Genomic DNA, 60,948 nt, shown 5'->3' with positions numbered 1-60,948 from the left:
CTCGAGAACCGTAGGGGTTTAGGAGGACCATTTTTTTGTATATTGATCTCAAGGGGCCATGTCAACCAATTCCATAACCACTCATTTCATGTATAGCGCCACCTAGTTAAACACAAAAAAGTAAAAATGAGGTGTTGTAATCGCAGGTATCTGTGACCTAACATAGTCAAAACTGCACGAAATTGGAAGTGTAGGATCATTATGACACCCTCTGAATGCACACCAAGTTTCGTGGAATTCCGTTCATGGGGGGCCACACAATAAATTAATTTATGTTACTATACACCAACTGGCCTGTAGGTGGCCGGAGACAGTTTTCTGTGAATATCTCGAGAACCGTAGGGCCTAGGAGGTCCACCTTTTTTTTGTATGTTGGTCTTAAGGGGGCATGTCAACCCATTGAAATTGAAAGTGTAGGATCATTATGACACCTTCCGAATGCATGCCAAGTTTTGTGAACTTTCGTTCATGGAGGGCCTTACAATAAAATGATTTATGTGTACATTTAGTGACCGTACACCAACAAGGATTCCTGGGACACTGAAAGACCGGGGTACACGAAACTTGGTGGGCATGTAACCCCACATGGATAGCATGGAACCATCGTTTTTCGTTTTGATCTGTAGCCCCCCTGCTGGACTGGACCCCTCGAAAGGAGGGTAGGGCAGACACAGTTTTCTGTGAATATCTTGAGAACCGTAGGGCCTAGGATGACCAATTTTTTCTGTATGTTTGCCTCCAGGGGTCATGTTAACCCATTCCATGTGCACACATGTGCATAAACGGATACACACGCACACACATACATTCACAGTAATCATACGTATGACACATACTCACACAGTAGAGATATGTACGCATATGTTACATTTTTTAATATTCTGTTGTTTTTGTATTTGTGTGTCGCTTTGGACAAAAGCGTCTGCAAAATCCCATAACCATAGCTATATACTAGCATTACCTGTATTATTTTGAAGAACATACAATTTGGTTGAAATATTTTTTTGTATTTCAACAATGATGCCCTAGAATTTGGTTTTACAAATGTGTCTTAAAGTCATTTTAAAACGTCCTCCTGTTAACTGTGTGTGTCTTAAAGTCATTTTAAAACGTCCTCCTGTTAACTGTTTTCTTTAACACTCTTTTTACTTGAGGCAACTGGAAAAGGACAAGAATTTAGGCTTTATACTTTTACATAACATTCTAGCATTAAATGCACAATTTACTAAAACAAGAGGGGAGTATATCTTTATACACAATCATGTGCGGTTGGCGTTCAAGGTCCTTTCCTGATCAGGAGTGTGGAATGTGCCAATGCACATGATTAAAGCAAAGGACTACTGACAATGTAACCATGATTTCCAATAAAGTCAATCTACTGCTATAGACCCTTTCATCAATAAAAACAAAAACAATGCTTGAACGTTCTATTTGGGCCCCAATCTACTTCCTCTGCATTAAGATAACATATGGAATGTTAAAAAGGAAGTCTTGTGGGGCCAACTATGATGCTGATAATGGAACTCTCTTGAAAGGGTCCATAGTCTACTGCATCCTATTTTGGCAGTTTCACTATTTTTATTCTGCTTTTCTCATCCATCCGTATTTTGTCTGCAGCTTCTAAATTCTCATTCCTGTGTCAGTTTAGTTCTCTTACTGGGGGGCCTGGCCTCTGTGCAGTAGGGCCTTTCTGCAGCCCATATGCACTACACCTACCTGCTGGTTGACATGGATGGATTGTTTAATGTGCAAACACAGGTTAACAGACTCTATGTGCACAGCTTTGATATGCTTGGCCACTTCAATTGGCCTAATGCTGATATCATTGAGAACTCAAAGCCCAACCCTAAAATGCCAATGCAGGCACAGGCAGGGTAAGCCTCACCAGATAAGAGGCTAGAATTACAATTTATTATAACAAGCTCAGATATGAAACTACTTTTTCACCTCACCTTAGTTTTGATCTGTAAGTAAAATATAAATATTATTATGCCCTTGGTGACATCCCATCCTCTTATACACTTGTCCTGTCCTGGCTCCTTCAGACCATACACAATCCTGACAAATCAACACAGTGCTTCAAGAGCACAGAAGGGAGGGAAGTGATTTGATTGGCTGTTGAGCTCAAACAGATACCAACAACCTCTTGTGATACTGAAACCGATACTTTCCATAAACAAAACATTGTGTTTACATGGGGGTGCTTTGGTGTAAGCATCAGTACCACAGTCCATTACAAGTGCCCATGACCTAGATTTGAATCCGACCCACAGTCACTTCCCAATCCCACCCCATCTTAAAAAGAAATATTCTTTACAAATATATTGATCAAAGACTGTTTTGGAGTTCCCTGATACATTATCATCCAAAACATTAAGAACACACACAGAAGCTATGTTTCACAGAAGTGTCCCACTAAACATTTATTTAGAAAACAAAAATTCAAAAACAAGCTCCTGTGCAGATACACCTGAGACCTTCTCTGCTTCACGTTCAGTTACCATAGAGCAGGCCCTTGAGAGGAAAAGCACCTTAAAGGCTCTGCATCTTTCCATGTTGCTATGACACAGTCTGACATGCGAAGTGGAGAGAGACCTGTATCAATATAATACATTTCAGCTTTTCCACACTACTCTAAAATTGTCTGAAGGTTAAATTGTTTTTTCATAACCACAATTTTTCATTCAGCGCTAAAATGTTCAAAATAGCACAGTTGTCTTTATGTAACAGTTTAAATCAGTGATGATGCAATCTCTGAAAACACTGTGCTTACTTAACTAGGGAAGAAATGTCCACAAGCTAAAAAATACCCTCAAGCTTTTTACCTGTTTTGATTGTGCTCATCGCACCTCCACAGTTAATTGAATTTTATATAATATGACATCATTATATTCAGAATATTATATTACATTGTATTCAGAAAATATATTCTTAAACACACAAGCAATAAAACATGCAAAGTGTATTATTCTGAAATAGCAATAAAAACAAAAAACAGACCAATTTTAAACTACTTTCCACCAATCAGTCACCACTCCGTACTGCAAATACCAAACAATACTAAAGTACGAGTATACATGCTGTCGATGTTAATACAGTATTTCTGCACTCAAACACAAGACCTTAAGGGTGAAACGGGTCAGATCAATATCCAGATAAAGGTCAGCTTGGAATACTCATTTGTTGATCAACAAATGTCCATCAAACTACATCTCCATCAAAGCCATACATGTATAAAATCACATGCTAAAATGTGACAGACACGGCAGAATATATTAAAAGTAAGAATAACAATTTCCGGAGCTTGGTGTAAGTGGCTGATACTCATGTGAGGCCTTCCCACTGTCCCAGTTCTTCACAGCATTGTCTTCACACACCCGCTCCGGGAACAGAAGAGGCCTCCCGCCCGCTCTCAGCGCGTCTTCGGAGGCTAGGGCCGCCAGGTTGGCGATGCGCTCCTCCTTCAGCTCGGCCTTGTACATGAGCTCGTGCTCCTGCTTGAGCTCCTGGTAGGAACGGGAGAAACGGTGGAAGATGGAGGTGGCGGGGAAGGCCATGATGAGGATGCCGCTGACAATGCTGCTGAACGCCACTAGCTGGCCAGGGATGCTGTTGGGCACCATGTCGCCGTAGCCCACCGTCGTCATGGAGATGATGGCCCACCAGTAGGTGGCGGGGATGCTGGTGAAGCTCTGGGCGCCCATGCCCGCCGTGGAGGTGGTGGGCGCCGAGCCCAGCTCGCTCTCAGCCAGGTGCACGAGCGGCGAGAAAAGTGTCACGGCCACGCACAGGAAGCACAGCAGCAGGCCGAACTCCCGCGTGCTCCGCTGCATGGTCAGGCCCAGCGTCTGCAGGCCCAGCGAGTGGCGCGCCAGCCGCATCACGTAGAGGATGCGCAGCGCGCGCAGCACGCGCAGGATGAGGCTCAGCTTGTCCAGGTAGCCACGGCCGCCCCCGCCGCTGACCACCTCGTCCTCCGCCTTGTCTCTCTCGTCCACAATCAGAGAGATGTAGTACGGGAGGATGGCCACAACGTCGATGATGTTAAGCGGCCCGCGGGCAAAGGCCAGCTTGCTGCGTGCTTGGACGAAGCGGAGCACAAACTCGAGCGAGAACCAGACCACACAGATGGTCTCTATTATAAACATGTGCTGACATTTCTGAGAGCACTCACCCTATGCAAGACAGAAAAAAACAGGGTGGCATTAAAAACATCAAGGCCATGAACAGCATGCAGTACAACCTGCTATTAATAACATTTTAATCAATGCTATTTGACATCAACTAGATGGCCGCTCTTGTATTTTAATTCAACCTTGATAGAAAAATATTATATATAACAAGGCTTCTCTTTTCCATTAGTGTTATTAATAGTTACTTGATGTGGGCATGAAGCTTAAAAAGTCAAAAATCACTGACACATATTATGGTGTGTGAGCAGCTGTGTGCTAACTAAACAGCTGCTTCTCTCACCCTCCTCTCCTCCTCTCTGAGGTCAGGCATGGTGCTGATGCACAGGCTGATGACGGTCACAGTGATCATCACCACGGAGAAGACAGCGAAGGCCTTGCCCAGCCAGCCCGACTCTGGGTTCTCCACCATGTCCCGCAGCATGGACATCACCCTGCGGCAGCCCTTTTCCTCTAGGGGACGCTGCAACAGGGCCAGTCGGCGCTGCCGCAGTTCCTCGTCGCGGCGGCTGCGCTCGGCCGTCTCCTCCACGTGGGTCATCATGCGGCGGCGGCAGCAGCGTTCCATGTTGCACGGGTCCACTCCCCAGTAGTTGAGCTCGTCCCAGAGCGACGTGACGCACGCCTCGCGGAGCAGTCGCAGGCGCCCCGCCGCCAGGAAGTTGAGGATGATGCGGAACGCCGCCGAGCTGCGGTCGAAGAAGTACTCGCGCTGCGCCTCGTCATAGTCGTCGCACAGGCGGCAGATGTCGCTGCGGCTGCGGCAGAAGCGCAGCTGGCCCAGCCGCGTCAGCGGGAACTCGTCCAGCGTGCTCCAGGGGAAAGCGTAGCGGTCACCCCCCACGTTGATCAGGGCCAGCTGCTCGTGGTCCACTTTGCCAAGGGCCTCAGGCTCCCGGAGGAACTGGGCCCGCTTGTAGTAGACCCCTTTGACGCTCTCGGTCTCTGGAATCTCGGTGAAGAAGCGGTCGAGGCTGCTGTCGTCTGTGCTGACAGAGAGGTTGCTGAAGTCCCTGTTGGCATTGCTGATAATGGGCATGGTGCTGGTGGAGGGATTGTCTCCTCAGTCAGATGAGATCTAGATCTGTGCTCTGGACTAGGAAACCAAGACAGGATCGTGCCCTTGCAGACAACACTGAGGTATGGAAAAAAACATTACAGATCCTTCTTACCAACCAGAAAGATATGGGAAAGCTCAATAAAGGGAAATAATATTGATCTTGGAGATTCAAACATGTTAAGACCCAAAATAATTCTTAATCAAAATACTGACACATGTTTTGCACATGAATCAATAGCAGACTTGCCTTGAAATTCTCTTGGCAGGTTATTTCAGCAGCAGCATCCAAACTAAGGGATTCTGGGCCAAGGACCGTTTTAAAACATGCCCCAAGACAATGGTTTCTCCAACAACTAACATCTAACATTTCCAAATCATTGCAGCAAAACAACAACAACAAAAGCATATCCTATTAGGTACAGACAAAAACAATTGGGCTACAATCCCCCAGAGCTAAGCCTCCATCCCTTGCTTCCTCAGTTGTTATGCATATCATGCAATTGCAGTAATTATGTCACTTAGATAATTATAAAACGCAATGGTCTTCAATTCAAGGTACAATATTAAATTTTTGCTTTCAACAATAATGGTTTTACACAAGGCAGCCTTCTCTGATGGCATGGTAAAGCAATATCCCTGATCATTCAGAATCTCGGATGACATCTGTTACTGTCTGATCCTTTCTGATAGATGTTTTCAAATTAAGTGGGATGTCGCCTATAGAAAATGGCCGAATTTCAGCAGCGGTAAGGTTTCTGCATACCAACCCTGTTGCTTTTTGGAAGGCTAGTTTTAAGTTCATAAAGAAACTTTATGCGCTGTCCTTGAAGATATTTGCTTAATCATCCTTCTCACGTCACGTGTCTCTTTGGGGAAACAGAATTGTGTAAATTGCATTTTTTAAACAAATTGCATTTTTTAAACAAATTAGGGGCACCACTTCACAAACGAATCATCGTGACCATGATGAATAGTAGCTTAACTTTTGTCCCGAAAATGCATGGGGTTAATTAACGGGATATTCCCTCAACATATCTCTCAGTTCACTCCAGGTGAAAAATGACATTGTTCCTGAATATTTAAATTATTTAATCACTGCTTAGACGTGGTCGATCGTTCAGGAGAACCTATTATGTGCCTGTTTACTTTGCATGTCCGGAAAGAACAATGAACAATGTCTCACACTTATGGGATTCCTATTACACAATAAGGTCAGACGAATATGAGCAACATTTAAAAGTAGTAGAAAGGAAAAAGGTGCAAAGAGATGAGTAGCCTAACTTACCCGAATGCGTTAAGTCCAGAGATGGGCAGGTTAACGCACGTATCGTATTTTCACCTGTTTTGTGTGACAGTTTACACTGTCCGTAGACTACATGGTGATCAAAGCAAACTAATCTGCCTGTTTCATCAGTAGGCTATCCCCCAAGTTACTGGTTCTGCCTGCCCGGGGTCAGAGAGAGTGACATATCGCTTATTCCAAACGGTCAGGGATAATAAAAAACAAAAACCGATTATCCAACACCCGTGTCCTCCAAAAACCCACTACCGCATGTGTCATCTGGAGAATTGTGTGTGTGTGTGTGTGTTTGTGTGTGAGTGTGTGTGTGAGAGAGAGAGAGAGAGAGAGAGAGAGCGAGAGAGCGCGCAGCAGTAGTAGGACAGGATGCCATGTGATCCAGATACACATTGCTGTCTTTTTTTAATTTAATATAATTTCAGCATGTAGTTCAATAACAGATTTTTTTTTTTGGGCGGGGGGGGCAACAAAATTAAAACATGAAGACAACAAACTAAAATCACCTTGCTTAGCTTAGACTTTCAGTAATAAAACATTATTTCAGAGAAGAAAACTGTAGTAACTGTAGTAACTATCTTTTTGACTAGCATTTACATGTATCACATGTGAAGTGTTGGCAACAGATGTATACTACATTTTGTAATAGTTGAATGGTAATCACTTGACTCCTGATCCCTGATGCATATCAGCCAGGGATTACAAATAATCTCCCAGACAGATGAGGATATCTGAACAGCTTGCTCCTGGGAAGCAACCAGTCTTTTAAGTTGCCATTGCTGGATGGACTCTGTATTCATGCTTAAAATAGCATCCATGACGTTCATCTGACAGTGATCTGTGTGCATGTATGCATTCACTTTGCTGTAGGTGATGATGGGTAGGTTTCCTCTACTTGTCATATTAAAAGGTATGTGTGGTGGTATAGACATACAGTAGGCAAAGATCATTTCAGAAAACATGTAAAACTTTTGTTCAGTGAAGCAAAAATACACTTGAATATTGAATGGGGACAGGAGTCCATCGCTTTTTAATGGCTATTTTTCATGTTCAAACCTCCTTTACATCCTCTGGCTTCTTCCTCCAACTTGGGTTACCGGTAATGGGATGTGGCAGTCACGTATTAGAAAACCTGAGAAGGTTCTCAGCTAAAGTGCTTTGAGGGTCTGCTTACACATCTCATTTAGCCTTTCTTCTGCCCCCCAGCCCTCCCCAACTCGGAGTGCTCTCTGGTTTCAAGAGCAAAGCCACAGGCTAGCTAAGAGTCTAGTTACACCCCATCAACTAAATATACAAAACCGACTTCTTGAATTTCCCCTTGGGGATCTAAGTATCTATCTATCTATCCATCTATCTGACTATCCATTCCCCTACTGGCAGGAAAGGTGAAAGGAGGAGATATATCATTCTGAGAAGAATTGTTACATGATTAATCTCAGTCTCAGAACAAATTAACAATAATCAGTCCGCCATCATTGTATGTAAGAGTAGATGAGCTGTGTGTACTACCTGTCCTTAGAAAAAAACCCATCTGTGAAAACAATAATAAGAAAATAAAATAGTATTAAATAGCCTACATTTTCCTTCCTTTAACAAATATGTGAACAATCATTGGATAACAATAATGATTGGCTATGTGCCCTGTCTGCTTAGAGTTGTAATTGAATCTATCACTATTGACATCCAAGGTGTCGAGGGTTCTGTTAGTCTTAAATCAATGTCAAACTATAATCAAGGACTGCTTTAACTGGGTTTTCTGTTCTGTTAATATTGTATGAATTGTATTGTATGAACAGATCACTGTGCTCACTCTCCTGAGCACAGTGAGTTGGAGAGCATGCCCATCTGAAAGAAAGAGAAAGAGAGAGAGAGAGATAGAGAATAATAATAAACATTTGTATCGGTTCAATTGCATCATTGACAGAGAAACGAAGATGTATCGGGCTGTGACCTCCCTCCACACCTTCCTCACCACCAACAACTACAAATTGAAAATGCTAAAGAACAAGTAACAGCTTTTTAAATCAATAACATTAACTAATTGTAATGTCAAAAAAAGAAGTGATAACAATGAATGTTTAGTCTATTTAAAATATGAGCTGAGTGAGAATATACTGCATGTATTCAGGAAAGTATTTTTGGATAACATTATCAGTGTACATTACTTGCACATTCTGTAAGCAATTGGATTGATTATAGATGTCTTGTTTGCAAAAGAAGTTAATTGGATTGGTTTGAAAATCAATACAGAAAACATCATTTGGTAAATGTATATTCTATCAGTCTTATTCAAGAAAACAAATCCAGTTTCTGTATGTGGTCCAGGATCTATTATGCGAAAAAATATACATGTATTTAAACCGTCATGATATAAGGAAGTAACAATGAAAACAAATCTTAAAGTAATCCTATACCCTGGCTGTGAATGTACAGGAAGGGGGTCTGGAAAGAACACTGCAGGGTTGAGGTGTGTTTTATTTGAACTTTTCTCCATTTTACTTTTCTTTAAAGGGCCATGCTCTGAAAGTTGACATGTTTTTCTTTAAAGTTACTTAAAGGAGAATTCCGGTGTGATATTGACCTAAAGTATATTGAAACATGATACCGAGTGTGAACGTATGTCTCATAGCCCATCTCTGCTTGTCCCCTGCACTCCAAAATCTGGCGCTAGTTAGCCGATGCTACCAACAGCTTTTTCAATAGTGGTGCTTCGGCATCGGGCTAGCCATGCAAATAAATCACTGTTTTACACCCATTTACGAGGCTCAATGTATCTCCACACTTCATTGGTAGACTTCCGAGGGCCCTGACATTTAAAACGAGACATTGAGAACTTTGAAAAAGCACTGGTAGTTTACTTACAAGACGATTTATACAGACAGTATCTTCACGAAGTTTAGCGTTTGCAGCCATCTTGAATTTAGTCACGATAAGTCGAGCAACGAGTAAGAATGAACAGGTATGATAAGGGATCAGATTCCAAAAATAATTCAGTGGAAATGCATGGATTCCAGTTGCTGCTACTGGAAGAAACTGGAATCCATGCATTTCCACTGAATTATTTTCAGAGGTTACGCAAAGGTTTAACTTGGCCCACAGTTGCAGAACCCGCGTTAAAATAGAAAATTACATTTGTGATTCTCAAGGAGTCTATGGCCCACTCAATCTGTGACAAGGTAGGCTAGTTTAAGAAAGCATAATTCAAAGCAGTCAATACAATACGTAATGTCCACTAAATTATTTAATTGTGCTTCTGACATGGGTTATCCTAAACGTACGCATTTACACGGTCAGTTAGGCTATTCTCTGTCAAGCAAGGTCTCGTTCCTTGGCAGATGCTCAAGTATTGCTCTTTTTTTGTTATCACAGTTCTCTCCTCCTCGTAAGCCTCGAGGAGAACTTGCTACTCCGCCTCTGAAAAATACGGTGCTCTTCGTTTCGCCGTTTCACTCATGGTTTCGACTCTCAATAGATGATGCCTTTATAAGTTTGCCGTGAACGCGCACAACTCGAGGTTATCTAACACAGGGTTGATTGAACTAACTGGTAACCGGTGTTTTGGAACCGACAGCTCGAGTTTAGTCGCCACAGGTTCAGACAACCCAGAGGTTAAGTTTTATCTCAGTGTTTGTTAAACCTCCTTTCTGGAATACCCCACTGTTTTGTTTGAAAGTCAACAGAAGTGACGTTACCCAGCATCGCTTAGAGCGCCTTTAAGCTAGATAGGCTTTAAAATAGCCAAAATAGGCTTTATTCAATTTCTTCATTGTGCATGTAAATTCACATACATTTAAATGAGCCAACCCTTGTTCTATACAGCAGCTATCCTAGTTACAGCACTATAAGTCTGGAGAGATCAGAGATAGTGTCAACGATATGCTTCATGAAAAATCTGTAACCCCCTAATTTTGATCCATCGGTAGGCTGATAAGGAATAAGGCTCATAGTGATTTTTGACACAGTTAGAAAATAAGTGATGGCACCGCATTGGTGGTAGCTTTTTGTGTTTTATTACCCTGTTTAGGCAGTACTCTATGCCTATGCAGATATGGATTACAGATGAATAGGCAAAACATGTTATCCCCATAAAACGTCCACAGGCCGCAGAAGGCTTGTAAAGGTAAAAGTAAAATGAATTCAGCAAATGTGGATATCCTGGAGGACAATCTGATTCATCCTGCAAGAGAACTACAACTTGGGACAAGATTTACTTTCCAGCAAGACAATGAGCCGAAGCCTACACCGAAAACTACGTTCTGGAGTGGCCAAGTCAAGCCCAGACATCAATCCTATAGAAAATCTGTGGCAGGACTTAAAAAGGGCTGTTCACACCCGATACCCTTCCAACCTGACAGAGCCTGGGCACTTTTGCAAAGAAAATGGAGTAAAATGGTGATGTGCAAGCCTAACTGAGACCTGTCCACACAGGCTCCATGCTTTAATCACAGCCAAAGGTGCATTTACTAAATGCTAACTTGAAGGGGCTGAATATTTATACAATTGCTTATTTTGCATTATATATTTTTTATTAATTAATTAACATTACTTTGTAGAAATCTGCTTTCACGTTGGGGGAATCTGTTTCAACGGGGAGGGGGATTAAAGAGGGGAGTTTAAAAAAGGTAAAATTAAACGGATCAAGATTCGATTTATAAAAGCAGTAAAAGTGGAAATATCCAAGGGGGTGAATACAGTAGGCACTGTAGCTGGCCTTAAATGTGCTTTCTCCAATGAGGACTTTGTCTCCATCTGTTGGTGGAAATGGGGTCTGCATGTCATTCAGCTAAACTTTGTACCACCTCTGATGGTGTGATCCATTTGTCCAATGTGATTGTCTTATTAGTAGTAAATCGTCAGAAAAAAAAAAGTCACACAAAATGATGCAATGGCACGCCCCCTAAACTCGTCTGACGAGAAGCGATCTTGTCAAAGGACCCCCAGTTCATGACGAGTTCTTACGACAAGGAAGTTAAGAGTTAGCATGTATCAGCACACAGTTTCAGCCCAATTGTCAGACCGTATCAGCCTGAGGGTTACTTTCAACCTATTAGCATCATTTATTGTGATGACCAAAGGTTAATTTCCCTAGCCTGGCCCCACCCGCCTATCTTCGCTCATTTTTATTTCACTGAGAGACAAGTCTGGCTCCTATCAATGTGTTTAAGTTTCCCTCAGCCACCGGAATAGAGGCCCAATCAGTGACGAGAAAGATGAAGATAGTTTTGAAAGTGGATGTGGTGAACAGTAGTGCAACATCTGCAAACAACAAAAAAAATGCAGTTAGATAATGGGAAAATGCATACATTGTATTACACATGTGTACTAAACGCAGTGCCCAATAGTCCAATGAATCAGAATCAGATCATACTTTAATCATAAAGAAGAATGAAGACAAATGCATTCCCATAGTCAGCCCCATCTCAATAACCTCATACCCGAAGAACATTTGCAAAATATAAACCTTGTAAAAAGTCAGGAAATTATTATCAGTTTGAAAAAGTTAGGCGAGGTATAAGTAAAGTAGGAATCCCTGATCAATGCGATTGGTTAGGCTCAGTTAATTCAAAGTCTATGTCCATTACGATGTTACGGTTAGAAACATTTCCCAATTGTGAGTACCCACTTCCCAGACTCTCTTCAAGAAATGAAACTAAGTATAGTGAGACTTGTGAACCAGGCTATGGTTTCCTGTAGACTTCTTTCAATCATCAGTGTGGCCAATCAGGGTATAGGATATGGTCATCGGTCACGTTTGCAGTTGAAGTGGTAGCCTATGTATTTGATGCTAAAACTAATTCCCATGAAACAATGTCACTAATTCCCATGAAACAACATGGAAAAAAAAAATAACCATTGCATAAATTAATGGTTCCACTAACAAATAGGCCTTACCAGAGAGCAAGCAATCAGCAGTTTCATTAGCTTGAAGTTTGAAGATTGTAGGCTAATCACAATTTGTGTTTTGAGAGAAATCCCATTATTATTTAATGACTTGCAGGCCACATACATTCTAGTTTATGTGATTCAATGGACAATGGCAGGCTAATTTTATGCAGGTCCATGGCCCATTAGTTGGCTTACCGCACCCTCTAATTTCATGGTCAGTGCCACAAGCCCGGCAAGTTGTTTTCATTCAGCTATACGAAAACTCATAGGCCTACATTTTCTATGATGTTTCTAGTCTGAGAATGGATGTGATTCATGTTAAAATATAAATCGATAGAATCATTTTATTTATTGAGGATTATTCCCCTCAGTGCCAAAGTACCAGAGCCCGTCCGCTAGGCTATTAAAATGTATCTTAGTATGTTTGTGGTACGCCCGTACGTAGCCTACCAGAGAGATGTACTTGATGTACTGATAACAAAGATCCGCTTTAACCCTCTCTGCTGATACTCTATGGAACTTATGCGTCACGCAAAACGTAATACGTAAAAGCGTTGCGTTTCGCGGAAGTTCTACAGTTGTTATCATTTTAGCTTGTCAGGAAGCTGTGTTTGCCTGCTTTTAAACCGAAACACAAAGGTAACTCCAACTTTTCACGCAATATTGACAGGTGGCAGTTGTTTTAATTGTTTATTTTCGTGTTTTTAATCACAGTATGATTTGGTGATGGTGGTAGTTTGTGTGTCTAGGATTTAAAGGTGTAGACTACCTCTGGTTAAAAGCTTCTTAGCGTGGCTATTTTTACGGGTAGCTAACATTTGATAGCTTGGTATGATTAAGCAAATCATTCACGTCGTCTTGTTTCTGTTATTATAGGGAAGTTCATGGCTTGTTATCCAACCTGTAGGATGTTAACGTTAGTTTGTTCTATTGTTACATTTGCTGATCAGTTTGAACATTATTAGGTAATTGTAGCTCAAGAATAGCTCAAGCAAAACTAGCAGGGAAACAGCGTTCAAATTGTAACGTTAACGTAACAGGCTGTGTTTTGCCTATGGTTTCGGTAAATTGAAGTTCACAATTAAAACATAAATACAAAACAAAAAACATAAATCATACTATAACGTGTGTGTGTGTGTGTGTGTGTGTGTATATATATATATATATATAATGGAGGTGGTGGGAAGTATGAAATTGGTAACTATTCTGGTAACTTGGTTTGCTGTTGTGTTGGATAGGTATCGGTAGGTAGGTGATTGTTTTCAATGCGCCGCACTCCAGCTAGTTCCTTAGCCAGTCTAGAACTAGGTAGGGGATGCCCATGCTGAACACGGAAGTGACCGAATGGTTCACTTGTTGACTTTATATCAGACTGAAAGTTGACTGTCATTTCTAATAGTTAAAATTGAAGATTTAGAAGTTGGGTGGCTAGCAAGACACAGCAGAACGTTTTGATGTGAAGCGACATTTCGATGTCCCGTTTGGGCGTGTTTACTTTTTCTGAGTCACTAGGAAACGTTTAGCGCATGACGTTACCGTTACCTTTAAGCAGTGTCCTTTATGCCACTGACTTTGTTTCCGATGTTTATCTTTAGACAAAGTCAACACACAATCCATCATGCTTGGTGGTGGATTCAAAGCGGAGAGACTTCGAGTAAATCTCCGACTCGTCATCAACCGCCTTAAACTACTGGAGAAAAAGAAAAGTGGGTGTTACACTGTCACGTGTCATGATTAATGCAGTAAACCCGTATCCATTTAATTTGTATACCACCTAACATAAACATTTCCTTCTACAGCCGAATTGGCGCAGAAAGCTAGGAAGGAGATTGCAGACTACTTGTCAGCAGGCAAAGATGAGCGAGCCCGAATCCGCGTCGAGCACATCATCAGAGAGGACTACCTGGTGGAAGCCATGGAGATCTTGGAGTTGTACTGTGACCTACTGTTAGCCCGCTTTGGCCTCATTCAGTCAATGAAGTAAGTTGACTTACATCGATATTCAACTAATCCATGAATATTTTTTTACCTGTGTATACTGTATAGTCATTTGGTTGGTCATCAGGGACTGATCATGTCCATCTCTCCCACCTCAGAGAGCTGGACCCTGGCCTGCAGGAGGCTGTGTCCACTCTCATCTGGGCTGCTCCTCGGCTGCAGTCAGAAGTCTCAGAGCTCAAAATTGTGAGTACAGATAACAGTTTAGTTATGATAAATACAGTAGAAGTGTTTTATTTCTATTGGCTTAACAACATGTGTTTGTGGCTCTGTTAATGGTTCTGTTCAAATTGTGTGGTCTTTTTAACACTAGGTGTCTGACCAGCTTTGTGCAAAATACAGCAAAGAGTATGGTAAGCTCTGCAGAACAAACCAGATTGGGACAGTCAATGACCGGGTAAGAAAAGTAGGCTATAGATGCTAGTTTTTTGTTTTTGTTTTATATGTCTGCTGTTGTTAAATGATCACTCTGTATCCTTCCTCCCTTTTCCATTAAAGCTCATGCATAAACTGAGTGTAGAGGCCCCACCAAAGATCCTTGTGGAGCGCTACCTCATAGAGATCGCCAAGAACTACAATGTCCCATATGAACCTGATGCCATGGTCAGGGTGAGGACCAGCTACTCCCTACTCCACTCAGCTACTCTGTTCTACAGTGGCACAGATAAAATGCCACACTTGCTTTAAATGTTGAAACATTTACATTACATTTATTCATTTAGCAGATTCTTTTATCTAAAGCGATGTACATAATGTCAATTATATTACAAGGACCATTGTCCCCAGAGCAACTCGGTGTTAAGTGCCTTGCTCAAGGGCACAGCGGTGGAAGCCTCCTGTTGAACCCTCTTTAATTGAACCCACAACTTTTCAGGCTACTGCATGCTAGCTAGCTCAGCTCCTTAGCCACTATCCTTCTAATGCCCCAAAGCATAATAAGTTTTTCATGCCACCTTTTCTCATACCCATTTGCGTGTAGCCCGAGGTGACCCCGGGCGAGGAGGCTGACCTTATTGACGTTGACAGCGACTTCAAGAAGGGTGGCTTCGGAGGTGGCGGCAGTGGAGGAGGAGGAGGTGGTGGCGGTGGCGGCGGATACACAGTGCCCCCTGGTGCTATGCACATGCCAATGCCCATGCCCATGCCCATGCCCTCTGCTTTCAGCTACCCACCTCCCAAAGGAGCTGTAAGACCAGCCTATTTGTTTGTGATAATGCGCTGTTGATGCCATGTACACAAACACCATTTGTTGTGTTTGGGAGTTCTTATATCTCTCCACCCTCTCCCATAGGAGCCCTTTAATGGTCCTGTTGGTACCTATGATGGCTTTAGTAACTTCCAGGCACCAGGAATTGGAGGGCAGCCCCCACAGCTGCCCAGCTGCCCCCCCACCTACGAGTCTGTAAGTGAACGAGTTCCCCAACCCTCCCCATTCCACCTGCCAGATGGAGTCCACCATCTCAACTCTCAGGGAAGAGCTGTTTATATACCCCCTTAGCTTGATTTCTTGCTTTGGGCTATCTGATCCTACACCTCACCTCAGGGAATGCCTGTGAAAGTTGTATTTTTGAAAGAAGTGAAAGAAGCACTTGGGTTATGGGCATGCGATAAGTGATGGCTTAGATGCAGGATGTACAACTTAAGAGTGAATCCTGTAGGCATAGTGGGTAACTACAGTAAGAACATGGCAGGATGGTAGTGTTGCTAATAACTTTTTTTTAAAAAGTCTCTCTGTTAACAAGAACACTAATCACTAACCACTCTTCTCATTGGCCTTGGCACACCACTGCAAGCCTTAGTTGAGCCTTTGAGAAGAACACCCATTTTCACCTTTTCTCCAGATGCAAGCAGGCGTCTCTGCATTGCACTGAGCTAATCAACCAACAAATGCACACCGTCTATAACTCACTAACTCCTCAGTCATCTGTGTGTTATCATATGGGGACTTAGGGTATGAGATTAGGAAGATTTGAGCAAACACTAATACAACTTTATGCTCTTTCCTGTGTGTCCCTGTGAAGATTGATGAATTGTCTATCAAACCCTCTGATCTTCCCCAGGCTACAGGTCAGTGTCTTTCAACTCTTTCTGGTTTTGTTATTGACTGTAGGAAGGGTGGTACAAACCACAGGTTGTTGTAGGTACCATTATTCAATGTAATCACAGTATGTGAGCTGTGATAACATTTGTTCCATCGTAATTTAGACCGAAGTTTGTTCACTCAATCTCAAAAGCAGATGTGAAATTGTGTATCCTTTGCAATAAGCTTAGTACTAATCTTGCATATAAATATTGTATGTTGATTTAACCTTTGCAGTAAGCTTAGTACCATAGACTGTAAAAAATAGCTTAGTACACATCTAATCTTGCATATGAATATTGTGTGTTGATTTAACCTTTGCAATAAGCTTAGTACACATCTAATCTTGCATATGAATATTGTGTGTTGATTTTCGGGGGAGCTGTGGTGCAAGCGGCTGCAGGGTCCGCATGTCATTTGGGCCCAAGTGCCCAGAGGACCCGGGTTCGAGTCTGACCCGTTTCATGACCCGTGGTCATTTCCCGATCCCACCCCAGCCGTCTAATTTGGGGAAAATATCTAATTGTGTAATGTTTGCCAAGTTTACTGCCTGGGTGTAATGGACAGCTCTCACGCTACTTATAGGAATAAGCAAACAAAATAGCCTACCTCATGTGATGGACATTATAACATTACACAGTGCTTCTTATGATCAAGAGGGATGTGTACACATACACATTTACAGTATATAATAACTGTATACAGTGTCTTTGAATTAAGTTGCATAGGCTATTAATCCATTGCCATTCACTGTAGTCGTCAAATGAATAAATGTAGGCTAAATGTTTTACTTCTTGAAAAGCAGCGCATGGCCATCGTCATGTGAAATGAGCACAATGAATCAGTGAAGGGAACATGGGCTTGTACATCATCTCTTTTCAGATGGTTCCGCAACATACCCTCCATAATCGTCCGATACGGCTCTGGCGCAAAAACAAGTTCGGAGTCGCTAGCGGATCCATGCGTTGGATACAAACGAATTTGGCATAGTGGGCTACACCTTGCCTGGGTGAACCTAGACGAACCTGTTAGCAAAGCTGAATTTGCTCTGCAGATCAATCGGAAAGGAGTCCATTGACATCCGTTTCAGAATCACCAAAAACTCAAGAATGTGTATTTTCTTTTGAATTGAGTCAACAACTGCATTTAAAACCTTTACAAGAAAAATGTGCTTGCCCCAGTTCAATGAACAATTTTAATCTCACTGGTGGTTATGCCCCTGGAAGTCGTAAAACATGCGTCAATGAGATCCTTTCCAGAGGGACTTCATCTGGAAGCTTCATCTGGGTTCACACAGGCTAGGTTATACCTGATTACTTAGCGTGTTGAGCAACTTTCTGTCAAGGATCACATGAAATTAAATTACATAATTGACCATTGGGACACAGTCAAATAATTACAGCCTTTGCGATTTGCTAATTGCATTAGTTCAAATCGGGATATTGATTACATTTAGATTAAACTTTCAGTCCTGGCCCCAGCTGTGGCGCAGGACCAGGACTGGCTGGGGCACCTGCACTGCGCCAGCGACCCGGGTTCGATTCCCGCCCCGTGGTCCTTTCCGGATCCCACCCCGACTCTCTCTCCCACTCGCTTCCTGTCATTCTCTACTATCCTGTCACATTAAAGGCATAAAAAGCCCATAAATATACTTTCAAAAAAAACAAAAACTTTCAGTCCTACTCTTCACTGCCCTATCTGAATAAAAGCAAAGCCTCAAAATATATTTGTTTTGTTTATTTATATTACTTTTATTTTTAGTATGGCTCTTTGACTAATTGTTTTCTAAATTTTGAGCATTGTAGGCGACAAGGTTTTGTAACTGGTCAGTCATCATTTACTCATTTCTCACTGTCTTTGTTTCTCTGTAGGGCCAAGCCCCTCAACTCAGATCTACGACAACAACGCCCTCCCTGAGCTGCCCTCTGTCCCTGACACACTCCCAGCCACCTCGTTCGGCGGGAACACCGCCGCCTCAGACGACATCGACTTTGATGACCTGACCCGCCGCTTTGAGGAGCTGAAGAAGAAGACCTAAACGCCAGGCCCTTGTGTCCCTGTGACTCCACCTGAATCAGAGTTACCGCAGCCATCAAGACAACACAAATCACAATTTAACAAACAAAAAACTGGTCAGTTCCCCCTCTGAAAACCTTCATCTGCGGATCCCAATGTTCCTCACTGTCCTCTATCCACAGGTCTGGGTGTAGACATACCTCATCCAAGCACTCTTTGGCGTCGTTCCCGTGTATTTCTGGTGAAGGTTCATATATTTTTTCTCTTTCGAAATGCAAATTGAAGGATTTGACTGACCAAGGGTATCTGTGAATTTAGACTGTCAGGAAGTAAATTGTATATCTACAGCTACACTTTATACTTAACCAAGCCGTTTCTATGTCTGCATATATAAACTGTTTTTACAGAAGCACTTTGAACATACAGTATGGCCTTTTTGACATAAATGTTCTGCATCTGTAATTTAGATAATGCAGCATGCATGGATATTCCCATGTTGCCGTTCCATCCCCTCTAAGGAAATGGTGAATGTTTTCCTCCAGTTAACAATCTGAATAGTGTCCAGAAATACAATGCTTCAAGCATTCTGCTTAATGGTCCAAATTTGCATTCTTGAATGCCTAGTAGATCAGCGCATTTGGACGCCACGCCCAAAAGGTTTAAACTTTTTTTCCGATCATCGCCATATCAGACAAGAAGAACCTGTCTGACAGGATCTGATTGGTGGCATTTGTTGAACTTGTGCCTAGTACTGCCTAAACTCTGTCAGCAGCAGGGCACAGACCCAGTAGTCTGCTGGCAGAATTCTCTCTCTTGCCAAGTGGTTACAAGCTGAAGTAAAGCAGTCACTAAAAATGAGGGACAAAGGGCAATCATAGGTGTCGGAGAGCAGAGGGAATCGGCATCATGGAAATGTATAATTAATACAAAATGTTACATCACTGAGGTCTTGTTTTAATTTCTAATGTGTTCTTATTGGTTTGCTATCCATGTTGTGTTGTTTTTTTTTTTTTTTTTTTTTAAGGAAACCAAGCTTTCTTGTCATATAGCCTATTTAATGTACTCCATGTTTTGCACTTCCAGTGCATTACAGAACATTGTTGCACAATGGTGATGGTGAATGTTGATTGTTATATCCTATAAAGAGTCAGATGGACAAGATGGTGCTGTGTAATAATTGATTTTAACCCTCCGTTTAGACATTGTCTGAATTTTGAATGGCTGGCACAGTTCTCAGAATATCCAAAGTAACAGAAAATTTTGCATCACTGTTTTCTGTTTGTGCCATGTTTCACCCACGATGTAGTGAGTTAGATGATGGTTTTAAGTGACACTTACCAGATAATTAATTTCTTAGGACACAGAGTTGGACGTTTTTTGTTGAGTGTTTCTCCTTTGTTAGTGTTTTAACTAAAGGCTCCTCCCAGCCGGTGTTTAAACTGACTTCTCTGTGTGTATGAGCTGTGTTCATCTTGTCGGCAAGCATGTCCATTTTCCTTAGTCAGTAGATGTGACGCACCGTGCTTGTGACTTTTATCAAGATTTTATTCATTAAGCAGTCAAAACAGACTGAGACCGCAGGTCTGGGTTGAGTTTGTGGCCTCCAGCAAATATGGGATGCGGGCTACGCCTAAAACCAGTCGAACCCATCTCTGATTTTGCAGTCCTACTCTGAGATGGTGCATTATGGATATTCACCCAGGCCAAGACTTTGCCTTAGTTTGCATCTTTTATCAGTGGCCTTGCTGTTTCTGTTCAACCTGTAGTGACAAATATTACTGTCTCATCTGGTGGTACGATTAAAAAGCTACACCATGACGCATCAAGACTACTGAAACACTTTCTTTTTTCACAGCACTCCATTTTTTGTTTGTGGGAGAGACTGGGTAACGTCAGAAAAAGTGCAGTTACAACTTCCGGTTTCACTGCTTTGTATTGTATAGCCTATTGAAGATCATTTAGGAAAATCGACCCTTTTGCAATGTAAACTACAATGTACTCACATGATTATATTAAACACTATTGTATAGGAAATTCCTGTCAGTTTTGTCGGGAATAATTTTATGAAGTCTTAGAAAATGTAGGAATGGCTATTATTTTTTGTCTTCATTCATAATCTCTCATTTTAAGAAAGCTCTCCTGTAACCAAAACAATGGTTTAATAAAGACCCATTTCCAAGATGATGCCTGATTTTCCTCACTGTTAATGGTACAAAATCTATTTGAATATGTAACATTTGAATGTACTGATGTGATGCAAGAAAGTGAGAATGACTCAAATACAGTTTTGAGTTTTAAAGTTATGTTTAGGTACCGCTTAAAGACATGGGGCAGGAGGGCTGCGGCGTTCCTCAAAAGGGCAAACTCACTTATCACTTGAAGTACTCGAAATATACAGCTTTATTAATTAGGCTAGTTCATTATTGAACCGATAAAAACACCGCCAACATGTTTCGGCCAAATATGGCCTTCAGGGCAGAAGAGAGAGAGGTCATGTTTGGCCGAAACATGTTGGCGATGTTTAATGAACTAGCCGAATTAATAAAGCGTTTAATTAAACATGAGTGCCTTGGATATACCTGTTTTTGTGAAGAGGTGTAGGCACCATCTGAATATGGCCAGTAGATGGCAGGCTTGCATTTGTTTCATGGCTACAAGTGGCACACAACTCATGAAGTGAAGGAGTACAATGAACCTGTACCTACGGCCGAATTACAGCCGTAGCGATATCCTTTACCAACCCCACTCCCACAGAATAAAATATTCTCTTTAATCAGTCTGTCAGGAGGGATTCTGTACAGCCACGACACTTTCTGTGATGTCAGTTCAGACCACCCATAATTCTAGAATGCCCAGGTGAATTACTGTTCTTTCAGCTTCCCATTTCCATCTAGCAGAGAAGTCGTGACGAGCTTGGGCTTCACAGGGAAATTAAGCTTCAACCTTATTCTCAAAGTGTCACGTGCTACCAGAGCGTTTTCAGGATCCCTTTGATATTCGGACACAGCTATACCATCGCAAATGATTTAACTTGAGCTTTGTTTGATCCTGTGCTTTTAATCTTTTAACACTAATTACAATTTTATATGGTGGAAAGTATTCCAATCATTTCTATGAAAGTAGTAATATAGCCTGCTTCACTGTTGAACTCATTCCATCTTGCCATCTTTTGTGTAAGTGGTGTCTTTTATATGTTATAGAAATATGCCTGTGATGTCAGAGAAATAGTACTCAGGAAAGTGTTAACTGTAGCAGTCACTGTCACCATATAATAGACTGCTCAGAGAGAAAGAGAGAGAGTTTGTGTGTTGAATTATATATGCATTTTTACATCTTATACAGTATAACTGCTCTTGGACAGAATGTTATGTGATGAACATCTTTGCTGAGCTTGTAGTCAGCCTCAGTTTAATATGCGATACAATATTGGTCACAAATTATTTTCATTTGATTATTACCCAAATTATAATCCTCTTTATAAACTGAGATTAAAACTCAAATTTGGTCCTTGTCTCTCTGATAGTAGCCTAGCCTCAAGGGCGTAGGTTTGGTCTCAGCTTTGGTGGGGACACATCCCCAACTCCTGTTGTCACAATACCAACATTAGTGTTTCAATACTAATACTAAGTGAAGAATCTCAATTTCGATACTTTTGCGATTTTTTTAAAACTTGATTTGGTTTGTGTGATTTGTGAGATCATTCACATCAGTGGCAATCATAGAATTTGATTGACCCTCCACACACACACACACACACACACCTAGGCCACGGCTGTCGAATTGAAAGCTCTGTCGGTCAAATTCAATATCAAAATGTTTTACTTTGGCCTTTTATGGGGTATATATTGGCAGACAGCCCTGGTAACTTACCGTTGTCGTTGACACACCTGCTCGCTTGACTGCCACTGCAAAGTAGCCTGTGCATTGGCATTCTCCATGCGTGTCAGATAACCCTGACATTTCTTGTATTGTCGTGCTGGCTGTCGGAATGATCAGCAGTACAAATAAGTTCGCTAAAATATGGGTGGGGACAATTTTGTCATCTTAAAATTTTGATTAGGACTAGTCCTTAGCGTCCCACCCTTTTCAATCGATAATCTTAACAGAGCTTACTAAAATTGTATATAGGCACATCCTATATATACATTCCAATTTTATTTCAATTTCAATTTAATGAGCTTTATTGGCATGACTGTAAGTGTTACAATGTTGCCAAAGCAGTAGTTACATCAAAACAATAGCAAATAATAATAATAATAATAATAACAATTGACATGGACTATGGAGAGTAATAAAAATAATAGAACATTAGAGCACACACACACACACACACACCCACGCCGCACACTCCATCCCCTCCCCCAAACATACACACACTAGCACACAATGGAGAAAAGAAAAAAGAAAGGAAGGATAAATATATATATTTGCTTGCCTAGTGGCTGTCTCGTGCTTTATGGCATTCTGTGACATATCGTGCCGCTAGTGGTAATAAGGTTGGGTACTCTCCTAATAAGTATTTGATTTGAGTGTCATTCTGTAAATTTCTAAAATTTGGGATTTTTTTTTTTTTTCAAATTTTGTGAAATATATTGATCTGATGTTTTCAAATTTTTTACAAGGTAAAAGGAAATGTTTTTCATTTTCGATTTCTTGTGTGCAGCATGTGCATACCCTCTCCTCTTTTGGTTGCCATGTTTGTTTGTGGCGGCCTCTCTCTATGGCCAATGTGTGGTCACATATGTGGCTTGGTACTTATAGGATTTTGGGTCACTAGACTTCAGATGGTTATAAAATGTAACTGCTCTTTTTTGAATTTTTATTATTAATGGGAATTGACCTAATTCGGCTCTTGCTCCATTATTTGGTGTTGATCTGTGTAATTTTAGTATGCTTTTACAAATTTGTGTATGAAGTGATTCTATGATTTCTTTTTCCCAATTCTGAAAATCTTGATTTCTTAATGGTCCCCATTCCTTTATCCTGTTTAATTATTATATTCATAGACAATGATGATAAATGTGACATAATGAGAGCAAGATACATGTGTCATTGTCATTATTTCAATGAACTGTTTGAGCTAAAATAAATACATTTCACATGTCAGATTGGGTCCCTCAGGTTAGTTCATCCCCTGCAGTCCCGTTTCCCTCCCGGTGTACTGCTCGCGTCTCCTCTGTTGCTCTGTGAAAAAAAAAAAAAAAAAGATTAAAGGCACCCTCTAGATCAGCTTTCAATACAACCCACATGCTGCACATGCACAGCACATACCACATAATCACTCAATAGTCTCACTGATCCAGCACTTGTATTGAATATGTAACATTTGAATGTACTGATGTGATGCAAGAAAGTGAGAATGACTCAAATACAGTTTTGAGTTTTAAAGTTATGTTTAGGTACCGCTTAAAGACATGGGGCAGGAGGGCTGCGGCGTTCCTCAAAAGGGCAAACTCACTTATCACTTAAAGTACTCTTCAAATTTTTGAAATATACAGCTTTATGGGTAAAGATTACCTTTCAGGAGAATCTCCACCTCCTCGCTCTCCTCCACTGCCACTGGCCTCATGATCAGAGCAAAGAAGATTGCCACGGCTATCACCTGCAACATTACCATAAGGATTAGCTTCACAGGGAACACTCTCGCTCGCCTGTGAACTGAGGGATACCGGGAATTATGATGATACTCATCTTCGTTTGAGTTCACAGAACCAAACTGTAACAAGAGCTGAACTGGAGATTGATTGCAGGACTACCCAAGTGAGGAGAATGTATTTCTGATATGAAAGGAGAGTATTTGAGGGTTCTCCTCCTAACTCTACCATTCTTTCCCAGCAAGATGGCTGTGACCGTTCCAGGAAATAACTTTTCAGACTACTAGCTGGTGAAGGTCATACCTTGAGTGGCTGCAGGACAAAGATGCTCTGGAAAAGTGACAGTCCGAGGGAAATGACCCATTGAATGGACATCTCCTTCCCGTAGACGAAGCCGTAGAGCAGGGTAAAGAAGGTGGACACTCCACTGATGGAGAACAGCAGGAACCAGCCCACAAACACAAACCACCAGGGGAGCCAACAGCTGGACTTCCTCCTGTGTACCACAAGCACTGGCCTGGCGGAGAGGGTCAAAGAAACAGGCTCACATGGAGAAACACAGGCAAGTAAAAGTTTACACACACACACTCACACTCACACTCACACACACTCACACTCACACACACACTCACACACACACACACACACAAGCATGCACACGCACACACTGGAATTTATCCAAAAGGTAGAGCTAATTAAAGTAATAAAAGTGTGTGTGTGCCTGAGCGTGTCCGTGCGTGTGTGTGTATGTGTGTGCCTGTGTCCCACCTCTGAGTGGTGTGAAACATGGCCACCATCTCTGCCTTCTTCAGCAGCAATCCCATCATGCTCCTGACGCACTGGTACTCCTCTGGGCAGGAGAAGGCTCCAGCGCCCAGACGCTCCAGGGACTCGGACAGGTGGGCCAGGGAGTATAGAACAAAATGGCTGCAGTGGACCCAATGGCAATCGCTCTCAGTCTCTCCTAAGGGACCAAGGGTAAGGACTCAGTAGCAGCAATGCATAACTACAGTATAAGCAAATTATTGTGGATGGATAATGTATGGGTTAGCTGTGTGGATGGATAATGTATGGGTTAGCTGTGTGGATGGATAATGTATGGGTTAGCTGTGTGGATGGATAATTTATGGGTTAGCTGTGTGGATGAATAATGTATGGGTTAGCTGTGTGGATGGCAGACCTTGCATCACATGAATGACCACATGAATGATGTCCAACGCTGCGGACAGGTCTGCAGACGACTGCAACCTCCCTGCCAGTGGCTTGATTTGGTTTTTGGGGCTTTTGCTGAGCATATTCACCACGTCCTCCGTTTCCTGGTTAAACAGCAGCAGAGTTGTTCAGTTGTTCAGTTGTTCAGCTGTGTTGAATTTGTAAGATTTATATTCAAGCCTTGAGAGTCATGGAGGGTATGTCAGATAAATTCACACAGCATGCATTAAACATTCAGTTCTAAAAAGAAGATGAAGATCACAGTGAAGCGGCTGAGTGACTCAAGGCTGTAAGATTTCATGAGACACATACACACACGCACACGCACACGCACACGCACACACATACACACACACATATATATATACACACACACACACACACACACACACACATATATACACACACACACACACACACACACACACACACAGACACAGTGGACCTTGAGAAAAGTTGGCATGGCAACAGCCACAGCCTTCTGGTTCTGCGTGCCAATCTGCGGGGCCTTTGGCGGCTGGAGGCGTGGCCTGATGCTGCGGAAGATGGTGATTATGAGGATGTTGATGGGGAACATGAGGAGGCCGCTCTCCACACCGATGATGACCTCCGCCCAGGTGATCTCCAACGGACCTGTGTCACAGGAGCATCACGTGCTACAGCGGCAGTGTGCTACAGCGACATTTGCAGTGGCAACATCTAAGCAAACACTCATCACTGCTGACTGTTCTGGAGTGTTTTCAATATAAAATAAAATATTCCCTATTTGAAATGTTCTCAGATCCAGTGTTATTATGCAAATGTTTGAAAATAAAGATCCATCATGATGAGACCCCTTCATTTTATAGCTCAATCCCAGTCTTCCAGTGTCAGCACCATTTCAATAGTACCGTCCACTCCTATCCAATACTTAATTGTCCTGTCAGAATACACAGTCTTTTTACCTAAGTACCAAGTTGACCATAGCAGAGGATGACTCACCTATCTGGACGATAACAGGCGAAGTTTCGTCGACCGGAGCCTTCCAGAACATGATGTTGATGGCCATGGTGCAGAGCAGCAGGCTCATGCAGCAGGAGACCCTCTGGGCACGGGTGAAGGGGCTGCGTCGTGGCGGGTCCACGATGGACACCCAGATGTGCTCATCCCTGAACCCGGAGGAGGTGCGCGTCTGGAAGATATTGCTGAGAGGAATGGGAGTGGTTGTTAAAGGTGTGAAGGCAGTTGTTAAATGCGCGAAGGCAGTCTAAAATGTTCTGATCAGCTGCAAGAACGTTTTGCCACTAAATAGAAAGCACTTTGTGTAATTGCATCTAGTGCCTAAATCCACCTGATGGGCATCTAAGATATTTAAAAGTATTGTGAAATACTATATGTGTGGAGCAAATACATTCCACATATCTTTGAAAACATTATATGATGATTCTACAGATTAATGACTAAAATACCACTTACTGCATAACATGACAGGTATTTAATAAATCCTTCAGACCAGTGAACCATGGAACACCATGACTACTTAGCTAGTTAAACTGAGGGTATCCACCTGAAGCTGGCAAGCTCATTTTTCTTGGCTGGGGTGAAGGTCCTCTTGATGAGCTCATCCCCTTTCTTTGAGCTCAACCAATTGTAACACAGAAAGTGCCAGACTTTACGCGTCTGCAGGTCCTGTATGGTGACTTTATTCAGATACCTAACAAGAGGAAGACATATTTTGATTACTGTAATGCAATGCTTCTCATCAACGCCTGATTTGACGAGCCGGAGGAACAGAAGCGCACTGCTGTGTGAGAGCCGATAATGTACTCTGTTCCCCTGTGCAGTCACTTAAGGCACACTGCTCATTAGTGTGTAGCAAACACCTTTCATCAGAGCGCAGCTATAATCAGCTTCATTCACTCGCTAAGCTACTTTCGAGACAAAGGGAGCTGTGTGGGTAAGCAGAACAAAAGGGTGAATGAAATGGTAGGTCAGCTCCGTGACGTTTAAATACCGTCTTGAAATGTCTAAAATGAGTTGAAGTGGCCAAGCTCTTTTCTGGTGAGTGGATAATAGCGTGATAATGTCACTCCCAAAATTCCACCTTTTAAGACTATGAATGAATCATATCACAGATGTATCATAGTTGAAAAAAAAACGGAAAAAAAACAAGAAAAAAGTATCACATTTAATTTAACTTGAGGCATTATCTTCACGGTGGTCAGAGGAGATTTTAGAAATATAGCTAAGAGGTAAAAGTAGAACACGTTGGAGGCTTTTCAACTCAGGGGGTCTGAAACTAAAGTGGGGTCATTGGGGTTCCTCCTCACCAGGCAGGGTGTCCTCCTGCGTTGTCATGCCAGAGCCGGATGCCCTGGAGCTCGCCCAGGCAGAAGGGTGTGGAGAGCATGAACATGTCCACGCCGCCTCGCTCAAACACAGGCTTGTCCGGGTCAGTGAGATGGTGGGCCTCACTCTCTCCATCCTTCCCTTGAAGGACAATGGACACCTAGGAGACAAGTTAGCACACACATGAAGAAACATCAGCAATATAGTGCCTAATGGAGAAATGATTAGGTTTCTAATCTTCTAGAGCATCTTGTATGTTAATATCAGAAAATCATGCTGAATGTACCGGTATGTCCTGCTAAAACTGTGACTGTTTTGACTCCATGGTGTCACCAACTTCATTTGAACTGGCAAGTTTATTGGGGATTTTTGTTGTCACACAACACAAACAAAATAAACGCTTATCTGCGATTTTCAGCCTGCATCTTCCTAGGCGCTCACCGTGGCAGAGGTGCCTGCCCCGCTGCGATAGCCAGTCTGAATGTGCAGAATGTAATTATAGTTGGCACACGGATGGTTGTCTTCCAGAAGTGTCATCTTTCTCTGAGGAGCACAAATCTGACACGCATCAGAACATTGAATATCCTTCAGTGTGTCTATTTTTAGTGAAGGGGAATGGGGTGGGGGGTGGGTTCAGGGTTGAAGCACTATACCTTCCTCAATGCCCGCCGGTCTGCATAGCAGGCCCAGAGTAGAGTCAATATATACAGGCCAAAGAAACAACTCAGCAGGACCACAACCACGTAGTTCTCCGACACAGTGCCAAAGTACTCGTTTATGCGAGACAGGTCGATGTAGTTGGGTGCCACGAAGAAGGAACTCCCGAAAAATGTCAAGTGATTACAGAAGCACTGGGTCAAATTAGGCTTTGTGTTCGGCCCCACCTAGACACACACACACACACACACACACACACACACACACAGCAATCCTAAATATGTAAAGACGTATGAAAGACAGCATGTTCATATGACGCAAAATAATATTTACTGAGCATCCATAGGTGCTCCATGTGGCATTGTCCTTGTCCCAGAACATGCACTTTGTGGTGAAGATCGTGATTGCGACTTGGAGACCCTTGCTCGAGCTGGAGTTGAGGCTGGCATTCACAAACCAGGTCCCGTTGATCCTGCCACGCAGCTCTGGAGTCACCAACCAGCGATAGTTATCTGGTCAACAAAACACCCAACGAACATGAAATAAAGCAGTGACTGATAGAATACAAATAGCACTGTAGCTCAGACAATATGTATACAGGATTTTAAAAGAGCCTGATCAGTGCAATAGAGCTGATCTGATAGAGCTGATAGAGTTTTTTAGTTTTGCACTGAAATAGTTTTTTATTTTACCTGGTCTACATTACACTTTACTCTCCTATTGGACTATATTATTTATGCTGGTCTCTAGACCTTACTGTTGCACTGTTGGACTAATGTTGGACTACTTTTTGCACCTTCACCATGACACCCACTCTCTTGAGCACCTTGCCACACAACTAAGGACTATGGTTGGACTACTGTTTGCACCTTCACCATGACACTCACTCCCTTTAGCACCTCACCAGTCCCGGCCCTGTCACTACAAGCGTCTTGATCACCCTCAAGCACATTGGACTTTCTTAATTTAACTTAGTGTATTTAGTACAACTTAGTGTATTTAGTACAACATAGTGTATTTAGTATTTAGTTTTGTTAGTTTCTTATCTTATCTTTTACTGTCTTTATTGTACAGTGGAGTTTAGATATATGTTTATACTATACTAATGTTTACCATTTCTGTTGTAAGTGCATGTTGTGTGTTATGTCTGTATGCTACTGAGACCCTTGAATTTCCCCTTGAGGATCAATAAAGTATCTATCTATCTATCTATCTGATAACATGGCCAATTAAAATAACACAAATCATTTTGACAATTTAATACCATAAGCAAAGCAAAACCCTAAGTGCAAACGTGAGGGGGTCAGTGCAATGAATCTGTGGGCTGGACACACCACCACATTTGCTGAAGTGATAGAATGAGCATTTGGGCAGGTTTTGCTGTTTGATATTTACTGGTCGCCAAGTTTTAGCCACGTGTTTTTCATTGTACCTCTGGAAGTCAAGAAAGCTTCCTCCTTATATGTTGTGTCGTTAGGCGAGGAGCCGTGTGCTAAGAGGAGGCGCAGAATGACCTCCTTGTTCGGTTTCATGGTGAGGATCACTGTTGTGTCCGGGTCTGTGACGTTGAATGAGGTGATGATGGCTATTGCATTGTCAACGTTCATTTCCGTGGTGGGAGGTATTGATGCATTCGGACGAGACAGATAAATCTGTTTCAGGGTGAACATAAATATTAAATCACAATGTGAGCAAAATGGGCTCTTTTATTTCATATATTCATGTATTTATTTTTGGGCCTAATTTAATTCATACATATTTACATTTTAATCATATATGTCTGTTGTATTGTATATTGTCCATAATACTGTCTGTGCTGCTAGAGTGACGCCATCGGCTGGAGACAAATCCCTTGCGTGCGCTAACACCCTCACTTCAGATTCTGATTGAAAAAAAAAATGTACCTCAAAAGACTCAGCTAGGTTACTGGCGCTGATTTCGGCTGAGCCATTCTTCAGCTCCAGTCCGCTTACGGTCCCGCTGATAGGTTCATCTGAGTCCGTTTTGAATGGGTTTTCCTTGAAGCTGTACATCTAAAACAAACAGCCTGGACCATCAGTTTACTTTCACAAGCACCATGAACAGGGTTTCACCATCATGACAATGCAGCGGATCTCTAACCTCAGCTGTGACAGAGGCATACTTGTCCAAAAATCCAAGTGAGGAGGGCAACTTGAAGTACGTGCCTTCCATCTCTGAACCGATCACCTGATTCTTCAACTTTTCTGGCTTATGACTAAAGAACATGTAGAGAACACAGGTAGCAACCTTCCACAGAAGTGACACATGGGGCCCTTATTTAAGTGATTGGCAAAGTGGGAAATGCTAAAGCTCATTTAAAAATGAGGCCAAATGTATTTGCTAATTTAATAACATGAGCAAGATCCTAAACACAAACAGCAGCTTTTGTACATGTACATGTACAAGACACTTGTGTTGGTGATACTTTAAGTTTGTGCTTACAAACCTGCTGGTATAAATAGTGACTGTTGGAGTGCTTATAACAACTCCATTGTTTGGGCCACTACTGCCCCCTGTAGGTGTGACAGCTCCATGTATTTTCAACACCAAAGACAATATGTCACCATTCTGAGAGAGGAACACAACAAAAACAGAACTTCATCACTGGTTGGCCTCATTAAGAAACAGTTCTTTTAACAAATGTGTGATTTAAGATTTTTGATTTAAGATTTTTGATTTAAGATTTCCCTCTTGTTGCGAAACTAAACTACAATGCCCGCAACAGATGAACCGCACAAAGTGATTTTTAGCTTACCTCCTGAACAGGGTCACCTGAGCCTTGCTTACACCGAGACGCCATGTGGGAGAGTATGCCCCCCGTGCAGCTGATGAGCAATTTGATTTGGTTGTCCTCTAGCTGACTGGATTTGCCAGCTGCATTGAGGAGAAGCTCCATATATTGCATCTGACGGTGTGAAATGAACACGGATGTTACTTAGCCAACATGGTCACCATGCACCAACACCATGCACCAACAGTAGCCTACACAGGAAACAATGCAATGGTCATACCATCTTGCTATGTGGGGGTCCTTCTGCGGTTGTCTCTAGTGTGTCTAGGAAGTTAACGGCTGCCTGTCAGGAATAAGGCACAGGACATTCATATGGCAGTAATGCAGAACAACAAAGGATGTGAGAATGTCTTAATGAAATCTGACCTCTAGGAAAGCATCATACATTCCTAGCTTTGACGACATTGTACTCAAAATATTGTCAATTTCTGCCAAAAGAGAAAGAGGAGGTGGATTAATGTTTTGCCTATAATAAAAACAAAACAGAAAGTGTAGGCTACATTTCTTAATAAAAAAGCTAAACTGACATCACTGACCATTATAGGTGTCCCGCTTGGCTCTGTGAGCTGATCTCTGACGAGTGTTGTTCTATAAGGATAAACAGTGATTTGTGTGATCTTAATAGTGGAAGCAAAATCACCAACAACTGCAATGCATGATTGTTTCATAAATATACAACTCACAGCACTCTGAAGTTGTATTGAAGGTTTCAGATCTATGAGTACAACAAAACAATTTTTCAAAAGATGTTCTCTGTGAATATATTTTTTATGTCTTATTATTGTTGTTGTGCAACATGTTGCTTTGTACGAGTTAAGTGAGATCTGATGCATGGTACATTACAGAATAGTATTATTCAGAAAATATCATACCTAGTTGACAGATGTATGAAAGGTTCATGGTGCAATACTGCGTGGTTGTCAGTTTGAATGGATCCATGACCACGTATGAGCAGTAGTAGGATGTCTTATTCAAAGTATTCACCACTGATATATATATATATATAAAAAACATTTTAAAACACTTGAATCAATATAACACAATATGAAAATATTATGATGCAATTCTTTTCAAATCCACTTTTAAATTTTAGGACATCCCTTACTCCTGCCAAAATGTTATTTTATTAGAGCACATGAGAAAGGATGGATGAGCATGCATTTGCATCAGATGCTTTGCTTCTACTTCAGACAGTGGAGCTGAGTCAGACTGCAGCTGTTGTGATTTTCTTACCAGGTGCTTCCTCCTCTCTCCCTCGCAAGATTTTCTTCCCAGTAGATTCACCTGACAAATACAAAGGGAATCAATTTGTTAAGAAAAATCAATAACCTAAAGGAAAGATAGAGTTTTTTTAAAACATTATTTTTTTTTATCAAAGAAGTGCATGATTTGGTAGCATGATCACAGGTAATGAATGCATTCTCATGAATGGAGAAAGCACTGGAACACTCTCAGAAACAGAGTTGTAGAGCAGTGTTTGAATCACTATACCATTGCCAGTAGTTAAGGTCACAAATAACTATACCAGTGCCAGTAGTTAAGGTCACGTTATGAATGGTATGTCAACAATGCTAGATTTATAATAACAATGATACTAATAATACTGCAACAAATAACAATAATAAGTAATACGTAGGTACATAATAATAATGGCCTACCAAGTGGCAATAATAAGTAATACGTAGGTGCATAGTAATAATGGCCTACCATGTGGCAAACACAATAAATTGAAACTGCCCTGCTGTTGTATGCATGATGACATACAGTACTGTAGACATTGAATGGTTTGGCACAGAACTAGATGATGGTGAAATAGATCTATCTACACTCACAGTAAAAGGGCTTGTTTTATAAGGGAGTTATTTCACATTCAGACATTTGACAATACAATTACTTGTGTGTGTGTGTGTGTGTGTGTGTGTGTGTGTGTTATATTCTTCAAGATTCTTCATCATCTTTTCCTATGACGTGGTGGCACAAAATACTGTCCATAGTATGTGCAGGACCGTGGAAATGACCTGGGAAATGTCATGATTATTCCAGTCATCCCTCTCTAAACTGGTCTGACAACCTGCAGATCGTGATATGTTCAGTGGTGACCTGCCCATCACAATACACTTCTTCTTGGTCTCATAAAAACAACATTTTTGATACATCCAGACGCCCCTTCTCACCCTAAGTGACCCTGACAAATGACAACTGTAGTTTATATCCCAGTACTATGGCGTAGTCCAGTAAACACTCACACTCCGTCTTCAAGTCCTCTGCCTGTGATGAACACTGTCAGTCGATTTATATAGGAGTCAGGACGTCCACCTGCCAAGTCACTTCACGTTGTCCTTATTTCTCAACTGCTCTATTTATAACTACAACTAACCATAACCAACTACACAACACACCAACACAGGATTTCTTGTCACATTAATTAAAATATCATGATCACCATCATCATCACCATCACCATCATCATCACTATCATTAATATGGCCACCACCATTACTCACCATTTAATGGATTTTCCTCATATCTGCCCATCAGGCTCTTGCCTACCCACCAAGCCTCTGATCTCCTGCCCCTTGCCACAGTCATGTCCTGCAGAGCGTCTCTAATCGGACAGCTCAGGGCCCGAAGAAGCCGTCCTCCCCGTTTCTCACAGGCACCGTTGGCCTTAGTCCAGGGCATCGCCTTGGAAGAGAACTCATAAACCACGTCATTGAATTCAGTCCTTGGCTTTCCTGTATAGGAATATGACTGCTCAGCACACGCGCTTCCATCTGCTGACGAACATCTGTCAATCCACAAAAAGACACAGAAAACTATTAAAATGGACATTTCTGACAGAGACCAAAAACAAACACACTTGTGTATATCAGCAGGTGAAAGAGACGGTGAGGAATTGTCTACTCCAGCTCAACTTATGCAAAACAAGTAAATCTGGGAGTAAAAACAGTGACTGTGACATCACTTGATTAGGGAAATAGCAACACAAACTCAAACAACATGCAAAGTGGAACTTCTTGTCACTCCATCCCAGACTTCAACAAGTGCTGGTAGAGATTCACCATTCCAAAGAAGACCATGGAGCATCTTAAAGACTACAGTAAATGCATACCAAAACCTTTTGAGACCTCTGCTATGTTTGAGGTTTAGGACCAAATTATGCTAAAGTAATTACACATAATGTTGGCTTTTGTTATAGGATTGTTTGTTTATATAACTCTTATTATTTCCACAAAAAAGATGTGATTAATCGCCTACAAAAACTGTTAGGTCTACATCACTTTGAGTAGTTTTACCCTTAAGCTAAGTTTGAAGGGATCATCAGAGTGATGCAGAGTAAACAGAGAGACCCAAGCAATAAAGAGACAATTCCAAATAGACTAGGCCTACAAATAAAAACATACAGTATGAATTATGCGATCATTAAGCTGTCACAATAGTTTAGAAACGGAACTTCTTTGTAATATACCTATAGACAGTAAAATAAATGTAGCCTCCCATTCTTGAGGACTGATTTTTTTTTTTTTTTACACGTTGACGTCAGATCAGTCTCACTGTCGCGAGACCAATACCCGGAAGTTGCTGCTGCCTATGTTTTGAAGTTGTGCAACACGAACATGCTTCTCAATGTGATATAATGGTATGGCGGGCAAACTGAAGGTAATGACAATATCACTGGATGATCGTAGTAAAGGCATGACTTTAACACTATTTATTCTGAAATGTCCTTTCATATCCCCTTCGCCCATTTAATTGGAGAATAAATTGATCTTGAATAACCTAGCGAGCTAATATTAACTTATTTTAACCTGATAATCTATGTGGCTAACACAGCTAACCAGCTAACTGTGTTAGGTAACTTTTGAGTAATATAATAATTTTGTGATATAACGTTGGAAAGTGTTGATTATCATATCGTCAAATGACATGGAGTCTCATGTCTGGAGAATCATAACTTACTTTAAAGGAAATAAGTAGCCTACCTTAGCACTACCTTGCATCTTCTGCCAAAACTGTGGGCAAAGTACCATACCCATAGATAAAAAGCAATGTCTAGTCTTGAGTGTGTGTTCGTTGTGTTTTAAACGTGCTACATAGATTTTCATACAAAACTGAATCAGAAAAATCAGCAGATTTATTTGTAAATGTGTTCATCTCTTAAAGTTGTTTTATGGAATGTGCATTGTATGTGTAGGACATGATGCTCTTCTGAACTGTCTGTTAAAAAAACTTGTTTTATCCTCCACAGAAACAGCTGAAGGAAGCCGCTGGTATAATTGGGGCGGGCAGTTTTTTGTTCGCCTCATACCTCACTGCCGTTGGAGATGAGCGCTTCTATGCCAACAGTCTCATGCCCTTGCTCCAGAAGGTGGTCAGCGCAGAGACGGCCCATGTTCTGGCGGTACGGATCCTCAGCTGGGGTCTGGTACCTCTGAACAGATACCAGGATCCGGCCTCACTGGTTAGTGTGTGAAGAAATTAACGTGGGTTATGAGTCTCATGCCTAGCCTTCCCCTCCAGATCCTACTTTGCAAATCTTTCATCAGGCTTAGATGATACCCTGCACATCTCCTGGCTAATTGTTTAAATGAAAAATGTTGTGTGTGGTAATCATCAAGTTCGAATTACCAAGGGAATTACCATGGACTTCATGTTAATTTTTTTGGCCAGTAAAAACTCCATTCAAAATGCTCAAAGAGCATGACAAATATTTTAGGCCAAAACTTGAGCTTGGAATGTGTTTGAAGTGCTCTCCGTTCCTGTGGTAGTTTTGGGTCGTTTAAGAGGGGTCTAAAGACATTCCTGTTCAACATGCACTTAGTTCTTTAAGCGCTTCTTATGCGTTATGGTTTGTATAATATTGTTTTATTAGATGCAGCCTCTGATTCGTGCTGACTCATTCCAAGCAGACCGATTGAAATGCATTATGTGAGTTACCATATCATCTGGATGAGCTGTGACTGCACTAAATAAACAAAAACTGTTAGGATCTATCATTTAGATGAAGGAATATTGGCCTATGTAGACTTTCATGTCAACATCCATGGAAGCATGTCGATGTCGAGAGCAGCAGAATCTTATTGTGGAAATACTTGTGCGGAATGTTGTTTTTTCTGTGTTAAGGAAGTGAACGTCATGGGTCAGAGGTTCAGAAACCCTGTTGGGATGGCGGCTGGCTTTGACAAGCACGGAGAGGCAGTGGATGGCCTGTACAAGTTGGGCTTTGGGTTTGTGGAGGTTGGCACGGTAACACCAAAGCCCCAGGAAGGAAACCCTCAGCCACGTGTGTTCCGCCTGCCTAGCGACCAAGCAGTCATTAACAGGTGGGCATCACGTGATGTGGTTCATTAATCATTAGAAATGCTGCTCCTTTGCCTGCAATGCATGGCATAGATGTCCAACCTGGAATGAGACACTAGTACACTATGGGAGGTGTTTAAGACTGTTCCAGCAAAGCTGGTCTGCTTACTATATACAAAGATACAGACAGTGAGTATTTCTACATTGGGTTCATGGGGTAACTCTTGTAATTTGCCCTTCTGCTCTCTGCTATACAGTCAATATTGTCCTTGGGTGTTCAAGGGTGTAATGAGAGAGAGGAAATACACTTGTGTTTGTTAATGTGTCTGCCACACACATTATTTTACCTTTAAAATACAAGGCCACTGCATTTTACACTACCGTTCTAAAGTTTGGTAAGTAAAACATACAGAGAATGGGGTTGAAGAGGAAATGTAACACATTGAATGGGAAATACATTGACACCTTGTTGACACAATTGTAACCATTGACATGGTTAAAAATAATGATTTTGAATTGAAATAAGAACTATGTCCTTTAAACTGTACTTTAGTCAAAGGATCTTTTATGTGCTTGAACCCCAAACTTTTAAATGGTAGTGCACTTAAGATATTTTCCATAGTCCAGTGGTGTGTTCAGTGGAATCAGGCGAGCTTTTTGGAGACTTCACACACAAATTCAAGCAGCTTGATTTGTTTTTGTTGCTTCAATATGTTTGAATAGCAAATTCAGTCTTAAAAGCCAATGATGTGTACCAAGTGAAATGCTTGTGTGTCTTCCCTTTTTAAGGTAGAACACACACTCTCAACTACCATAAAGCTATTTCTCTCTGATGCTCTCACGTCACGTGCCACCAAGCACAATGTTTGGCAGGCCTCATGTACTGAACTAATAGACTTGCCGTTATACATTCTCAGTGGACCTACCATGCTCAAAGTAGAGCAGGTGAGGGAAATGTAAAAAATCGATTTAATACGTTTTGAGTTGTTTTGCGGAATGTGGTGCCCTAAAAAAATCATCATACGCCTTTTAGCCACGATGTCTCTGTTTTGCCTTTACATGCTGTAAGTGGCTTGATTTGTTATTGTTATGGTTGAGTTTTGCATTTGCTGGAGGATGCCTTGTCTGGCGGTTATGTAATGTGGTGTCAAGTTCATTACGTTCTCCTAATGATATTCAATAAGTTGCACTGCTCCTTAAAATTATATCTAAACATCTCTGCGTTGATCCGTGGCCTAAGCTTTCTACATGACTGAGTGAATACCCTCATGGTTCCTCTGTGTAGTCAGCTGCCTGAAAGCTACTTATGTTGATTTGAGTGCTTTTGTACCAAATTAACTAGTTTGTTTTCTTCATTCTTATTCATTTGTGTGAGTAAAGTGGAAGGGCTTCTATGGCGAACACGATAAGAGTTTTAATGAGATGGGTTTATGCACAGCCAGTGTGTCGCTCTACCAGAATATTTGGGTATGCTGATTACCCCCCCCCCCCCCAAAAAAAAAGTATGCTGATTACCCCCCCCAAAAAAACAAAACAAAAAACACACACATTTACTCGTAAACACATTTACATTTACAAACACATATGCACTTGGGTGTATGTCCAATAAGTTGCTGCTTTAAATCGTAGCAAATTTCATGTCATCATTCTCATTCATAGTGTGTTCAATGGTGTACATGTGTACTTTTCACAGCATGAGCGTATTGAGAAAAGAATCTCACTGTGTTTCTAGGACTTACTGTGTGTGTGTGTGTGTGTGTGTGTGTGTGTGTGTCACAGGTATGGCTTCAACAGTTGTGGCCTCTCTGAAGTTTTCGAGAGATTAAAAGCAAGGGAGACAAAACAGGCAGAGCTTACTAAAGGTAACAGTCCGGACTGACTGTAAGAATTGTTTACATTAAAACATTAAAAACACATTGTAACACAATAGCTTTGGACACTTCTCTGATTTTTTTCCCCCTTCATGTTAGTACCCATTTATGAGAAACATTTGTTACGGTAGCCTGTAGAATATAATTTGTGTTTATATAGATTTATATGTGTGAAGATTTAATGTACAAGGCAGTGGAAAGATAGCCACCACCTTCTTATGCTGCTAACAGTCTAACGGCACTTTTAGTGGGCCTTCCTCTGGGCATCAACCTCGGCAAGAACAAGCTGACCGAGGACGCGGTCTCCGACTACCTGAAGGGGATTCAGACGCTGGGCCCGCTCGCGGACTACCTTGTGGTGAACGTCAGCAGCCCCAACACACCAGGCCTGAGAAACTTGCAGGCAAAGGGTGAATTGCGCCACCTACTGGTTAAGGTGAGAGAAAAACAAACAAAATGGCAGCATCATTAAAGAGCTTAGACAATGCCATGAAGATGTTTGAGTCGCATATGCATGCAACCTGCTTGCACAGCTCAAGCTAAGTGATGCATCACATCCGTATGATGGAGTTCTGTTTGTGTTTCTGTGATTTCTGAGTGTATTTGTATTTTGCATTTTGATTGTGATTGTTTGTAATGATGCTTTGCCTGTGTGATTGTGTGAGAAAGACAACCTTCACAGCATTATCTTAGAACCATGCCATGGAGGCGTTTGTGTCATGCATATGAATTAATGCAACCACCTTGCACTTAATTTGCACAATTTAAGAAGGAATGACATTAAATGTTCTGAATTTGAATATGGAATCAGTTAAACTATTGCATGATCTATCAGTAATACAATTGCAAAAGCTTAGGGTTGCATCACATCCTAATGGTGTGTGTGTGTGTGTGTGTGTGTGTGTGTGTGTGAGTGTGGTCCTCTGTCGTATTTTTATGTTTGTGTGTGTACATGTGCTTTGTTTGTTTGTTTGTGTGTGAGTGTGGTCCTCTGTCGTATTTTTGTGTTTGTGTGTGTACATGTGCATTGTTTGTTTGTTTGTTTGTGTGTGTGTGTGAGTGTGGTCCTCTGTCGTATTTTTATGTTTGTGTGTGTACATGTGCATTGTTTGTGTGTGTGTGTGTGTGTGTGTGTGAGTGTGGTCCTCTGTCGTATTTTTGTGTTTGTGAGTGTACATGTGCATTGTTTGTTTGTTTGTTTGTGTGTGTGTGTGTGTGTGTGTGTGTTCCTGTCTTGTGTCGCAGGTGCTGAGGGAGCGTGACCTGCTGCAGGGAAGCAGGAAGGTCCCCGTTTTGCTCAAAATCGCCCCTGACCTCTGTGCTCAGGACAAGCAGGACATCGCTGATGTCGTCCGGGAGGTCAGTACCAAAGGGACACACAACACCTGCAGGGGTGTGTGTGTGTGTATATGTCTGTGTATATGCGTGTGTGAGCTTGTGTGTGTAGTCACTGGCACTGTTCTGTCTGGTGCCAGACAATAATTCTCACACCTTGCGCAATCGTGCATTAGAATGCATAATGGTAGTCTCCATGTTATTCTCCAGCCTTAGTGCTCAAATGACCTTCAATTGCAGCCTTGTCATTTCAATAAAGATGATAGGTGGAGTACATTAGAGGAAAGCATTCCAACCATGTAATCATGTAAGACATGTGGGCATCTCCGATTATTATGTGAGCAGATATTCATATATACCGTAATACCCATAGTGAGCATGGTCGGTCAAACCAGCCGGAGGCAAGTAGATGTAAAAGTAGCATTTCTGCGTGCTATGGCTATTTCATTCCAAGCTGGCTAGAGAATGCGTCCCACCTTGTGTATGTGCTCTTTATATGTATAGATAGATAGATACTTTATTGATCCCCAGGGGAAATTCTTTATATGTATGTGCTTCTTTCTTTTCAGTGTATTTTCTTTTTTTTTTTTTCCTTTTTGCAATGTAGCTCCGTGTCGATGGAATCATCGTCTCCAACACAACAGTGTCCCGGCCTGAGTCGCTGAGGGACTCTTCGAGCAAAGAAGCCGGCGGTCTGAGTGGTCAGCCACTCAAAACCATGGCCACTGAGGTGGTACGGGACATGTACCGCATGACCGAAGGTAGGCTTCCCGCCCCCCACACACACACACACACACACACACACACACACACACACATCCTCCCTCTGTTTACTGCCAAACACTAGCACAGGGCTACTCTGGGTTAATACTACAGAAACCTCCTGACAGAACTGCACCGGCTATCTGTTGATCAGAGCTGTGTGTCTGTGGTAATGTTTATCGTTGATTGAAATTAGCTAGAGGTGGCCAGATTCTCCTCTTCAGGGACTTTATTTGGTGAGGAGAACAGTAAATGAATTGGGGGAAAAAAGGCTGTGATTTTTTTTTCTTTTTTTTTTTCTTTTTAGCTGTATCGGGTGTAATGTTGTTATTTGCTTGTGTGTTTGCCCGCAGGGAAGATACCCATCATTGGTGTGGGTGGCATTGCCAGCGGGCAGGACGCCCTGGATAAGATCCGCGCCGGAGCCTCGCTGGTCCAGCTGTACACGGCCCTCGTATACCAGGGGCCTCCGCTCATCACCAAGATCAAAAAGGAGCTGGATCAGCTTTTACAGTGAGTGAACTGAGCAAGAGTGTAAGAAAGAAGAAACAGATAAAAACACATCTGCTTTCATGTGTGTGGAAGAGACACAGATGGGACACACATACTGTAAGAGAGACACACAAGATAGATAGATAGATAGATAGATAGATAGATAGATAGATAGATAGATAGATAGATAGATAGATAGATAGATAGATAGATAGATAGATAGATAGATAGATAGATTGATTGATTGATTGATTGATTGATTATTGATCCCCAAGGGGAAATTCAAGATCGCAGAATCAAAGAATACGTGATCGCAGATCTCTGATGTGGGTTTGTTTCTTTCCCTCTCCTGTCTCTAGGGAACAAGGCTTTGCTAGTGTCTCTGAAGCCGTGGGAGCTGATCACAGGTCAGCAGGCACTACAGTAGCAGCAGCAGCGGCAGCAGATGATGCAGCGGCGGCAGTAACACATAATCTAGAGAGCAGAGCGCAAACTCACCCAGTCTCAGGTGCCTCTGATCCAGCGGTCAGTTAGAGGGGGAGCAGAGCCTAATCTAAAGTCCTGTCCTTACTTGAAGCCAATACAGATGTGGCATTGTCTCACTGGTCCATACAAAACAGTATACCTACATGTATTTGGTGCTCAGGGTAGATTATATAAGAGAGTGACTCTTGAAATATTTCAAAATTGTGCATATTGTAAAATAATGTTGGTCAAACAATATTTGACAATAGATGTATGGCAAGTCACTGAATGTGTATCGCTTGTACTGTGCACTATGATTAATGTCATCTTTGAAATGATTATGTGTCAGCAGTATGTATTGACATAGTGTATATCGCCCAACAGGAAGAATTTAAATTTAGCTTTAAAATTCAGTATTTACTGTTAAATGACATTTTGTCTTTGAAAAAGTCCTTCAATGACCTTTTAGAGGTTTCATGTTTTGCCAAATACAAAATAAGCCTTTGCAAGAATTATTGTACATGCAGAGCACAGTTAATAAGACTAATGTAAAACATTAATTTTAAGAATGTATTTAAGTTATGCAGAGGGTTTGAACAGGCACACTTTGAAGCTGACCTTTGGATAAATTATGAGAGGAAGAGGAAACCAACCATTTCTGTTTTTTAGCAAATAGAAATGTATTCATAGAACACCCACTTGTTGTCATGCTTGGCTTTGTACAGTTTCATGCTACTCACATGAAGGGAGTTGTTCATAAAAGAAGTGGAACAAGTTCAATTAAATTCATGGCTAAATGTCATTGAAACACATGATTACATATAAATATGTTTAATCATGATATTTGATATTCCTTTGTTGTATTTGTTGATAGATGACTGCTATAGCTGTAGAACTTTTGTAACTGTTAAATTTGAAAATATTTCTACTATCTTGTAATACCCTACCACTGATTACCCTGATTTATCAACATTCTATCACACAATGTCCAGAATAATGAAACGTGAATTGTTCAGGTAATTCAATATCTCTGTGCCCCTTTAAATCTGTGTTAACACTGACGCATTATTTCCTGTTACACGTAATTTTTCTGTGCCGTCCGCCTCAAGGTCTTTGACCTCAAGGAAAATGTCAGAAAAGTGGAAATACTGGCAATACTATTAGGAAATGTTGGAATTACTGCTAACGGTGGAGCTTCATGATGAAACGTGAGCACACGTTAAACCTGCTGCAGTGTTAGGTAGAGAATAATCTAGACAGCCTTTATAATAAAAGACATCTGAGGCTACATGAGGTAACCATTGTGTTTAATTCATCTTGCCGAAGGAATACTGTAGAGCTGACAAGACATTCACTTCAAATGTCCTTTCTTTCTAAGGACCTTGTCTGTCTCCTTACAACCTTTGGGTCTATTGTCTGTCTAAAGTATCTATAGTATTCCACTATAAACAGCTGCTAAACGTAGGTTTGAGCCTCCACCAAACTCCTGAGGATATTTTGTAACTATTCTTGTGTCTCCTTGTATGTGTGATTGGGTGTGTGTTTGTGCCGTTGCACACTAACATATTTCCTCAAGGCATGGCCTGCTTTGTGACTTGGTGAATGTCAAACAAGCTGCGTGTGACGATCTTAGAATAGATTTGGGGGAGTTTTTTGGTTGTTGTTGCCCAGAGCCTCCTAGTCTGCCCAGGCTTCAGAGCCTTCTGATTCCGAGGAGCAGCAGATCAACGGACCATTCATGTGCCATCAGAGAACTGTTACAGCTGATTCTGTTCTTTCATCCTCAAGGGCTGTACCGGTAATTATACCCATTTATTAGCAATCATATACAGTATATATCCTGTAGGGGCTTAATGAAGTAAATATATTTTTTATATCGTAATTCAGTAGTAGTACAGTAGCAGTAGTAGCAGCAGTAGCAAGAATAGCATATCCTTACAATTCTGTTTGGATTCTCTATAAGCCACATTATATACGGCAAATGATTTTACTCTGTATTGATCCTCTTCATCCTCTATGTAGTGAAACAGATTGACTCTTCAGACTTATATATTTATCTGCCTGGCCTCTCCATTCTATTCCCTCTGCTTCACAGGCATAATCTGTGAAGCCAGTCGTACAGATCTGTACCCTAAAGAGATGCACACACTTCCAATCCTTCCTGCATGCAAAAGTCAGCACTGTGGAGTAAATCCCCAGCAGCAACTCAGGACAAATTTGAGCTCCATCACCATGGCAATGAATAGCAAAGAGGAAATGTCTTTTCCTATCTCTGGATGGCCCTCACTCTAAGTTCCCCTTGACAGCATGACATGTTGCGTCACAGTTTTTACTTACCTCAAGGAACTCACTCAGCTCCTGGCCACAATAGTATGTGTGTGTGTGTGTGACTGTGTGTGCTTTTTTGAGCTCCAATTGCTTTTGGAGACCATTAAACCTCACTGTCGCAAGCAAAGTAAACCCATGGGTCTTCTACAGTTCTCGCTGGCGAGAGAACTCGATGTGCCTTCATCCTTCATACATGATCTTTGTACTCTCGGACAGTTGTTGAACATGCCTGGCTCTACAAAGGCCATGTTTGTGTGACTTAATGTCCCCAGTGAGTGGCTGGAGCTATTCTCGGAAAATCTTGTGAGAGAGAAGGAAATTGGACCTTGATTGAGGTGTGATGACCGGTGTGATGACCGGTGTGGAAGTGGTTTCCATTAAATGAATCAAGTCCTTTCAAGAATGTGTACTGGTGTCTGTAATGCCGACCATTAGTTTTGTTTTTCTGTGAAGAGGCGAATATTCCTGTCGTTTTCACTATGCAAGAAATTGATTTGTCAACCGCATACGGTTGTTATTACTGATGTCTTGTATGAGCCATAACTACAATGTTATATCTGATGTCAAACTATGAAGCCCCCCCACACACACACACACAAAATCACAATAAAAGGTAGACCGGTCTTAACCCTCCATCACACCTGAGAGCTTCGTACACACTAGGACCTGAGCTGTATCCAAGCGTGGCATCCAAACGCTGTATCTGAGTGAGCACCGCCGCACATGTAATGGGCACCTGGGCTATTTCAGGCGGCCTTGTGCCAGCTCCCTGGGTGCCCTCCACCGCTCGCTTTCTCTGCCGTGGCCCAGGTCTGAAGGCGCGCACCGGGGGACTTGGGGATGGCGAGACGGGATGACATAATCCACAGTGCCCATGGCAACCCCGGAGGGGGTCCAGGATTTGCCACGGCTGGCTTAGTGGATGAGAAGTGACAGCGCTGACCCCGACGGGTTACTGTGGGTTACCCACGCGGGGCTGGTGTACGGAGAGGCCCATCGAGCTGTCGTTTCCTCACTCTGCCCGTCCCCATTGACCTCGCCACACTGCAGGTGTGAAAGGCAGCCAACGCTTTAGACTGCAGATCCAAACAGCTCATTAATTTTGCATTGTTGGGAGTATTGGGAAAGTTGACAAATGTGTGAAATAGAAAATGTTTATTTAAAAGTGAACACTACTATGAGAGACCAAAATAAAAAATAAAGTGTGATACACACATCAACATCATGTCATATTATCTGACTTCTTATCCGCAGCTGAATTTTTCCAAGACCGAACAGATGGTTGTGGATTTCTGGAGGCCCATGCCCTGTCTGCAACAATCAATGGGTTGGTTGATGTGGAGGTGGTCATGGGCGTTACTGTGTCTTCAATATTGGGGGGGAGGGGGCAAGGACAGATACTACAGACCCCCACCCCGGCCCTCAAAAAAGTCAGCGAGAGTTTAAAACATTCGCTTAGCGTCCGTAGGAGTCGATTGCCAAGTGTGCAGTAACACGCTCTGAAAATTCACAATTTCGTGCCGTTTAAAAAAAAAAAAAAACATAGTCCAGTCCATACAACTTCATTTCAATTTCAAAAGAAATACTGGACTATGTTTTTTTTTTTTTTTTTTTAAACGGCGACGAAATTGTGAATTTCCAGAACGTGTTACTCCACACTTGGCAATCGACTCCTACGGACTTTCCCCTAAAGATGGCAGCAAAGATGGCAACAACAGGTATGGCCTTATTATGGCTTCTATGCAAGACCTGCTCAATAAAACAAGTGCCCTCTGTTTCATTTGTAGGTGACTATATCTAATTTAATTGTTGTTATGAACTGGATATGTGATGATTCTGTGAATACTGGATATGGGGCCCCGTTGTACAATGCCTGCATACCACAAATAGTGCAATCATACAATCAATGAGACAATGTGGTTATAAATTCTTTGATGCAACAGTTGCTTTTCTGGACCAGTGAATGACATTTGGGTAATTTTCTGCGGCACACCTGATGATCTCTCACGGCACACTAGTGTGCCCCGGCACAGTGGTTCAAAAACACTGACCTAGGCTATATATAAAACAGTCAAATAATTGATGGAATCAAAATAAGGCATTTTTATTTTTGTAAATTGATGGTTAAGTTTGATCTGCCGGCTCTCCAGTCCAGCCTCGGACAGCAACTGAAAGGCGGTAGCGTGCAAAGAGAACTGCGCTTCTCAAGTCCAACCTCGCTGATGCGCGGCAGCAGGTGTTCATTGAAAGTAATTTCAATTCAAATTCTCCGTAATCAGATATATAGAGCGCAGCGGTGTTTCTTCTTTCAGCTGTTTTCCCTTGATACAGCAATGTTTCCAATTAACGGTAATTTTCACTGAACGTTCTAAAGAACTCGGGCAAATAGAATAGGGCAGCCGTGGCCTACTGGTTAGCGCTTTGGACTAGTAACCGGAGGGTTGCTGGTTCAAACCCTGATGGCTGAAGTGCCCTTGAGCAAGGCACCTAACCCCTCACTGCTCCCTGAGCGCCGCTGTTGTTGCAGGATTGGGATAAATGCACATGCACTTCAAATGGACCAAATTTCCCTCATGGGACTCAAAAGAGTATATATACTTATACTTAGATACAAAATATGTAGGCCTAAGAAGGTCAAAAAAATGGAACTACTTCATAGCCGTGCAAATTAACGATTTTTAATTGCACATTCTAAAGAACCTTCACAATGGGAAACTGAATCAAGCAGTAGAATAAATCCATAAATTTAAGTCACCACCGTTTTGAAAGTTGAGGGTGACACGTCCCCCCTGTCCACCCCTCAATAATGCCCCTGCTACTACCTGGAACTGCAGCTGGACGATAGACTGGGGTGGTCATTAAACACTGATATTCTCAACATGGAATGGCCAGAGACGGCTGTATTTCCTGAGGAGGCTGCGGCCCTTAATAACTCCTGCTGATGTTATACCAGTCGGCCAGCATTCCTATCGTGTGGTGGGCTGGGATACGACATTCGACTGGACAGGCTGATGACGACAGCTGGCTCTGTGGTGAGAGTTGGATGCTGGCAGAGACAAGGACCTTAAATAAACTATACATCATGGACAATGCCCATCACTATCTGCACAACACAACCACTATGCTGAGGAGTATGTTCAGTGGCAGACTGCTATCACAGTGTCAGTTCCTGAGGAAAACTTTTTGTCCCTCAGTGACTGTTTTTGAGTGGTTTTATGCAGTGTAAACAAACTCCCCACCAAAACCCCATGCCAACGTTTAGCAACGATCGCAAATGGATTAAATTGTGTGATTGAGACGCGTCCCGTTGGGGATCTTTGCCCAGATGGCACTCCTGAGAGCCGTGGAGATGGTGTCTATAAGTCTGACATAGACTTATAGACACCATCGGTGTGGGTGGCACAGCCACACGCTATGACCCACAGCATCCCTTCCCCACAAACTGAGTCGCTTTCCCTCTTGATGCACCCTGCTGAGATCACCAGCTTGCCCCTAATCCTGAAGAGTACTGCGTTGACAGGGAGAAAGACACATAGACTTTTAGTTTGGAGTTGATGTTAGATGCCAGGTAGTAGTGAATTAGTCTGATTAGTTAACTGACCCTAACTAGCCATTACTGCCTGCCCTTCTTGTGCCTACTCTAGGTCAGTGTGTGGGTTCAGGTCCTAAGTTCGTTGAACTTATGTTGTGTTTATTGCTGATGATGCTACCATATCCATAACAGAAAGGAGCGTTATTTTGAAAGATTGTATTAAATAGCACCAGGTTGTTGACAATCAGTGTGAAATAATTCCAGACTGTATGGAGAAATACCTCACAATTTTCTTGCATGCTACCAAGAAACAATTTGCAAACAAAACAAAAGCGCTGAAGGGTCCACATGTTCACTCCCCATTTGTGCTTAGTGATTTCTCATCATGAAGAGAATTCTTATTTGTCTTGTGTCTTATTTGGTAAAAATTGTGCTCACGGACCAAAACAGCACTTCAAATGTTTTCTCTCAATGCCTTTTGATTTGAACAAAGGTGAAACAAAAAAAATCTAATTTCCCTGAGCTTTTATCTTTGCCACACAATGGCTATACAATTCATTTCTGATAAAGACAGCGGGAGAACTCTTCGTCCTCAACCAGGAGCAAATCAGTCTCCTCTGACCCCCCCCCCCCCCCCCCCCCCTCCCCCGGAGCACACACAAATGCAGTGCGGGGGCCACAGGTGGCTGTCGTTACGATGTTCCCTAAACACAGCATTTCCCCCTGAGAGGTTTCCTGAATAATTAAAAACTCATCAACCACCCTCCCCCTCCCCCGCCGCCCAAAACAGACACAAAGAAATAAAAATACACGCCTCTGACTCATCACACAGCCGGGCTCACAACCTGCCCTAGACGCTGTCCTTGCCCCCAACCTCGTTTTCAAAGAACTCATTTTTATTCTCTTCACATCAGGGGGCAGAGGAATGCGTTCCCTCTCAGTGCCCTGGGGTGCGTCTTTTATTCAAAATCTAATTGTGTTTTTTTGTTGTTGCAGTTGTTTATTTAAACAAACACATGGGCAGGAGAGCGATATTCTATTTAATGTCTTGAATGAATGGCTGTCCTTAAGGAATGTCACAGAATTGATAGTGGGAAGATCAGATGAGTGAAGCAGCCATTTGCTTTGGGAAAATAAATAGGAATCTGTTGCAGGTCATCTCTCTGAATGCTATGTTTGTGTGTTCATTTATTTTAGGAACAGTGCTGTGCCTCATTATTTGGAAAGCTTCCAACTCTTGCTGCCGTCTCACAATTTTGTCAGACCAGAGACGTGTGCATTTGCGACCAATTACAGCTGAATTCATCTCAGGTAACACGGTTAGCAGCCATTCAACACATGTATTCATCTACAATTCTTCCAGCTCAAGCCATAGGATTCTCCGTCAAGTGCATCTGTTGCAGCTTTGTCTTATTCCTGGGTTTCAATATTACATTCCTGTTCACTCAGTATAATATTTGCCGAGTTCCTCAAGCTTACTAAAGACAAATTTTTACCTGTAACTTTTCTTGTTTGTGAATAGGTTGTTGTGAGGAATGCAAGGTGTGCTGGCTCGTCAAGGTTGCTGAAAAAAAAAAATGTGTAGGGATTGGATTGCTTGGATTGCTTCTGTTCAAAGCGTCTCTCCCAGTAGTGAGCAAACCCTCCCCTAGACCTTAAGGGGGAAAAATGTAGTCTGAAACATGTCCAAACCATTTACTTTTCCACTTCATATACTAAAAGAAAATGCATACGAATGTTGAACAATTCATTTAAACTCTTGGGGAAACCACACTCTGGAACACAAAATCCTCCACAGGGTTAAAAGTCTTGACACATAATTTTGTACATATACATGTAGCTTTGCGTGGTTGCACCGAACCTCTATAAGATAATCATGAAAATAATACTACATTACCATAATAAATATACTGGTTGAGTCATAACATGGAATTTCCTTTTTGTTTTTGTTTTATTTAGTCTGAATTTTAAGTGTTTTTTTCATCATATGCTGAAGGAGGAATGAAATGTCATTGAGGTCATCGGGTTTGTATTTGTTTATTTTTGTCAAGTGCATTCCCTCTATTCCATGAACCTGGCAACCAGTCATGCATTTATGCAGGCGGTCTGCAGATAGAATAATGATACGATCAGTTCCTTTAATGAGCACTTTGCTTGGCATGGTATGCAGACCTCATCAGATGGATGCCACTAAGGACATGCTTGCTCAGGTACAACTAGGGACAGTGAAGGAGGCTGCAATTATCCACTGCTGTTAGGCTGTAGTGTCCTCCATCATGCAGATGATAGTCACTGCCGCCTGTGTGTGTCTGTGTGCCAGTGGAACATCAGTCGGAGTGCCACTCTCACCCCAGCATGCTGAGAGGGGTGAACATCTGTGTTTCAAGCAAGTAAGAGCTTTGATGATCACACACGTCACACTCACATGAGACTGAGAGGTTAGAACACTCTACCCCATGGACAGTGAAGAGAGTCATCATGAAAAAAATCAGTTGTGTAAGCATCTTATTCTATTTTTGCATACTAGAATTAAAAAGTATGCAAAAACTAGCAAATATTCAAAGGTTGTTTTAGGGCAGCTTTTTCTTCATATATTCCCTGCTAGCTGATTCATTGTCCTTTTAGTCGGTAATATAAATCCATTAAGATGAACAATAAAATGTTTCTTGGAGAGGCAAATTGAATAAAGATAGTTGTCAAAGGTCAAACAAATTAACACAAATAGACTGCTAGATGCAAGGGCTTTGGTTCCTATCGATCTTGGTTTAATCCCTCCACTATCTGCTCTTGCAGTTTCCCTGCTGCTAAGAATGCCTCCATCAATGTTCAATTGAAAAGAAATTCGCTTCTAAAAGCCTCCATTAAATATTGACATGAGGAAAGGCTAAGCGCAGCCTTGAACCACAGCCTGACCATAAATTCAAAACAATCAGTTTCATTGGTTGCTCCTCATACAATGATCAGCCAGGCGTAATTGCATGGCATTGTAGCTATGCTCTCTTTCATTCTCTCCCTCTACAGTATTGTCTCTCTTTCTCAGTTTCTCTTTAACTCTTTTTTCCCCCATCAACTAGCACTGTGCTTGTCACAGTGCAGCTCTGGCAACATGTGACTACCCATGTGTCAGATCATGTATGTCAAGTGGACTGCTGCAGCAGGAATATGCTTTGCTTCCGTCTCCTCTCCGCAACCATAGCCTGTGTGAACCACCGTATATGCCCACATTCCATGTTCCTTTGAAACATTTCAGGGTTCTTGGGTCCTCCTGAGTCCTTTTCAAGAAGAGACAATCAATATGGTTTGCAGCAACAAAGTGGATGATTTTTTTTTGGCTGATTATTAAAGATAAGAAATCTCCGGTATCACATCACACCTTTTCACAATCCAGTAAAGAAATCTTTCTGTGATATTCAGTTTGTATCAGCAAAATCAGCAATGTCTTCTAATCATTCTCATACCTGTACATTAGGCTATATGGATTTGAAGGTGGACGAAATGTTGTGTGTTCCTTTAACATAAATGTGATGCGACCACACACTGAACATCCCAGTACTGAGTAGCCCCCTCCAACTTGCACTTATTCTTATTTTGCTTTCTGATTGATAGTTATATGCTTTGTTTCTTACATATTTCATATTTCATTTTTGGGAAATAAACCCATCTTTTTATTTAATTCTTCAACCTGTGTCCCTGTGTGTATTGCATGATCCCTCACAATAAACATATACATGTCATTTTAGTTACATGAGAATTGCAGGCAATATCTTCTCCAATATCACCATCACGATTCCTAGTCATTGCTACTTCAACTTTGACTTTAATTATTCATTTTTTTGGGGTAAAGGGAGGCCTTGAATCTCTCGAATCATCAAAACACAATTATAAATCAGCAAGTTCCCTGCCCCCGTCCTTCCTTACATAAGGAGGGGGTGAGAGGTTATGGCCAGACAGAGTTAGTGAGATGGGTTTGAGGGTGAAATGTGTTTTAATGGCGAGTCTGTCGCAACTGTGACTGCTGAGCTTGAGACTTTCGGTTGGACCGCTCCGAGAGACATCCAGAGCTGTCTGCTAGTGTTAGTGTCGCTGGCTGCGCCGCGTCAGAGAGAGCAATGATTTTCAGAGGTGTTTATTTTTAAAAATCTGAGGTCATCATCTGATCAATAATGCAATACAAGTTTACACAGTTAAGAGTATTGACCATGACAGACAGAGATAAAACAACAGAACAAAATCCTGTTTACTTTTTAAAACAAAGTTTTCATCACAGTTAGCATGGTCTGGAAATGTTTACATGTTTGCAGTTGTGAAAAAAGGTCTCCTGAATAAAAGACCGAAACTAATTCATTGATACCTAATCTATATATGACCTGTTCATTTTTTGCATGTCAACATGTTGCCCATTTATGAACACATAAAGAAGTCTACACTTTTGACAGACAACAGTAAATGCGACAGAATGAGTCAAAAGGACAGGTAGGAATGGCAGAACATATTTGGTATTGTGAGCAGGTTGGGTTTCTCTTGAAGGCTTACATACAGTACCGTATGCATGAAGATTTGAACAATAAGGCAAATATCTTAGCTTGTCTCTGTCGCAATGTCATTCTGAACCATGATTCCGTGAGTCTGTATGAAAAGTTGAAAAATCCATTTAGTGCATTCAATTATGTTTATGTTGATAACAAAATCACATCACTGTAAGAGTGACAATCATAGAAAAAATAATATTATAAAAATACACAGAAGTTGTGTAAAAATGCAACATTAAATTAACATGATCTGCAAAGGTAAAGCAGATAATGTAAAAAGTGCATGGCAAGATAGCGTTCTTGATTGTCCTTGTAATTTCTAAAGCAAAGGTGAAGGTCCGTCATAGTTGTGCCTCAAATGTCAAGAGAAAACTGTGCAACCAATCCATAGAGTTCAGCTTTCCAAATGGTCCCTGAAGTTGAGATAGTATTCAAAGCCCTACAGAGAGAATAATTATCCATCCTCCATGCGATCAGAGGAAGGACACCTGGTATTTGTGTGTGTGGTCTTGTTTAGGGGGAAGAGTGGAGGGGGGGGGGGTTTGACACTGGTCGAGTGGTTTCAGTTTTTTTCCCCTATGGGGATAGAGCGGTCCCTCTGAAAGAGCAGTGTAACTCCCTTACGGAACCGCTGGTCCCTCACGCTGTAGATGACCACATTGCAGCAGCTGTTGCCGGCCAGAATCCAGAACGCGAAGAAGGAGAAGTTGCACCAGGTGTAGCCCACCACGTTGCCCAGCACGAACACGGCAATGGGCGAGAAGGAAGCGGTGAACGCGAACGTGAGGATGCCGATGGTCTTGGCCGCCTTGATGTCAGAGAAGGACGGCCGGTGCTGGCACCAGCCCCCACTTCCTCCTCCTCCTCCTCCTCCTCCTCCTCCTCCTCCTCCTCCACTCTCTCCGCCCAGGCTGCCCTCGGCCAGCAGCTTGCGTTTGCGCGAGTACCGGCGGATGCTGGTGAAAGAGATGATGTTGACGGCTAGCGTGCCCCCGAGCAGTGTGAAGTCGAAGGCGGGGAAGAGGAGCATGGCGTGGGCGTCGCTCGGCTGCGGCTGGCGCAGCACGTCCCAGAGCGGCGCGTAGTTGCACATGCGGCTGCACGCGTTGTACTCCAGGGTGAAGCTGCGGCTCAGCACCAGCGGCGCCACGGCCAGCAGGAAGCTGCCGCCCCACGACAGCAGGATGAGCAGCAGCGTGCGCCGCAGCGTCACCAGCGTGTCCTTGTGCAGCGGCCGCAGGATGGCGATGCTCCGCTCCACCGTCATCAGGAAGATGGTGCTGATGGAGACGAACGTGCAGCCGGCGAACACCGGACCAATCAGCATGCAAGGTTGCCATGGCACCGACAGGTTGCCGTGAGCCGGCGCGTCCACAGGAGCCACCGACGACTGGTACCACACAGGGGGAGTGCTGGTCACCATGAGTGAGATCTCGGTGTAGACAGAAAATGGCACGACCAACACACCGACCAACATGTCAGCAATGGCGAGAGACACTGTTGGAAGAAAAGAGTGAGGGGGTTGGGTCAGTGTTACATACTGTAGCAGCTTATCAAGGCCAAAGCCAAGATTGCAATTGCTTTTCTCCTTCTCAAGTTTAGTAGGCTTTAGTAAGATTTGTTAGGGATCCAGTAATTCTATTCAGCAGATCAACAATAGGAGCGAAATGAAAGGTCATTGTATGGAACTTAGGTTCCATACAATGCCTCAAGTCACATACAGCCCCATCAGGTCTATTCTGTCACTAGTGGCATTGATGGCAGTCTGAAGGATGGAGGTGGGCTATGGCATTCAAGCTGCTCATCAAAGGCTAGCAATGGCATCTTACTTTGCAACATTCTTGTACTTGACTAAAACTTGACAGGCAAATACTGGCAAATCCTAAATCCACTGGTTATTTCACAGATACCAGCATTGTAATGGGAAATTCAAAGAAACAGAATCACAGCCACAGGTTTGACATGCCTCCTGAGAGACCACGTGTGGCCGGACACCCTTACCTTTGAGGTAGCCCTGTGGAGTGTGTGACTGGCGGGTCTGCATGAACACAGTGAGTGTGATCACGTTGCCCACGACGATGGCGAACCCCAGGCTCACCATGAACACCACGGCCAGCGTCCGGTTGAGCAGACCGCAGCAGCAAAGCATGCAGAGCGGGGGCTGGGACTGCCCGTCCTGGTGGCCAGGTGGCATGGGAGCGGGCGCCGTCAGGTTGACACTGTCTGTGGAGCCCATCAGTGCCTCCGTGCCCCAGGGCATGCTCAGGTTGGCCAGGAGGGCCGTCATGATCCTCACACACACTCACTCACACTGCTGACTGGAGGAAAACCGTTGGGGTGTGTGTGTGTGCTTGGGTTGGTGGAGGGATTGAATCTAGGTTAGTCTCCTCCGCATCATCTTGTTGAGAGCTAAATGTTGACCCTGTAATGAGGGAGAGAGAGAAGATGTAAATATGACCATATTAAACTGTAAATATGATTTAAAAAACAATGAATTACACTTTACTTGACAGACATAAGAGTGACATGACAAACATGTCATGAACGTGTCATAAACAAGTCATAAACATTTATGACATAACATTTCTGTCATTGTCATTCGGTTTTTGTCATAACAAGTTAGGGTTAAGATTAGGGTTATGTTTAGGGTTAGGTTAGGATTAGGGTTAGAGGTTAGGATTAGGGTTAGGGTTCATGTGTCATGACAGTGTCATGTCACGGTTATGTCGATACTGTCAAGTAAAGTGTTACCAAACAATGCAAAGCAAATGACAGTCTCAACCCAACCAGGAAAGACTATTGTGGCTTAACTGTGGTTTAGAATGACTATTTGTGTGTGGACTGTAGACATTTCAAATGGAATCCCCCTCAGTCAGGTTTAACCGGGACAGTCCCGATTCTGAGATGTGTCCCGAGTCCCGACAAAAGCCTGTCGGGACGCTAAAATGTCCCGGTTTACACCAACTACTATAGTGTCCCGGTTGTCAGAGATTACATAGCTGACATGGTCTTATTATAACCCGATCATTAACTAAACCCATGTAGAAAGACTAGCCTAAAGCGTCATGCGTATGATTTTGATAATGTGTGTGTGCGTGCGTGTGTCAGTCAGTCGTAGCAGTCTGCATAATCTTTGCAACCAACGTCACAATGTATCCGTAAACATTGTTGCAATGCTTCTTCATATCTGCCTCGTTTTAATGGTTAGGCTACGCTACGACAATGTTGAAGAGAAAGTCATCATTCTCAAAATGAGTTAAATGTTTTCATGCATGTCTGGATAACAGGTAAGCATTGTTTAGGAGACAAACAAATGATTTTGCACTCGTGTTTAGGCATAGTACAGGACCTTTTTCTCTGACTGAAAGTTGCGCAAAACTTGTGCGTTTACATAACTATATTTAATACATTTTCTCGGGGGTGACACCCCCACACCCCCTAGAACGTTTGGGCTTAAAGAAAAAATGTCTGTTTCTGCCTGAGCTGCCGCATGTTCACGTTAAACACGGTCACGCACAAAGTGTCCCGGTTTTAGTTCCGACAAATCTGGTCACCCTACCCTCAGTAGAACAAAAGAGTTGCATCAGCTCGGGGGAGAATGGGAAAATCAGAGATAATGGCTGCAGGATGTGATGTAAGAATTACAGGCTTTGACAAGCATATGAAGTTTACCTGTTTCAGACATTCTCCTTTAACACATTCACCATCCGGGAATGAACAAGGCCTGTCTGATGTGTCCACAATTGAAGTTTTTAGAACTTAATAATATAGAATAAACCATTTGGTGCATAAAAGTAGTTTTTTATGAAAACAATATAAACACATTGTTGGTTTTTTTGTCGAAAGAACTCTTGGACCTTGTTAAATCTCGGTTGGTGAATGTGCTAAAGGAGAATGTTTGAAACAGGGAAACTTCATATGCCTCTTTTAATGTCTCTAGCTTGCATTCAGAGCGATGCCAATGTCCTAAATTCTCATGATCAAGGTCCTGTACTTAAAGGGAAACTTGGCAGGATTTCCCCCTCTGCTGGAGAAATTGTGCATTATGCTATTTCAAACTGTGGAAAAAGGTAACGAACGATAAAGCACATGGATTTGTTTACAAGCTAGCAAAACTGTTAGCATAAGTTCGGCAGACAATGTGGATGTTACAAGGTAAGAAACACGATTTAAAACGAGTTTCTTGTTTCTCACTTCTCTTTCCGGGACGGTAGTCTCAATGTGGTTGGTTTTGTGGTTTGGGACGCTAGGGGCAGCGGGAAAAGTCACCATTTTCACCAGAACAGGTCATTTAACCATCCAAATGATTTCTAAAAGGGTTTATTACGTTGAAATAGTTGCCAAGTTCTCCTTTAACTTTCCTTTCAGCTGACAAACTGGTGCGTCCACCTCTCAGTCTCCTCGAGCAGTCACTCAACTGGAATGCGAGGACAAACCCGAGGAGGCAGATATCGAGAAAAATAAGGGCGACTGGCAGAGACGCTAACAGACCTGAACAACCAAAGCTCTGGATTTAGCTGTAATGACTGCCACGACACATTTGGTGATGTTTGGAAGAAGGAAGAGGGAACAGGAACTGCACCCAAAAACAAACCAAAGGCTTTAAAGAGGGATTAAAATATCAGAACATTGGGATACTAGGAAGTGGCCCAGGGGGAGAAGACAGGAGGCCAAAAGCCTGCAGAGTTATTTATTTACTTTGACATTGTGTATTGGTACGCAGGGATTTTATTACATTAGAAATGGATCATGTAGTTACAGCTTGGACACATTTCCATCTGAAGTGTCCAGACATGTTGCTCAACAACAAGGCCTGACAGTTTATAGATACAAAAGAAAAATAATTAACAAAACCAATTTAAATTTGTCATTATCATCCTTTGGTCTCTAAATGATGTTTCATGCTCGTTATAAGGCAGTGGTGTGAACCAGGCCTAATGGTAAAAATAAAATAAAATAAAGTGTGTGTGTGAGTGTGAGTGAGTGAGTGAGTGAAAGAGAGAGAGAGAGAGGGAGGGAGCAGTGAAACGTGTGATGCCTGTCATTGAGTCACGCCTGTCACGCTTGTCAGCTATCTCTCCTGGTGGCCCACCTTAACAAGTGAGCATCAATGCATCTGCTAGGCCCAAGCACAGCACATCACAGCCACACACACACACACACACACACACACACACACACACACACACACTGTGACATATGGGATGTTTATTTTCCCAAAGAGCACCCCAGTGGAACAATGACGCACACACACACACACACACACACACACACACACACACACACACTAATATAAACTCCACTAATTAGACTTGAAAAATGCATCATCCTCCTCATTATCATGCAGCTTTGCATACAGATTGGGACTCACGGGTGAATAAAATATGGGTTATCATTGTGTGAGGCTGTGTGCATAAGCAGACATTACTGATTTAATAATCATGTTTTTTGCATGCATTGTCAATTAGTTACTTGAAAGAAGATACAAAAACTAGGAAATTCCTAATCTACATTTGGACCGTTTAAATGCTAGTATAATGAAGTAAAAAGACCCAAGAGTACATCTCACTTATACTTTCATTTATATTTATTATAATGTATTGATTTATCTATTTATTTATGTGTTTGCTTGCTTGTTTATTTTCTTGATGGTGATAGAATCATTTCAAGAAGCCAGATGCGCCCCCCCTATTTCTGATGCATGTACTTGTGCTTGCACACATGTTTGAACTTCACCAGTTTACCTGCTGGCCCCTCCAACATAAAAGCAATCATGCCAAGATAGCAACTGAAATTCAGTCAAATGAATTCTGAGATGATGATCTAAGAATCTTTCCTGTCACAAATGGAAGCTGGTCGCCGGGCAGCCTGAAATAGCCCAAGCCTGCTAGCAACAAGAAGCAAGGCAGCATGCTCGAACCACACATGAACCGAGAGAGGACCTCATGAGCGCTTGACTCATTTCACTCACTAGTGGGGCTACGAGCTACGTGCTTCCTCCCTGGAGGACACAAGAGAGAGAGAGAGAGAGAGAGAGAGAGAGAGAGAGAGAGAGAGGGTGAGATAGGGAAGTAAGAGAAGGAGCCGAGGGCTAGGTCAAGACTCTGGAGCTGGGCTGTTTGCAGCAGCGAATGGTCATCTGGAATAATGGACATGCCACACAGCACAGGGTCCCCCTCAGCCTGGGGAGGCTGCGTTAACATGGCCTGCACGTGCGCTCTTTCTCCCTGTTCCTCTCTCTCTCTATCTCTCTCTCCCTTTCTAACCCTCTCTCCCTCTATTTCTCCCTTCCTGCACACAAAAAAAGCTTTTTTGGCATCAATGTTTGGCATTATGTTGTCAAAGAATTGTGTCCCAGTCAAACAATTATAAAGATTCAAGGGGGGAGGGGGGGGGGGGGGGGTTACAATCTCTCTCTCTCTCTCTCTCTCTCTCTCTTTCTTCTTTTCCATCTCACTCTACTGACACTTGTTCCTCTCTTTTCACATTGCATCTTTCCACCCACCCGTTTGTCACTCAACTCGTGTTGTTCTCACTTTTTACCAGCAGTCAATTCCGTTCCATTCTTTTGCTCATGACTAACACACTTCTATTCAAAGACTGTCGTCATTGTTCGATCACTTCCACCCGTCTTGCTAAATGATTACAGATAATTAGGTCTCTCGTCGGTTGAGTAATTCATCTTCCCCAGTGCGTTTACGCACATAGGAAGTTCCTGTCCTCACTTGATTGATGATCTGGCTGTAGTGTAAAGACTCTTTGGCATCATAAACACAAGCATCAAATCCTAAGCAAAGAGAGAGAGAAGGAGCCACAAGCCTCTTTCTGCCTGTGTTTTCCCTGCAACCATTTCACCTGTGTCTCTACTGTACGGATTTAGAGAGCATGCAACAGCCATTCAGTTAACTCGCTCTTGACTACTGCATGCTGTCCCCCAAACAGCTCCAATAAAACTGCCTGAACATTTGAAATTGACATCTGAGTGTGTCGAATGTTTTGAAAACACAAGAAAATCTATTCTGAAAACACAAATGCATCTGTCACACACAGTGCACCACACATCAACAAACACACACACACCAGACACACATGCACCACACATACACCGCACAACATCTACGCCTTCACCATTGCTGCATGTAGTCCTCAGCAGCAACAGGATAGAACTCAGTGAACCAAATGAGCAAAAGCCGCCAGAAGCTTTCTAATTCCACATCTCCTACGTGTCAAGTGTAGCAAGTCATTTAAACGAGAAGAAGGAGGCTTAACCCTTACCTGCATGTCAGCGGACTCTGGAATGCTCTCAGGTGTGGAGTTTTGGCCAGTGGTATCCAGTGGTGTGCAGGTCCAGCTGTGGAGGTGTGTGTGTGTGTGTGTGTGTGTGTGTGTGCGTGTGCTGTGAGGAGTGGTCCGTGGCTCTGCCATCACATGCTGCCCCCCCCCTCCTGTGACTCAAACTGATGTCACCGATGTGTCCACGGAGGCTGAGGTCCACACACACTGCCGTAACACAACTCTGAACTCTCCTTCCTTTTTTCAGCACCCTCCTACACTCACACACACTTTCTCCCTCACTCACAGCCTCTCGCTCTCTCTCGCCCTCTCTCTCTCTCTTCTCTCTCCCTCCTCCCAGCCTCTCTCTCTCTCTCGCTCTCTCTCTTTCCCTCTCTCTCTCTCTCTCTCTCTCTCTTCTCTCTCCCTCCTCCCAGCCAATCTCAGTCAGTCTCCTCCTCTCTTTTTTCCGCTTTCTTTCGCGCTGGCTTTCTCTCTCTGTTGTTGTCATTTGAGCCTCCTGCACTTTTCGTTCTTTGTGAAGCTACTTCTATCTTCTATGTCCTTCTGTGTTTTTTTGCAACAAAAAAATCAGTTCTGCGGTGCTACTGACCTCTGTAAAATCTCTCTCTCGCTCTCTGATATGCTTTCTATCTGTGGACATGTCTCTGCCCTCCCCCTCCCTCTTTGCCTCTCACTTAACACACACACACACACACACACACACACACACACACACACACACACACACACACACACACACACCTCTTCCCGCCCTACCACCACTGACCCTGTCTCTCTCTCTTTCCTTCTCTCACCTATTGATTTTGTCCTTTTACATTTCATCGGAGCCCCCTTTCCCCAGTCCATGTCCTTGTGTTTAATTCCTCATCAGTTCTGTTGTGCTGTTGATGGCTTTGGAGAAGCATTGGCATTCTGCAAGTGCATGACCCTCCTCCTCAATGTTCTGTCTCCCTCTCTCTACCTGACAGAACCCTGGTCCTCCCTCATTAGTTTCTGCCGTACCAACTCTCATATGAGATCACTGTTTGCTGTCGTTAACCATGTGACCCTCACACAGGGGTCGCTTGCCGTCCACTTCCATAAACCCCTTCCTTCCTGTGCTGAAAGGAGACCTCAGTTACCTCTTGTCCTTATCACATACTCCACTGCCATTACCCAATTCACAAGTGCGTGTGTGTGTGTGTGTGTGTGGGTCAACAGATTTTTATTCATCATTATTTCTTTGCACACTTTTCCTCTTGTTTAGTAATAACACAGACATCGTACAAGTATTTGAGCTGTGTCTGTGCTTTGGGGAGGTCGACTTTTGCGTGAAGCGCTAGCCTCTCATTAGTCGGCTGCAGCTTTACTGAAAGTCTGGTGGATTTTGGGTTTGCAGTGAAGAGAGCAGTCAGATGCATGTGTCCCTCCTGCTTTCATTACTCCAGACTCCCCATGATGAGCTTGACCAAAGCACAGATTACAGTTCTGCAGCAGCAGCTGTCTAGACTGCATGTTGGCTGCCTCTCTTTCACACTTAATGACTCTACTCCATCCTGTAAACATGGCCGACCTCTGAGGGGGAGATCTTTCCATGAAGCTCGGTGAAAATGAAAATGAAGGGATGAAGGGAGCTGGAGAAAATTTGGAAGGAGTTTAATAAAATAAACATAGAGCAAAATCCCCCCCGCTTATAATTTAATCATCTAATGTTCTGAGCAAAGTCATTAACCCATCAAACAAACTGAGCTAACCAACAAATTTGAGGGGAAATAAAGTGTATTTCTGTACGAGGAGGTCATTAGAGAGACGGAAACACATGAATGCATGCCAGAACACTGCTGTTAGCATAAACCTTTGCCAACTTTGCTACTGAATTGTCTAATAAATGATTAATAATAATATTGATTGATTTTATTCATGGATAG

General features: G+C 42.5%; 5 protein-coding genes across 11 annotated transcripts; 2 read left to right on the top strand and 3 right to left on the bottom strand.

Annotated features, from left to right (window-relative positions):
• Positions 1-2,397: 2,397 nt before the first annotated feature.
• Positions 2,398-6,876, bottom strand: LOC121682315 (potassium voltage-gated channel subfamily G member 4). 4 transcript variants are annotated; one of them, XM_042062409.1, is made up of 4 exons: positions 6,018-6,402; positions 5,498-5,610; positions 4,474-5,325; positions 2,398-4,175 (listed from the first exon to the last, which is right to left on the bottom strand). In XM_042062409.1, exons 3-4 carry the CDS (start codon positions 5,227-5,229, stop codon positions 3,276-3,278), a joined length of 1,656 nt encoding a protein of 551 aa, XP_041918343.1. In that variant the 5' UTR covers positions 5,230-5,325; positions 5,498-5,610; positions 6,018-6,402; the 3' UTR covers positions 2,398-3,275. The 4 variants fall into 4 exon arrangements, with proteins under 4 accessions (XP_041918343.1, XP_041918341.1, XP_041918344.1 ...); XM_042062407.1 differs by lacking the exons at positions 5,498-5,610; positions 6,018-6,402 and adding an exon at positions 6,536-6,876; XM_042062410.1 differs by lacking the exon at positions 5,498-5,610.
• A 6,042-nt stretch (positions 6,877-12,918) lies between these two features.
• On the top strand, positions 12,919-20,708 carry ist1 (IST1 factor associated with ESCRT-III). 2 transcript variants are annotated; one of them, XM_042061699.1, is made up of 10 exons: positions 12,919-13,072; positions 14,029-14,139; positions 14,233-14,413; positions 14,530-14,617; positions 14,745-14,828; positions 14,930-15,040; positions 15,411-15,617; positions 15,723-15,833; positions 16,492-16,498; positions 18,383-20,708. In XM_042061699.1, the coding sequence occupies exons 2-10, from the start codon at positions 14,052-14,054 to the stop codon at positions 18,547-18,549; spliced, it is 1,044 nt and encodes a 347-aa protein (XP_041917633.1). In that variant the 5' UTR covers positions 12,919-13,072; positions 14,029-14,051; the 3' UTR covers positions 18,550-20,708. The 2 variants fall into 2 exon arrangements, with proteins under 2 accessions (XP_041917633.1, XP_041917632.1); XM_042061698.1 differs by having other exon boundaries at positions 16,453-16,498.
• Positions 20,709-22,786: 2,078 nt separating this feature from the next.
• pkd1l3 (polycystic kidney disease 1-like 3) lies at positions 22,787-35,170 on the bottom strand. The gene is made up of 25 exons (XM_042062149.1): positions 35,114-35,170; positions 33,635-33,918; positions 32,364-32,414; positions 32,003-32,116; positions 31,814-31,845; positions 31,667-31,718; positions 31,497-31,558; positions 31,351-31,413; positions 31,095-31,244; positions 30,786-30,907; positions 30,440-30,554; positions 30,223-30,351; positions 29,751-29,970; positions 28,652-28,830; positions 28,315-28,545; positions 28,103-28,204; positions 27,643-27,821; positions 26,880-27,026; positions 26,315-26,517; positions 25,779-25,966; positions 25,302-25,437; positions 24,890-25,085; positions 24,425-24,638; positions 24,045-24,129; positions 22,787-23,711 (listed from the first exon to the last, which is right to left on the bottom strand). Exons 2-25 carry the CDS (start codon positions 33,810-33,812, stop codon positions 23,650-23,652), a joined length of 3,210 nt encoding a protein of 1,069 aa, XP_041918083.1. The 5' UTR covers positions 33,813-33,918; positions 35,114-35,170; the 3' UTR covers positions 22,787-23,649.
• Positions 34,714-42,197, top strand: dhodh (dihydroorotate dehydrogenase). 3 transcript variants are annotated; one of them, XM_042062150.1, is made up of 9 exons: positions 34,714-34,790; positions 35,380-35,592; positions 36,255-36,454; positions 38,211-38,293; positions 38,551-38,738; positions 39,548-39,661; positions 40,245-40,398; positions 40,753-40,912; positions 41,251-42,197. In XM_042062150.1, the coding sequence occupies exons 1-9, from the start codon at positions 34,773-34,775 to the stop codon at positions 41,423-41,425; spliced, it is 1,305 nt and encodes a 434-aa protein (XP_041918084.1). In that variant the 5' UTR covers positions 34,714-34,772; the 3' UTR covers positions 41,426-42,197. The 3 variants fall into 3 exon arrangements, with proteins under 3 accessions (XP_041918084.1, XP_041918085.1, XP_041918086.1); XM_042062151.1 differs by having other exon boundaries at positions 34,775-34,824; XM_042062152.1 differs by lacking the exon at positions 34,714-34,790 and adding an exon at positions 36,004-36,059 and having other exon boundaries at positions 35,481-35,592.
• Positions 42,198-51,204: 9,007 nt separating this feature from the next.
• Positions 51,205-59,346, bottom strand: LOC121682357 (beta-2 adrenergic receptor-like). Its single transcript, XM_042062468.1, has 3 exons — positions 59,021-59,346; positions 53,747-54,167; positions 51,205-53,242 (listed from the first exon to the last, which is right to left on the bottom strand). The coding sequence occupies exons 2-3, from the start codon at positions 54,030-54,032 to the stop codon at positions 52,308-52,310; spliced, it is 1,221 nt and encodes a 406-aa protein (XP_041918402.1). The 5' UTR covers positions 54,033-54,167; positions 59,021-59,346; the 3' UTR covers positions 51,205-52,307.
• Positions 59,347-60,948: the final 1,602 nt, after the last annotated feature.

The sequence above is a fragment of the Alosa sapidissima genome, chromosome 14 (assembly GCF_018492685.1).
Source record: "Alosa sapidissima isolate fAloSap1 chromosome 14, fAloSap1.pri, whole genome shotgun sequence".
NCBI lineage: Eukaryota > Metazoa > Chordata > Actinopteri > Clupeiformes > Clupeidae > Alosa > Alosa sapidissima.
This window is presented reverse-complemented; position numbering and strand designations above follow the sequence as displayed.

Excerpts from the sequence above, each read along its gene's own strand:
- LOC121682315 (XM_042062407.1), bottom strand. The coding sequence starts at position 5,229 with ATGCCCATTATCAGCAATGCCAACAGGGACTTCAGCAACCTCTCTGTC. Across the intron at positions 4,176-4,473 it reads TCAGAGAGGAGGAGAGGAGG|GGTGAGTGCTCTCAGAAATG; the intron begins GTGAGAGAAGCA and ends TGTCTTGCATAG.
- ist1 (XM_042061698.1), top strand. The coding sequence starts at position 14,052 with ATGCTTGGTGGTGGATTCAAAGCGGAGAGACTTCGAGTAAATCTCCGA. Across the intron at positions 14,618-14,744 it reads AAGTCTCAGAGCTCAAAATT|GTGTCTGACCAGCTTTGTGC; the intron begins GTGAGTACAGAT and ends TTTTAACACTAG. Across the intron at positions 15,041-15,410 it reads AACCTGATGCCATGGTCAGG|CCCGAGGTGACCCCGGGCGA; the intron begins GTGAGGACCAGC and ends ATTTGCGTGTAG.
- pkd1l3 (XM_042062149.1), bottom strand. The coding sequence starts at position 33,812 with ATGCCCTGGACTAAGGCCAACGGTGCCTGTGAGAAACGGGGAGGACGG. Across the intron at positions 30,352-30,439 it reads ATGCCTCTGTCACAGCTGAG|ATGTACAGCTTCAAGGAAAA; the intron begins GTTAGAGATCCG and ends TGTTTGTTTTAG. Across the intron at positions 24,639-24,889 it reads ATGTTTCACACCACTCAGAG|GCCAGTGCTTGTGGTACACA; the intron begins GTGGGACACAGG and ends CCTCTCCGCCAG.
- dhodh (XM_042062150.1), top strand. Across the intron at positions 36,455-38,210 it reads GACCAAGCAGTCATTAACAG|GTATGGCTTCAACAGTTGTG; the intron begins GTGGGCATCACG and ends TGTGTGTCACAG. Across the intron at positions 40,913-41,250 it reads GAGCTGGATCAGCTTTTACA|GGAACAAGGCTTTGCTAGTG; the intron begins GTGAGTGAACTG and ends TCCTGTCTCTAG.
- LOC121682357 (XM_042062468.1), bottom strand. The coding sequence starts at position 54,032 with ATGACGGCCCTCCTGGCCAACCTGAGCATGCCCTGGGGCACGGAGGCA. Across the intron at positions 53,243-53,746 it reads TCCACAGGGCTACCTCAAAG|TGTCTCTCGCCATTGCTGAC; the intron begins GTAAGGGTGTCC and ends TTCTTCCAACAG.